Here is a 72,089-nt window from a genome sequence, read left to right on the forward strand (position 1 = left end):
TACACTCCCGTTCGAGAGGAGGAATACTGTACCTAATGTCATCTTCTTTTCTTTGAGGTTCACCTAGAGCCACCACTTCTCTGACAATGTGCTTCTCTTGGAAGATGCTGCGCTGAAGCTGTTTACCAGCCAAGTTTCTTTTCTCTTAACCCTAATTCTTCGTGCCTTGATGGCCTCCTTGAGGCCCTAAATAAGTCATGCTTATTTAATGCCTGTCCCATTGCGTCACGCCAATTTACCTCCGGATCAGCCTTCAGGTCGGGTGCTCCTGCGGCAATCACAATGCGAGCCTTCACTCACGAGACGCTTTCGCGGCGGCTCTATCTGAACCTTCACTCACTAGGCGCTCCCGCGGCAGCTCTACGCGAACCTTCACTCACGATTCACTCTCGCGGCGGTTCAATGTGTCCACGGCCGTGGGAAGGCGGACGATCGTCGGGGGGCCCGTTCCCCAGGCCCCACGTTGGGCGCCAAGTGCCCCGGCCCGCGGGGTCTTCAACGGAGACCTGGGGAGAGAACCGATGATTGGGGGGGACAGGAGACACGAAGAATGGGAGCAAGACAGGAGGTCTGATCAAGCTCCGAAAACTTTATTTTCTCAGGCAGTATTTAAGCCGCAGCTAAAGGCTGGGTGGGGGGAGTTTTACAGCAGGATGTGGGCCAGATAGGGCAGAGGTCACCAGGACAACCGTTATCTTGGGTGAACAATTACAGGTAAAAGATTACGAGGAATCTGGGTGAAAGATAACTGGATCTAGCATTCCAAGACCATTACAAAATGAGGAAATAACAAAATGGAGTCACTCCTGCTGTTCGGCAGTTCTCTGGTCCCCGGCAAAAGACAACTCCACAAAAATAGGGAGAAAATTCATCAAAATCACCTGAAAGGGCTGAAGAGGATTGAGAAGGTATGTGCTGACCCATCTGAGCTGCAAGCAGCAATGTTCTGTTTTTTTTTTTTTAAGATTTATTTATTTTTATTGGAAAGCCAGATATACAAAGAGGAGGAGAGAGAGAGAAGGAAGATCGTTCATCCATTAATTCACTCCCCAAGCAGCCACAATGGCCACGGCTGAGCCAATCTGAAGCCCAGAGCCAGAAGCTTCCTTCAGGTCTCGAATTCAGGTGCAGGTGCTTTGGGCCATTCTCTACTGCTTTCCCAGGCCACCAACAGGGAGCTGGAGAAGTGGAGTAGATGAACTGGCACCCATATGGGTGGATCCTGTTTCTTGCAAGGTGAGGACTCAGCAGCTAGGCTACTGTGCCAGGACCACAGCAGTGTCTTTAAATAATGAGTGTCTAAGAAGTTGTACTGAGGAACCCACAGCCCAAAATTTTAACCATTTGCCCCTACTCGGTGCTAATTGCTGTATTCCTGCTTCTGTAACTTCTGCTTTGTTTGCTCTGGTAAGAGATTGTGTGACCCCAGGCCTGACAATTTAGGGGACTTTTGCCCAGGCACCCTGAGGGGACCATCCTGCCTACGGACACTTGCCCTATCACCCTGAACCCCCCACCTACCTTTTGAATTAACCAATAGTGTAAAATCCCATACAAATGTAGAATACTGAAAACTAACCCTCTGATTAGCTGACTTTTGTACAAAAACCCTAAAGTTTGGAGACTAGGGATCTTTCCTCTTCTTCATAGAGCTGGGCATGCCCGAATAACATCTGCTTCCTGGTGATTCTTCCGGGAAGCCCAGCAGCAGTGGCTGTGGAGACAGATACCACGTCAATGGCACCTGCATAGGGGGCAGCAGTGGTGGAGGCGGCGGCCACAGAAACCGGGGCAGTGACCATGACCGCAGTGGTGGAGGCTTGCTACTGCTCAAAGCTGTGACGGCCACAGGTCGCCTCTGGCTGTAGAGCTGCAACACCGACCAGAGACTACCAGAACCCTGCAGAGCCGTATGTGGACCAGAGCAGCTACCGGCTGGTGACCACTGAGCTATAACACTGTCCAGGGTCACGACCAATTCTGAGACCCCGTCCCCACCTGCTTGCTGCCCACCTGCGGTGCCTGGCCGAGTTGTGGTCCAGGAAGCCCCGCCTGCTCACAGCTCCTTGGCCACTTGCAGTTTCCACTGTCCTGGGAATTGTGGACCCATCCCACAGCTTTGGAACCAGTCCGGGCACAACAGTACTATGCCTGTCCGTTTCATAACATCAGTAATCTGTAACAAGGTCTGCATGCTTTGAGAAAATAAAAGCGTAAACAAATATTAAGCAATAGAAGCAGACATTCACACTTACAGGACATAGGTCACAAAAATTAGGAATAAAAAGAGATAATTAACATAAAATATTTTGGAAAGTGCAAACAGTAGGCCTTAGAGTTCATTGAAAGTTCTCAGTTTTTTCATGGATTTCTGAAAGTCCTTAAATAGACTTTTAAAACTCTACCAATATTTTTATAAAATTTAAAAAGAAGCTTTACAAATGTTCATAATCATAATTTCTATAATTTTAAAATCAGCAGGTTTGCATGGCATTTAGAAAACAGGAAATAGAAAAATATATTAGAAGGATATATGTATTTTTCAACATCCTCTTTACTTTCTGAACAGTTAAAAACATTCAGTGTTCATCCTTTTGAAAGTAAGATGGTGTTTAAAAATAAAGCATACATTATTTAGGGAAAGTGGAAATAGAAGACAATGTTGCTTTACCTGAACATATCTAAAAGAAAGCTTTACTGGCTCAGCTTGGAAATACGATTAACCTGATGAGAAGTCAGCTTGGAAATACGATTAACCTGACGAGAAGTCAATGAATCTGAAAACATCAGGAGGCAGTATCCTGTTAACACATCTCTTCAGACTGTAGACAAACCAAAAGACTTAAATGTTCATGAAATTGGAATTGCAGAGTAACAGAGAAGGAAAATGGAAAAAAAATCATTGAGTAACATAATTTCACTTAACTTTATGGAGCTGAATGTTCCTAAAATTTGTCAAAAAGAAAGGCTTAAAAGTACAAGTTTATGCAATTCCAGGCAGAATTGGAAGTTTATTTACTGATGTGTGGTTGTTGATGTCTACAGCAAAGACATGAAAGAGAATGATCCTGGCATGATCCTCCTCTTGGGATATGTCGATGTTTCTAATCAAATTCAACAGTATAAAGTAGATTATGTAGCTAATAACTCATTTCAGATCAATCAATGTAGCTAATATTTTTAAAGTATATCAAATAGATGAACTCATAAAGATTAAACTATGAGTTGGAAACATTGCAACAAATGAAGACATGGGCTAGAAACATGGCCCACATGATGAGCAGTTTGAGCAGCAGACACACTCTATAAAATATTCCTACTTGGATTGCAGGCCCTGGCCCCTCTCTGGTTATGAGCGGAGCAGTTTCCTTGGCACTCAGTAAAGTGACCACCATATAGGAAAACCTGAGAGTACTGTGACTTCCAGCTGATAGTCTAGAAAGGAGAAAAAGGTGAAAATGTCATCTGTAGCTTCCTTAATGATAAACTAAACATGCATGGAAATTAGGGGACTTTAGAATGACTTCATTCTTCAAGGCCATTTTATAACTTTTTACTGATATACAGTATGCATACCAAGGAAATGCACATAAAAGTACAGAAAAGCAAACATTTGTCCCCTGAGCACACTCATAACCAGTCTTCACATGAAGAGCAGAGCATGACCAGCACAGAGGAGTCCTCTGCACTCAGGTGGGAGGCAGCAGGAGGCTGGTCAGCATCTACATGAGAATGGTCTCATAACACATTTATTCTTACAAGGGCAATTGTTGGAAAGCGTTATTTTCAGAAATTTACATTTAAATCACAACATAAAAAATGAAAAATATATATAATGGCAAAGCACCATTGGTGAAAGTTTTATTATTCCTGAATAACCACATCTTATTCCTGAATAACTACAACCAAAGAAACAGGAGAAAAAATGAATACATGAAATGTCCACACTACATTGAAACTATCCGTTCATGTATAAACACACCAGAAGGCAGTGGCTCAAGTACTGCCTTCCTCATTTCTGGTCTCTGGAAGGATTCCATCTGTACAGCAATATCACAGTGATGGGAAGTGCGTCGTACATTAAAGAGAAGCTGGTGTAGACTATCAGCACTGAATTATGACCATGGGATGCAAGCTATGAGATCCTGGAAGTTATTTAGCTGCTGAAAGCCTCAGTCTCCACAAGTTGAAAAAAGTGTTAATCCCCAGAGGAGTTCTAGAGCTTCCTGTTCTAATCAAATGTAACAAGTAGCAGGATTCTAACTAAATTATCCTGAAGATTACTTACATGTGGATGAATATGTTGGCCCAGAGACAAGAGTATCATTTGTGAATAAGAGCCACAATATTTATTTTTACATGAAGATTCAGAATTAAAACACGTTGAATGAGTTCTTGTTGGAGTCAAAATGTTAGTCATTACCTTGTTACATGAATAGGACCAATGTTTCCCTTCCAAAATAGTCTGGGAGAAAATTTCTCTCTGTCCTAGACATTGCAAGTGACTATGCCCTTCCACAGCTAATCCATGTACAGACTGAATTAATACTTACTACAACGTGGCCATGAATTTCATTGCAAGCCCACCCAAGAAGAGCAGCATCTCCTCCAGTTTGTCCATCATGTAGTTGATCATGTGCAGGTAGTTGGGTGACATTACATACTTAATATTAAAGTTGTTCTTATTTTTAGAAAGTCAAGCAATAATGAATGTTAGTTTGTTTCTGAATTATTATGGAATAAGCTATGCTCCTGAGAAAACTTCTTGTTCTACCTGCTACATAAATGTTTACATCTATTCCCCATCAGTGCACAGCACAGAGGATCATAAGATAGGACTCTACAAAGTGTGTCCTGAGCACAGCCAGCCTAAGGAGGGTCCTGAATGAATGTAATAAAAGGGAGCTTTCTGAACGCTGAATATGTGTTGTGGACCACACTCTAAATGCTACTTTTTGAGAGAACCATTCATTCATTTATTGCCTATATCATACCTAATTCTTACTTTATTTGGGAAGCTGAACAAATATCAGAAAGCACATGATTAATATTTTTTTTGAGAGATAAAGACAGGATGGCAAAGCTTGTATTATGTGCAGTGGGTAAGACTCCTGCCTTCAGTGCCAGCACCCCGCATGTGCACCAATTTGAGTCATGGATACTCCATCTTTTATTCAGCTCCTTGCTCATGCACCAGAGACAGAAGCACTTGGACCCCCACTCCCACAGAACAGACCTGGAAGAAACTTCTGGCTGTTGGCCTCAGACCAGCCCACCGCCAGCCATTGCAGCCATTTGTGCAGTGAACTGCCAGAGAAAGATCTCTCTGTTGCTCCTTCTCTCTAGTTATGCCTTTCAAATAAATAAACCTTTTAATAAAAATAGAGGCAGACTAAACATATACAACCTCACATTTCATGGATTTAAATATGTTGAGTGATACCTTTTGTAAGCATTCTAAGATATGTTACTTTAAATTTCCTTTCTTAAGATTTGCTTTAGAAAAACTGTCTAGCCTGAATTCAGGTAGCTAAATTTGAAGCACTGTTTTTCTCCTCTCTGGCTGTTACCCGAGGGGGTGATACCTGTTCCTAAAAGCTGGCTGTGTCCTTTGTGCCAGTTCCCTTGTCTTATGCAAATGATATTTACGTGTTGATGTTGAGCCCATTTAGGATCATCTTTCTTTGTTAGGGTTGTGCAAGTTTACCTTGTGGGTTCCTGGGGAAGAGATGCAACCTGAAGAAATGAGGGGACAGTGCTCTTTTGGCAACTGACAAAATTTATTTCCAGGGTCTTGGTTTTTATACATTTCATGAAACAATGATTCAGACATAATTCAGAATTAGATCATGTCTAAGAACACAGAGACAACAAAGAAGCTAACAAGGCGACCTAGTCAGAGTTATTGAAACAGGGAATAGATAATACTGTCCATCCTTGATTGACTAGACAGAGCACAGATGGCTGCCTATCTTCAGGGAGAGCACAAAAACACATCCAAGGACTCACTGGGGGCAAGAGCACACTGTGGGGGAGAGGCCTTCTGCCTGCTCTTTCCTGGAGCCTCTTCTCAACAGGATCCCACAGGCCTCTGCTGTCCCAGCTTTCCTATGGGCTGTGTTCTGACAGCTAGTGTCACAGAGGACTTGGGCTGTAGGCATCACTTCATGCAATAGAGATCTGTGGTATAGGGAAATGGATTATGGATGGCCTTTAGAGACATGGGCCTGCTCATGGTATTTACATGCAAAAAGCATCTGTGCATGCAGGAGGAGCTGGGCCAACAGAAGCCATTAGGTACATGGATGGCCTCTTGTGACAAGGACTTATGGGTGCAGGTTGCACTCATGTGCCATTGGCCTCTGGTTACAGGCATGGCCTTGTGCAGCACTGGCCTTTGTTTGTGGGGATGGCCTTGTACAACAGTGCCTGTGAATAAGGACAGCCTTGTGTGACTTCAGCCTTTGGTTGCAGGACAGCCTCATGCAACAGGGACCTGTGTGTGCAGGGAAGGCCTCATGAGATAGGGTCCTTTAGTTGCAGGGATGGCCTCATGCCAATGGCAACTAAAGCATTTGGTTGTAGGGATAACTTCGAATAACAGTGTCCTGTGGGTGTAGGATGCCCACTAGGGACAGGAGCATTTCTGTTCAATGTGACAGTACCTGTGGGTGAGAACAGAACACTGGAATGACATTGGGCTTTGGTTGCAAGATAGCCTCATGCAACAGGGACCTGTGGCTGCAGGACATGCTTGCGCAACATTGTCCTTTAGATAAAGGGATGGCCGTCATGATTTCCCAAGATTTCCCAGCTCAGACAGCTGTCCTCTGTCTATAACATAGGTAGTACTAAGTCATTTAATAAAGTAGCTTCATTTTTCCTCTACAATAATGCAGGCCCACCTAAGGTTTTAGGCTCCCCAAGTCCTGTGGTCCCAGGTGGGAGGCCACAGCTACTGGGCAGTTTCTGTTTCAGGCCACAAGCAGACAGTCATGTAAAAGTGCTGAACAGAGTCCTTACCAGTTAAGCTACATATTATTAAGACATCCCTTTCAGAGAATGGCAGCAGTTCACAACTGTTGAGCTATCAAAACCACTTGAGCAAGACCCTCGGAGCATGCCCCACATCAGGGATCTGGGCTGGGTGGGAGGCTGGGTGGGGCTTCTCCCTGTATCTCCCCTTTACCCAGATACAGAAAAAAAGAGTGTGTGAAAATACTAGTTTTATGTACTTTCTTGTAGCCCTTGAACCTTTGTGCCTTAATTAACCATGTAAAGATTGTCAAAAATAAAGAAATTAAAAAAAAAAAAAAGACATCCCTTTCAAGAATAGCTTGGGCATCTATGGCCCTGTTCTATACTTAATTCACAGTGTTTTAGCATCCCAAATCTCATTAATGCTGGCGCTGCACAAAGTTTTTGTATTTACTTAAGTCAACCTAATCTGGGAGCTTGCTTATTCCTTCTTTCTGCTCAGCCTGCCTCTTTTTCTTCATTATTTTCTCCTCCCCCCCCCACTTCTCCTTTTCTTTGTTCTCATCCTCTCCTTTTGCTACAAAGAATGCAGATGTATTATAAGGATGTGTTTTTGTCACCAAACTCTAAGCACCAGAGAAGTGAATCTGGCTTTCACTCTCCCTTTAACTACCATCTCTGGGCTAATTTCTGGTAATGTGGTCCAGCTGTGGAAGACACTGCTGTTTTTCCTTTCTTGCTTTCTTTTCCTTGTTCATTTCTCTTCTCCCCCACCCCACCTTTTCTTTCTTTCCTTCATTTTTAATGTTTCACATCCTAAAAAAGAACCTTGATGATGCAAAAGTTATGAAACTTCCAACATCTCCATTAGCACCCCACCCCTGTTCCCTCCTCACCCTTCACTAGAGCAGAGATGGTGGTCTTCCCCTTCCCCTGTCCTCTGAAGTGAGACAGCCTGTGCTGGAGGCAGCCAGGTGGTGTCCTGCTTTGTTGAGAGCTAAGAAGTTGATTAGCATCTGTTAAGTTTAGCACCTGCAGGATATGGGCTTGAGTCTAGTGGCACCTGGTCTATCAGTCTCATTAGCATCCTATTGTTCTGCTAAGGGCTTGGGGGGAAAGTATACATGGCTGAATAAAGGGAGGCTGGAGAGACCTTTTCCACCATTATTGGTCTTTTGTAGGTGTTTCATTCCCTGACCCTAGCCGTGTCCATGTTACTGGTTCTGCTGGCGGGTACACTGCTTGACTCTTGGCCCCATTGCTGATCCCTCTCCAATGACCTCTCCTGCACCAGAATGAAATGTCTCTGCCCAGCTTCACTTGAAGCAGAGCCTGGAGATGCCTGCAGCCAGATGTGCACCAAATGTGAGTGGCAGCCATGGCCTGATGGAAGTTAGAGCGAGCAGGAATATGAGCACCTTTATCAGTCAGAGGGCCTATTCTGTCTGTTCCCCTGGCCACACACAAAGTGGGGGCAGTGCTGTGGATGCAGGCTGGTGTGTGGATGGCTCCACATCTAGCATGGATCCAGCACAGCAGAAAGGGTGGGCCAATGTCCTGTAGATATAGATCTGGGAGACTTCACAAGGTATGGACCATGGTGGCTCTGGCTTCACATCCTACTTCTGCCTCAATTTGTGGCACTGAACACACTGGCAGGCACAGCAGTGCCTTCTTCACTTTGCCAGTGGTGTTCCCAGTGGGCCCTGTATGCACTGCCTTCCTCCTGAAGCACCAGTTCCACCAGGAGCATCTAGAAACAGGAAAATAAGGCCAGCACCTAGGGCCTCAACTACCTGTTGTGTGGTAGCCTTCCAGAGCTCAGCCAGCTGAATGAAGAGAGCACCTGGGCGTGGATCAGTTGGAGCAGTCGTTTGCAGAAGCACAACATGGTGGAGACATGTTCCATCAAGGTCCTTTGCAAAATGACAATATTGATAATTAAACTTACAGTACTTGTGGCTGAAGTTCAAGTGGATAGACAGATGGGCAGCAGAGGCCACCAAGGACAGCATGTAGTAATATTAAGTGCAGCTTTAATTGGTTTTATTATTGAAACAGTTCCTGCTTCAGAGGAACCTGAATGAGTTTTGACAGGTGGAGTCAGCTCGTGCAGCCTCACTCTGATGGCCATTAGCTTTCTCCAGCTGAATCCACAAATTAATGCCCAGAGACCTAATGAGAACCTGGGGATGCTTCTCATAGATTTTTTTTTTAATTCTATGGAAGAAATATTAATTAGAAAATTAGTATTAGGATAAAAGAAGGAGATGTCTGTATCACCAAGGTCTTGAAAGCCATGACCAGTGGGAGCAATCAGGATGCTGTGCTAAGGAGTCCCTGCTGCAGCAAACAATGTTGGAAGGAACTCCTACAGCTCATGCAGGTGAAGTGTTCAACTCAACTACATTGTGCTCTGTAATTTTTTTCTTGCAGGTACCTGCGGAGGGAAGGGGTCTAAAGATGCAGACAGTCTTGTGGGAAACCGACAAAAGCTTTATTTCCAGGGTTTCTGTTTTCATATGTTAGGCAAAGCAAGAGTTCAAAGTTAGTTCAAACAGGTTAAACTTTTGCAAAAACAGTTCCCATCATCAGTTTACATTATGATAGTTTAAACTTCGGTTATGTCACTAGGATTAACCGAAATAGTTCAAATTCAGAATTTTGTCACAAGAATTAGTTGGCTAGTCATTTACATTTCTTGTGTGGGCAGAAAGTTCCAGGAAAGTTAACAAAGGTATTCTGATCTGGGGTATAGTTTTGTTCTTGGCTAATCTATTCACTTGAGTACCGATGCTTATTGGGAAAGCATGAAAGCATCTCCAAGGTGTCACTGAGGGAAAAGGTTACTCTGGGCAAGGAGGCCCTCTGCCTCCTCTTTCCTGGAGTCTCTGTTCAACAAATTCCCATAGGCCTCTGCACTCCCAGCTAACCTGTAATTCCACAGTTCTCGGTCATGTCATGTGACCACTTATGAGATCCCACCCCTACCTATTTAGAAAGTACTTTAGAAATGATCGTGAGTCACTAAGGAAGTGATCATCTACCACAGGTGGGTCAAGGCCCAGAACTGAAAACAAGGTCACCCTCCTCACAGGTGCCTGACTCTGTCTGTCCAAGCCTGGCTTCTCTCTTCAACTCCTCTGCACCATTTATGTTGTCACTCTCTGGAAACAACATTGATTCAGACATGCTGCGTTTTACCACATCTAGTGCTTATCAGTTCAGTAAAGAAGCATCGACTTCTCTGATGGCCAAATTAACCACTGTCTAGCTGACATCCCATAGCAAACCTCAGTCCATGACTTCCAGAATGATGATCATGTTAACCAAACATCAGACCAAGTTCACCATATGTCTGCTGACTCTTGCGGTGGCTGCAGTTCCTTGTAGATAAGCTGCTGTCAAAGGGACTGCCTCACTGAATGTCCATCATTCATCATCCCTGGCCATCTCCTCCACCCTGTGGTCCAGTGTGCATCTGTATTATAATTGGCATAACAGCATGAAATTATCCATGAAAGGCTCTCATGGCTATTTGGAAGCTGTGAGCAGCAGAGGCAGGGGTTCCCTGTGGGCAACTGGGGACACACCAGTACATCTGGAGGAAGAAAATACACACACACACACACACACACACACACACACACACACACTATAGCCTGCCTATGAGCCAGAACAGACAGTGGCTCTGCTATACCCTTTATCCTTGGTGCCCATGGGGATCCAGAGCAGTGCCAGCAGGTGAGCCTGTGGCTGGGCCCACAACCATCACTGTGCATGTCTGTCTGTTTGATGGTGATGTTGGATCCCAAGAACAACCTGTGCTCACCTGTGAAGCCTTACAAGGCATGGATGATATCTACTTTCATGTTTGAAACTTTGGAACCTTTTTTCTTTATAAATATTGAAATTTATAATTTGTGCAATAAATTAGACTTTAAAATTTATTTTCATATTTTCACATGTTACATTTAAGGAAGTGGCTTTTCTCTTTTAAAAAAATCAAGCTCAGATCCTTTGCCAAGTTGCATTTTCTAAGATGGGTTCATTGTGTCAGCTGCAGTCAAATGGGAATTATCAGAGATTCTTGGAAGCTTCAGTTACATGATCTTATTTTTGGTCAGATATGAAGCTAACTGCCTGGAGGCTTCTGGGGGTTTCAGCCCCAGAGCTTGGGACAGGGTGCTCAGCTCTCATCCTGTTCTGACTGCAGTTCTAGCATTTTGATTTTATTCTTTCAATCTTGACAGAAAATCCAGCATTGAAAGTGCCAGAAGTAGAGTTTTTAAAAAATATTTATTTTTATTGGAAAGTCAGATACAGCAATCTAGTCAACTGTAACCCCAAGAGGAACAAATGGTCATTACCCTGAAGTCCATCCATTAAGCTGAACAACTATATCTCAGCTTCCCCAACGATATGTTATCCTAAGAGACATACAACAAATAACCTGGGCACACTTACAAATCTGCAGATATTCACCCTTTTCCTGGTTTCTCTGTCCACATTCCATTATTGCCAGGTCTCACCTCTCCTGGAACTCTCAAAAGTACACGCATTAGACATACAAAGCATCTTAGCATTAACATCTTCACTGTCCTGCCCAAGCAGTGAACAGAGGGTGAGGACTACAGACATACAGGGCCCATGCTTAGGCGTGACCTGTCCTCAGAGTCTGTCCGTGGGAAGCCAGAGAGCAAGCAGGTACTGGAGAGTGCCAGTGATGAGACACACAACCAAGAGAGTGAGCCCTCCCTATCATGAGCCTTTATAGGGGACTCGTGAAGGGGTGGTTATACAGCCATGCAATACTGCTCCCTCTCAGGTTCCGGGTGGTGAGAGTTGAGCATCACAGCTGGGCAGAAGGGAACACCTAGGTGGTGATGGGGGCTTCCAAGTTTGTGACTCTGAACTAGCTGCCTACCTCACTACAGACCATTAAGTGTTAAAAAGGTTTTAGGAAAATTAAGCTTATAATGAATGAAACTATTAGCAGAACAGAAAATACTAATTTCCTTATAATTAAGATAGGATACCATGCATCTGTAATGACCAGTATTACCAATATATAACCCTAGACAAGATGTCTTCTCACTTTGTCTCTTATTGTGAATGCATGATCAGGTGTTGGGATGGGATTTATCCCACCGCCTTGAACATAAGAGTTCTACACGAGATAATGCAAAGGCAAAGGAACTATTGCTAGAGCGCTAAAGTTCAAGACTCATCCAACACAGTGGAGTCTTGACAAGGACCCCGACCATATACTTCACATAATTCATACAGGGTTTTGGCTGCAATTCTAGGAATGGGCCATTGATTCTACAAACAGACATTGGCAAGTTTGTAATTGGTCAGTTTGTATCACTCGTGACCGCTCTGGTGGTCAGTCTTTCTTATCCGTGCCCACCCCTGTGGTCAGACTCTATCACCATGACCACCTGATGACTTGGGACCTTTCAAGTCTCCTCTGATTCATTGGCTCTGATTTAGGGTGTGTGGTGGCCCACGTTGGGGAATCGGCTGCCTCAATTCTAGCGACGGAAACTTAGGCTTAGCCTGTCGGAGGCCTGCCAGAGGCCTGTCATGGCTTTAGCTTGGTTCTCCTTACAGCAAGCGAAGCAAGCTCTCATTACCGCAGCCAGAATTAGTGGTTAGCTTAGCCATTGATCAATCAGCATCACTTTAATATCACTTCTCCTATATTCTAATTACCATTACTTATCCAACTCGCTACTAATTGCTATCTCTTAACATTTACATGTGTGCTTAAATCACCTTATTCCTAGTTACCCATTTAATGCTATCCCTAATGTTTTCTTCTAATATGTGCATATTTTTGCTGCTAAGTTGATTTTCTTTATCGCCATTCATTTAACTATTTCTTAATACTACTCCCCGATACTGTTTCTTGTTAGTATCATTCTAGTACTATTTATCTATTGCTTAGCACACTATTTTCTTAATTCATGTATCAGCACACTTCAGTACTACTTAGCTCTTATTTTAGTTCCTCAGTCTCACACAGGAAATTAAACAGTCAGGGAATTACATGCATAGTGGTCAAGTTTTAAGAACTATAAATTTATATTAATAATCCTTTTATGTATGGAGGTATTCCAACAGAAACCAAAACCAAAAACGATGAGATAGATACTTAAGCAAGTTACTATGTAGTAATACGAAACAGATATGGAACATTAAAATACAGATCAGGGGCCCGGCGCGGTGGCGCAAGTGGTTAAGGCCTTGCACGCCCGGGATCCCATATGGGCGCCGGTTCTAATCCCGGCAGCCCCGCTTCCCTTCCAGCTCCCTGCCTGTGGCCTGGGAAAGCAGTGGAGGACGGCCCAAAGCTTTGGGACCCTGCACCTGCGTGGGAGACCCGGAAGAGGCTCCTGGCTTTGGATCGGCATTGCATCGACAGTTGCGCTCACTTGGGGAGTGAATCATTGGACGGAAGATCTTCCTCTCTGTCTCTCCTCTCTGTATATCCGCCTTTCCAATTAAAACATAATAATAAAAATAAATCTTTAATAAATAAATAAATAAATAAATCTTAAAAAAATACAGATCAGGAAATTAACACTAGTAAGATAAATGAGATTGTAAAGATTAATGTATACACTGTATTTTCAAATGTTTTTCAGGTCTGCATTTTACAAAGCCAGCCAGGCAGCACAGAGGCTGGCGCCACAGCGTGGTGGATGAAGCCAAAGTGGTGTGGGCTCCGGAGGGCACAGCCCGCCCTCAGCAGCCGGGAGAGCGCCTGCAGCCTCCTGGGGTCGCCATCTCGGCCCTTCCCTCCTCCAGGCCATCAGCAACCTGCAGCCTCCTGGGGTCGCCATCTCGGCCCTTCCCTCCGCCAGCCCGTCCGCGGGCGTCACAACGAAGATGGCGGTGGCACTGGGCGAATGCCCGGATGAAGGTGCCGACCCTGAGGCCAGCAGGGCTCCATCCCCGCCTGGGCTCCCGAGTCCTGAGGAACCCGAGGCTGTCCTCACCCGGCAGCGGGCAGCAGCCTGTGGAGGGCAGAGACGAGATGAGTGCAGCTGCAGGGGCGGCCGGAGGAGGGCGGGGAAGTGAAGCAGCCTAGCATGGGCCGAGGGCGGAGCCGCCGCCTCTCCCAGGCCGGGCGATCCCCGAGATCCAGGCAGAGGCTACCTCCCCGCCCTGGCCGCTTCTCCCTCCCTCTCCCCGCCCTGGCCGCTTCTCCCTCCCTCTCCCCGCGCTTCTCCCAGGCTCTCCCTTCCACTCTCCCCTCTCTTTCAGCCTCTCCCGCCGCAGCGGCCTAGCAACACCCGGTGCCGCCTGCCCCCCAGACCCACCCGCCCCGCGCAGGTGCACCCCTGCTTGTCGGGTCTGCCTTTGCTGTGCATTTCCTGCAGCAAAGCGAGACAGGAAATCCACCCGCCTGTGGTCGCTGGCCTGTCCGCGCCAGCACTGTCCGTTCTCACAGCGACCCTGAGCGGCCCTGGGAGCACTGGTGCCTCATGTCTCCCAGGCACCAGCACTGGGTCCTTGTGTCTCCCATGCAGCAGCAGTGGGGCCTCGGGTCTCCCAGGCAGCAGCACTGGGTCCTCGTGTCTCCCATGCAGCAGCACTGGGGCCTCGTGTCTCCCAGGCAGCAGCGTCTTCCAGGCAGCAGCACTGGGGCCTCAGGTCTCCCAGGCCTCCCCGGCGCCGCAGCGTCTTCCTGGGGCTCTGGGCGCAGGGCTCTAGCCAGGACCTGCAGTGCCTAACGCAGGAGCTCTGCATTTGAACATCTTTATTTCAAATATCTAGCAGGCATTTCCCTCCAAAAAAAAAAGTCAAACGACCTAACGGGAAAGGGCCGATACAAAGGAGAAAGAATCTGCTGCAGGCTCAGTGAAGGTTGGCACACGTTTCGGAGTTCGCGGACAGACAGGGCAGGAGAGCCGCCAGCAGGCGGACTTCTCTGAGCCGACAGCGCCCCCTGCGGCAGGGAGGCTCAAGCTTCAGCGCTGAGGCAAATCTCACTCCCCCTCCCGCCCTCACACCCCTGTGATTCTGATTGGCTGCGCCTCCTCTGACGGTCTGCGAACGGTCCAATCACGCGCGCCCAGGAAGCCCTGCAGAAGCACACTGCTTGTTTCCTGGTGCCAACTTCCTGGTTCTGTTGTGGGAGAAGCCCAGGACCGTGCAGCCGCGGCCGCTGGACCTGCTCTCCTCGTGAGAGGCTCCGGGCAGAGAAAAGCCCAGGACAGTGCAGCCCCTGCTGCCCGTGACCGTTCTCTCCTCGCGAGAGGCCCGAGAACTGCTCTGCTCGTGAGAGGCTCCAGGCTCCGCAGCCCTTGCTACCCGTGACCTGCTCTGCTGCTGAGAGGTCCCGGGCAGAGAGAAGCCCGGGACAGTGCAGCCGTCCCGCCCCGATACCTGCTCTGCCGGTGAGAGGCTCCAGGCTCTGCAGCTCCTGCTGCCCGGGACCATCCTCCAGCTCAGACGCCCTGGGAAGGACGCCCGACTCCTTAGACGCTGGGAAGTGGTGAGTGTGTGAGAGCGTCTCCTCAGGCCCCCAGGGTGGGAGGGGGGACAGTAGCCAGACCTTGGTGGCCTCACTCTCCATTATTGACCTTGAACCTTCAGGACTCACATTTTTCCAAATCGTGCGGAGGGGAGGGGAGAGTGTCCAGGGACAGTTCCAACTTCATGTTGGGCCGGATTTTCTTTTTTAAAAATTGGTCCTAATTTTGTTGCAAAACAGCGTGTGGAGCCCACAGCTAAGTCCTCAGTGTAGCTCCTCCTAAGGGGCTCACAGTCACCTTGTTCCAATGTCAGACCAGCACAGACCCCAGCAGTTTACCTCACAGCTTTGCTCCAAGGTTGAGGGACAGCATCGGGTTGGCAGAAGCCTGGGGTGGCATAGAGACCTTGCAGACAAATAACGGGGTGCAGCAGGGACTACCCCAAAGGGGTTTCTATGGAAGAACCGAGGAATAAGCCATTCAGGTACAAGCTGCCTGGCTCGATTTATCCTGATGGCTTTTGATATGGTGCCACCTGTCCCCACTGCTTAAGTTCTCATAATTGGGAATGAACGTCCCATGAATTTTGGAGGGGGATAAGTCAGGTTCTGCAGAGAGCATTGAGGCAGGGAACAAATCCCTAAATGTCCAGAACTGCTCATAATGCCAAGAGCTGACTTCTGCCCTGAAAAATCACAACACAATCCACTGTTTCCCCAAGATACATTTCATTCAACTTTAGTCATTTATCTTTGTTTTTCCCCCACAAAATAATCATTAGCTATTGTCTCGTCCAGCAGGACAGTCAACAGGGGTTGCAGCCAACCTAGGAGAGAATGGGGGACAAGAGACACAAGAAATGGACAGCAAGACAGTATGTCTGATCAATCTGACCAAATTTTATTTTTCACACATAAGCCTTTGTACTCTGCAAAACAGGACTTATGGGTGAGGAGAAGAGGAAGTAGGGTCCGGGGGCTTTCACAGCTCTTTCTGAGTTGCCATTTCTAAAACTCCCTTATGCTTGCAAGAGAATGCTGGCAGGTATTTCTAAAACCCCCTTATGCTCACAAGAGGATGCTGGCTGGTAGGGCATAAGCCAGCATCCTGTTATGAGCACCAAGGGTAGTCAGAGCAGGGTGGGTTGCTAGGTAATCTGGAAACTGCAGACTTGGTTCCTCTTGCATTTGCTAACTGGTATTTTCCACTGACCTAGATCTATATTCAAAATGGCTTCAGTATGGCTATAGTATATCGCTCCCAACAAGCTCTGGAAAAGGACTGTTTTCTGTGACCACTAGGCATAAGAGAAAAGCAGTGGCTGCCCACCTGACACACACAGTAAGCTATCATTGCCCTGTCTGAGTGTGACAGTGCTTAAGATGACATTTGGGACTCACATGGCTTTATCAGAATGTATAGGTTCCAGTTTTGTTCAAATGCAGTGTGAAGTTAATGCACATAGTGGCTTAGGTTTTGAAAATTCTGATTTATTTTCAGTCTTGTTGCTTCAGCCTGGTCCCAGCCTTGCCGGTTGCAGGCATGAGGAAAGTGAGACATTGGATGAAAATGTCTGCCTTTATCTCTGTGCACAGTAAATAACATTAGATGAAGCTTAAAGGTCTTAGCACATCTCCCTTTTACCTAACTGAAGTGCAGACACTTTATCAGAATGCTCTCACTTTGTGATTCCCCTTGGAAAATTTGCATGTTTCTTGATAATACCTTTCTCTTTTTGTTTTGCTGAGTTTGAAAAACCTTTGTAACAAACATGACCAACTTATCTTGACTCTCTCATTGCCTCTGAAAGATAGCAGTACAATGATAGAATGCTGCCCTAAAGCTGGAGGGCATCTATTGTGTTCCCTCTGTTTTATATGGTTAGCCCCGTGCAGTGATAATACTTTCTTTCCATTAATTGCTGACATATTGGTATCAACTAATTAGAAGCTGATTACTTAAGGGGCAATGCAGAAATAATTGATGCACTCTGGGTTCACTTAGCCTTGCCTAGGGAGTGAAACCTTTGCAAAGACCCAGGTAAATCCTAGGACAATGTGGTTGGGATATACAGCAGTTTCAGTTTACACCTACAAGTGGATTCAGTCAGGGGCAGTTTGTACCAACAAAGGATTTTTGTTAAAGTGGAATTTTTGTATCCTGGAGTATTTACAAATTTGTGAATGTATTTGACTGGTTTAATAAAAAGTATCTGTTGTGCTCAATATGTGGTGCAAGGCTCTGAAGAACATGCAGGTTTACTGAGACAAAAGAGTCACCTTGACTCTATGGAACTTGGACCTACCAGACCCTAGATAAGCTAAGGAGATAGCTCTGGGTGGGGTCCATAGATGAATTCTTTTTTTTTTTTTTAAAGATTTATTTTTATTATTTTTTCATTGGAAAGGCGGATATACAGAGAGGAGAGACAGAGAGGAAGATCTTCCGTCCGATGATTCACTCCCCAAGTGAGCGCAACGGGCCGATACTATGCCGATCCGAAGCCAGGAGCCTCTTCCGGGTCTCCCACGCGGGTGCAGGGTCCCAAAGCTTTGGGCTGTCCTGGACTGCTTTCCCGGGCCACAGGCAGGGAGCTGGAAGGGAAGCGGGGCTGCCGGGATTAGAACCGGCGCCCATATGGGATCCCGGGCGTGCTAGGCGAGGACCTTAACCACTTGCGCCACCGCGCCGGGCCCCATAGATGAATTCTTAAAGGTGACAAAACCCAGAAAGAGCTAACACTTGTTGTCCGCTAATTTTATCCTGCACCTTTGTATTGAGGTTGAGCCTTGACTCCGTGGTCCCTAGTAACACTAGATGATGAAATAATTGACTTGTTTTGTAATTGGTGGTAAGTTGGTATTAAGCAAACATAACACATCTGATAATAATAATAAAAAATCTCAGGCCCCACACAATGGCGCAAGTGGTTAAGGTCCTCGCCTTGCATGCCCAGGATCCCATATGGGTGCTGGTTCTAATCCCTGCAGCCCCACTTCCCATCCAGCTCCCTGCCTGTGGCCTGGGAAAGCAGTCGAGGATGGCCCAAAGCTTTGGGACCCTGCACCCGTGTGGGAGACCCAGAAGAGGTTCCTGGCTTCAGATCAGCATAGCATCGGCCATTGCGCTCACTTGGGGAGTGAATCATCGGATGGAAGATCTTCCTCTCTGTCTCTCCTCTCTTTATATCCGCCTTTCCAATAAAAATAAAATAAATCTTTAAAAATAATAATAATAATAAAATCTCAGTGGTGACAACCATCACTTGGTTTTGAATGTGTGGTTGCAGCAGAGAGCTAAGATGCTGGACACTCCAGGCTGTGAGGAGTTTCCAGGACCAGATTGTCGCATTTCTGGCTTCTTAGAATTCGGTCAATCAGTGAAGTGAGCCCCCAGGGCACTGTGTCCTCAGAGTGATCCCCAAGGCCTGAGAACTTGGGTAAGTTTCTGAGTGGAACTCCTTGTGAAGTGTAAGGCTGGTTCCTAGAGCTCATTCTCTGTCATGTCCTTGTGCCTTGATTTACAGTTGGATCACTTATGTAGGACTTATTGCCCTGATTTGAATGTTACATCCTTTTTCTCTTGCATAGAACTCGAGTTTGTTCAATAATCCCAGAGAAAGATAAGACAATTCTTGTCAACTTTATTTTCTGCCAAGTTTTCAGTAGGACTGTAAACAATGTAAACCTAATGCCTGGGTGAGGAAAAAAGCATTTTGAGTACAAGTCTTGGTCTTTCTTACCTGCGTCTGCAGAGGTGACTAAGTCCTGGTTCTATCTGATGTGTTTGATTGCCTAAAATTTATTTCTTCATTAATGTGATGGCATAGCAAATCAAGCTGCTACCTGCATATGGGTGCCAGTTCAAGATCTGACTGCTTCTTACAGTTGCGCTCCTCACTAGTAAATCTGGGAAAGCAGCCTGATGTGTCCCAAGTGCTTGAGTCTCTGCCGCTGGCAGGACACCCAGAAGAAGCTCTAATTTCCTTGCTTTGGCATGGGTCAGCAATTGCTGTCACATATGGAGTGAAACAGCAGATGGAATATTTTTCTCTGCATTTCAAATAAGTAAATACACTTGATTTTAGCCAAAGCCCGAGAAGTGATTCAAATAGGTAAATAACCCTTAAAAATATACATTTATTTATTTTTCAGTAAAAGCTGCAAATTAGAAGAGACAAAGATCATCTATTGAGTGTAGGAGGACATTGTGACCCTACAAGGTCAGCGAACACAGGATTACAATTGATTGGATAATATTTGTTGAGGCCCCCAGGGCGGGAGTGGGGCCAGTAGCCAGACCTTGGTGGCCTCACTCTGCAGTATGTGTGTGAGAACACTTGGTGGAATATACAAGACAAAAGGAGTTCCAAATAAAAGCATAGTAACTGTTGATGGGCTTTGTTGATAAGCTCAATTTTTCCTCCATTATCTCATATGACCCTCAATGTATAAAGTCTGATGCCACTAATAATCCTCAGCTTTGACCATCAGTCAGGGTCCACGTGTGTTATTAGCGTGTTATTATTGGCTCCATGTACCAAGTGCATTGCTGCGGGACAGCGACAATCCAGTGCTTCACTCCCCCAGTGGCCAGAATGACCAGTGCTGGACCAAGCTGAATCCAGGAACCAGTAGTTTCCTCCAGGTGTTCCATGTGGGTTATAGGGGCTCAGGCACTTGGATGATCTGCCACTAATTTTCCCAGCTGATTAACAGAGAGCTGGGTTGGGAATGAAACAGCTGATTCCATATGTGATAGTGGTGTTATAATTGATAGCTTTACATATTATACCACAATGCTGGCCTTGGCTTTTTTTATACTGATGACAATATTTTTCTTGCTTTTTATTTCTCATATGCTGATTCATAGCAAGTGTTTTACATATGGGACAATATTCTCATGTTACAAATCATGATAAATTCTGATGCTGTATAAAGCATTGGTAAGGTAGAAGGATTGGAGTTTCACAGTTTCTTCATGTACATTTATTTATTTTGTGATTCTCTAGGAGTTGATTTGACTTAATATTTTTCATCTAGTATTAACTGAATTCTCTGTGTGATAACTTTGCTAAATAGTAGTTGCCACTAACTTATACTGTTAGCAGGAACTTGTACTGATTCCTCTACATAATACGCTGCTCTGTTTAGAATCACTGGGGAGAAGCCTGTGGTCCTCAAAATTATGTGTGAAAAGCTGCACCAAACATCCATGCCAATTCTTCCCTTCAAATTGTTTTTTTTTTTTTCTCATAGTTTTAAAAAATATTTATTATTCAGGTATTTTATTTGTAAGTCTTGGAGACAGAGTGATTTGTCATTTTCTAGTTAACTCCTTAAATTCTTGCAAAGTTGTGCCAAGGCCTGGCCAAAAATAGGAGCCAGGAACTCCGTCTGTGTCGATGAGAGCAGTCGCAAAGACTCACTTGTAAAATTCGCTGATTGCTTCCGGGGAGTGCGGTAGCAGCAAGATGGAGTTTGTTGTGGAGTCATGAGACAAACAAAGCAATTCCAGTGCAGAATGAGGGTCTTCGGAGTGTTTTCTCAACCACACCACCAGATTCCCACACCTGATTTTATTTGAGCACCTTATTGGATTTTATTTTCTGTCATTAAGATGTAAAGGATGTGTGCCTCCTAAATTTTTATTTGTATAGTTTATGTAGGTCTGCAATGTTCATTGCCTATAATCTAAACCCAATTTTAAATAACACTGTACTATTCCTTGGGAAGTTCAGGTATGTTATGGTCCCAATTTTTTCACCTATCCTGTATATAATTTCTGTCATTCCTTTTAGTTATTATAAATTGAAACAATGTTGTTCATTGTTGGTGATATCACTTTGAATAAAGATGTATATATTAAATGATATGCGAATAGAGAATGAATGTGCCCTCATTTGATGCCAAACACTTTTTGAATGACCTGACATCTAAATCATGTTGAACTTTTTGCCTGATTAATTTCTGTATTATTTGTTTAAGAGAATGTGAGAGAAAATTTGAATTCCAATTCACTGGTTTGCTTCCTAAGTGTCCACAACTGCCAAGTATGTCGCAGGGCTTCGGCTGGAAGCCGAGAACCCAGTGCGGGTTCTTCCTATGGGTAGCACAAACCCAGTGCCTGAGGCCATCACTGCTTCCCTAGGTCTGCTTTAGTAGGAAGCTGGAATCAAGATCAGAACTAGGAATGTGACCCGGTATTCTAATGTAAGCTAGAAGTTTCTTGACTGCTGGGCTAAACACTCAACTTGTGTGTGTGTGTATGTTTATTACTGTTGTTAACTGAGATACATTAATTAAATTTTGAATACCTTACCTGTAATTTGACATCAGTATAAAAATGAATAAAACAGGGTAAGACAGGTATGGGTATGGTGGAGTGAATCCATCTCACTTGAATGCACCTAATTCAAGTCCTGGCTACTCCACCCACCCTTACTTTCCTTTCCTTCCCTTCCCTTCCCTTCCCTTCCCTTCCCTTCCCTTCCCTTCCCTTCCCTTCCCTTCCCTTCCCTTCCCTTCCCTTCCCTTCCCTTCCTTCCTTCCTTCCTTCCTTCTTTCTCTTTCTTTTTCTTTCTTTCTTTCTTTCTTTCTTTCTTTCTTTCTTTCTTTCTTTCTTTCTTTCTTTCTTTCTTTCTTCCTTCCTTCCTTCCTTCCTTCCTTCCTTCCTTCCATTCTTCCTTTCTTCCTTTCTTCCTTTCTCTTTCTTTCTCTTTTTCTTTCTTTCTTTCTTTCTTTCTCTTTCTTTCTTTCTTTCTTTCTTTCTTTCTTTCTTTCTTTCTTTCTTTCTTTCTTTCTTTCTTCCTTCCTTCCTTCCTTCTTCCTTCCTTCCTTCCTTCCTTCCTTCCTTCCTTCCTTCCTTTCTTTCTTTCTTTTTCTTTTTTTAAAAAAAATATTTATTTTTTATTATAAAGGCAGAGATACAGAGAGGGGGAGATACAGGGAGGAAGATCTTCTGTCCAATGGTTCACTCCTGGAGCTGAGCCAATCCGAAGCCAGGAGCCAGAAGCTCTTACAGGTCTCCCACACGGGTGCAGGGTCCCAAAGCTTTGGGCTGTCCTCAACTGCTTTCCCAGGGCACAAGCAGGGAGCTGGATGTGAAGTGGGGCTGCTGGGATTAGAACCGGTGCCCATATGGGATCCCGGAGTGTGCAAGGCGAGGAATTTAACCACGATGTCATCGCTATGGGCCCTACTCCACCCTTTCAGTCCAGCTTCCTACTAATGCATCTCAGAAGCAGCTGGTGGTGGCATAAGGGCTTGCAAATCTCCCACCCATATATGAGACACAAGAGGAATTGTGGGACTTGGAGTCAGTCTGACACAGCCACAGCTGTGAAAACCATTCAGAAATAAAGCAGTGAATGAAACATCTGTTTTTCTGTCATTCTTCCTTTCAAGTGAATAGAAACATTGTAACTAAAATGTAACTATTTTTCCACCTAAGTTCAAGGTTAGTTTTCCAACAGTGACACTTACAAAATGCCAGGTAAATCAAGTATGGGATGAGCAAGAGGTTCAACGGGAAAAGCAACCCTGATTTTTGATTAGAAGAGTTTGTAACAGATGTGAGGTAACATGTTACATTGCCAGCATGCCATGTAGTGGAATGGACTGGTTATAGTCTTATATTCATTTTCTGATCTAGTTCCCTGCTAATGTGCTTGAAAGAGAGCAGAAAATGTCCCAATTCTTTGGACACCTGCACCCCTGTGGAGGAGCTCAATGGAGTTCCAGGCTCCTGGTTTGGGCCCGCGTCTTGCTGCCTATTGTGGCCACATGGGGAGTGAACAAATCGAGGGAAGCTCTCTCAATCTGTCTGGCTTTGATTCTTGCTCTAATGCTCACATTTAAGCAAATAAATAAATTGTTTTTCAAAAATTAAAAAGGACCTGGAGTGATAGTCTAGTGGCTAAAATCCTTGCCTTGAATGGGATATGGAACTAAATATAAAGAAAAAGAAAAAAAGTGATAAAGACTTAAAAGAGCACTAACCATATTTTATACTCTGTAGATAGGAACTGTTAAATTTCATTTAGATAGTGTGTGAAGGGGTGATTTCTGATTTTTTTGAAAATTCTAGTAAATTTTGATCAGCATGTTAATGAATGCTACCATAAGGTACAGTGCAGTATTTGAATATACATGCAGCATGAGCCGAGTAAGCCGGGTAGCCAGGCTTTCCATTCATCTTTACTGTTACGGTGTACCAGGCCTTTCATTCCACTTTCTGAAGTTTGTCAGATTGTGAACTGTAACCGCCACACACTGTGATGGAACACTGGATCTTGTTCCTTCTGTCACATGTTCTTTCGCTACCAGTTCCATCTCCTTCCTATCCCCAGTCCTCATTCTTCACCTGTAATAATCACATCCTAATTTTGCACCCATTATTTTTTGATGTTTGTATGTACAATAATATGCTAGATTTATTTCTGCATTTGCATTATTTTATAATATTCAGTTTTTTTTTAAGATTTACTTATTTTTATTGAAAAGTCGAATTTACAGAGAGAAGGAGAGAAAGATCTTTCATCTGCTACTTCAGTCTCCAAGTGGCTACAAGTGCCAGGCTGCGCTGATCCAAAGCCAGCAGCGAGGAACTTCTGATTCTCCCAGGTGGGTGCAGCATCCCAAGGCTGTGGGCTATCCTCAACTGCTTTCTGAGCACACAGGCAAGTAGCTCGATGAGAAGTGGGACAGCTGGGACACGAGCCGATACCTAAGTGGGATCCTGGTGCATGCAAGGTTAGGACTTCAGACCCTAGGCTACCACGCTGAGCCCTATTACATCCACTTGATTCTATTTTGCAGCAAATAATAATATTTTACTGTTTTTAATGGCTAAATGCCATCTTGGAAGTAATTAGGTTTCACTACTAATACATGTAGGGGAACAATACTTAAAAACAAAAAGGATTGAGTATCTGCATTTCTGCTTCCGTGTCTTTGATTTTCTTCCCTTGCCTACCTCCTTTGGGAAAATATTAAATTGCGTAACAATGAAATGTCGGCATTTTAATTTTATTGCATATTTTAGAGCTTTTGATTTTTTTGGCATTCAGTTGTATGATGGCTATAGGTTTGTCATCTGTAGATACTTTACTGAGGTATACTTATACCTCAGTTGTGGTATATTGGGGTATATCTATAAATATTTGTAGATTTGCACAACTTACATATATGTAAGTATTACAAAATACTGAATTTTATTGAAAGTTTTCTAAAAGATTATTTCAATGATGCTTATCTTCCATCCTGCTTATGTGAAATGTGTGAGTTTATTGGTGTGTTGTTGGATTCTTTTTATGTATATTATGTTAATAATTTTACCTCTATTTTTATCAGGCATACTTTATGATTTTTTTTAGCTATTCTAGGATATGAAAAGTTATTTCAGAAGAAACATTAAGAAGTAATTACATTATGTCTTTCAATTGAAAATTGAATTTTAAATCTCCCAGCAGGTGATTCAGTCTAGTTTTGGAATCTAAGTATTGTTAGGTGCAGAATAAATTTGGGACTTTTTTTTCCTTTCATATTTTTATATTAGTTCTGGAATCTTTGCTCTTAATTTGATAGAATTTAGTAGTGAAGACATCTGCTATTGACCTTTTGTTTGCGGTTTTTATTCCTGATTCAATGTTGTTACTTACTCTTGATTGTATCAGGCTTTTTTTTTTTTTAAAGATTTCTTTATTTTTATTGAAAAACAAAATTTATAGAGAGGAGGAGAGACAGAAAGATCATCTATCCAATGATCCCCAATGGCCAGAGCTAGCCCACAGAAGCCAGGAGCCAGGAGCATCTTTTGGGTCTCCACGTGGATGCAGGGTTCTGAGTCTTTGGGCTGTCTTCAGCTGCTTTCCCAGGCCACAAGGAGGGAGCCGGTTGGGAAGAGGAGCAACTGGGATTTGAATTGGTGCCCATATGGAATCCCAGTGCATTCAAGGTGAGGACTTTAGCCACTAGGCTACTGCACTGCCCCCTTGTCAGATTTTTAATGTCTTTGTGATTCTGTTTGGTAGGCTCCAGAATTCAACCATTTCTAACAGCTTGTTTGTTTATAATTTCTGTTAGCAGTCCCTAGTGACCCCTTGCATTTCTCTCAAATAAATCTTTTAAAAAATTGTTCATTTTTATTAGAAAGGCATATATACAGAGAGAAGGAGATGCAGAAATATATTCCATCCACTGGTTCACTCCCCAAGTAGCCACAGTGGCTGGAGTTGAGCCGATCCAAAGCCAGGAGCCAGGATCATCTTCTAGGTCTTCCATGCAGATTCAGGGTTCCAAGGCTTTGGGTCATCCTATACTGCTTTCTCAGCGCACAAGCAGGGAGCTTGGAAGGAAAGTGGAGCAGCTGGGATAGAACTGGCATCTATATGGGATCCTGGTGTGTGCAAGGAGAGGACTTCAGACACTAGGCTACCACACCAGGCCCAGTGATTGAAAATTTAAGAGCAATACGGTGATAAGCTTGGTTCCCCCTGAGGTCTCTTCTCTTTGGCTAACTCACAGCCTCAGTCTTTTTCTACCTCACGTGGTGTTTACTCTATCCATGTGCAACCTTTTCTAAAGGAACCTGAGTTAGTTTTAAACTGGGCTTCACAGTTTTCATATTATGTTCTGGTGGCAGCCTTCTTAAAATTGCTGTCTCAAAGTAGGGTCACATTGGTGGTCTACCCTTCATGATTTAAAATTTAGGGGAACACATTTATGTCCATAGTAGTTAGACAGGAGCCAGTGAACTGCTCTAAAGAAAGCCATCTCTGAAGTGGGTTAGTGTTATGATTATTCTTGACTTCATTGTGGAAAAACAGGTGCAGAGTAGAGTGCGGGGTAATGGTTAACTAAGTTTATACAGTGTCAGGCTCACCCACAGAGGTTCAGAGCACCAGCCACTTATGAGCCTTACTGTGGGGAGTACAGGGTTAGGCAACATTCCAAGGGATTGTAAAACATCCAACTCTGATGTCCAGTCTTCCAAAACTCTAGTCCATGCAAGGCTCTTGCATGTGAATGGGGGCAGGGGAGTCTTCTGCTGTATGGCTCTCTGGAATGTCTGCCAGGCATCCACACCAGCACGTACTTAAATCAATCGCACTGGAAAGTAACACTTGAGACTAAATGAAACATGGAATGATGCATTTCCAAAAAGAGAAACCTAATACCATTGTAACACAGTATTAGCTAATGCTGCTTATTTTCCTACATTATCTACTAAACTGACCCAATGATAAATCAATGAAGGTTTTCTGCTGTTTGACAAGTAACTATTATACTAAGACCTTCAAACTTATCATAGGTGTGTTTGTCAACACATGCAATGATATTGCCAGTTTAGTGAACTAGGGGTGATATTTACAAGACTAAAAAGAATTGGGCCAGTGTGGTAGCCTAGTGGCTAAAGTCCTTACCTTGAACATGCCAGGATCCCATGTGGATGCCAGTTCTAATCCTGGTGGCTCCACTTTCCATCCAGCTCCCTGCTTGAGGCCTGGGAAAGCAGTCAAGGATGGCCCAAGGCCTTGGGGCCCTGCACCTGTGTGGGAGACCTGGAGGAACCCCCTGGATCCTGGCTTTGGATCAGTGCAATTCCAGCCATTGTGGCCAATTGGGGAGTGAATCATTGGATAGAAGATCTTCCTCTTTGTTTCTCCTCCTCCCTGTATATCTGACTTTGCAAAAAAAAAAATAATAATAATAAATCTTTTAAAAAAAGATTAATATGACAATTTATATTGTAATTATTAGATTAAAAATTATATTCTTAATATTTTCAAAGCTTGGCCTGACTCAAGCAAAAGAAAACGTCACAAGGGACCCATCCTGCTCATCTCTCCCAGAGGAGCCCTGCCCTCCTTATCTGCATGCCTCAAAGGGCTCTTCTGAGTTTAGATGCCCCGAACATGCAACCTTGTATGATAACCAGCTTCTGCCACAGCAGCTTGGATGATCCAGACCATCTCTGTGGCTCCCACACACAGATTATGTGGGTCATTAATTGGAGACATATCATTGAATTTAATTTTCTTTTATCTAATATGTTCTACTTGCGGCATTTAGAGACATGTAAATTTGGAGAATAGGCAAGCACACATGAGAGAGTGGAAAGGACAGCGAGACCCTCTATCACCAGGTCACTCCCACCATGGACCCAGTGTCTCCAGGTCGAAGCTTGGTCAGGTCCAATCCAGGAGCAAGAAATCCCCATTGGGGCTCTCATGTAGGTATCAGGGGTTCAATCTCGAATATCTGTCACTGCCATTTCAGGGGTCTCATCGGGAAGTTGATCAGAAGCAGAGTGGCTGGTGTAGAAACTGGTGCTCTGTTAACAGGATGACAGCATTATAAGTGGTGGCTCAACCTGCTTTGTCTCTATGACACCCCTGATAAAAATATTTTAAAGAAAGATTCTCACAAAGATTCTCAAAGTGGCATAAAAGAGAGATAGCAAATAGAGACATATTTGAAGAAAATTCAGTATTCAATAAAGGCAGCAAGACTCAATGTTATTTGAACTTACCCCATCATGACCAGGTCAAAGGAAACCTGTAGTCTCGGTAATTGCAAGTGAGACCACAGGATTCCCCCTCCTGCTGACTGCCAGCAGAAGGTGACATCACTGCTTTTTCTGTCCTCAGTTCCCTGCGGCCAGAACCACGCTCTGGCTGAGTGGAGTGGAGGTTGGGCCCGGGGCCTGCAGGGGTGGTGAGGCTGTATATGAGCGTGAGGACACGTGGATCCCACCTTGTCCGTCTGCAGTTCCACTGTGGGTGACTGTATGGAAGCAGCACATTTGCAGTGACTTTGCATTGGAAGTATTAAAGGCATTAGGAAGAAGTCCACAGAGGACTGGGCTTTTTTTTTTTTTTTTAATAAACATTATTTTAAAATTTGTTTGTATTTGAAAGCATTATGGGAAAAGAAACAAAGATGGAGAGGGATCTGCCATCTGCTGGTTCATTCACAAATGTCCTCATTAGCTGAAGGAGGGCTGGCCCTAGTTAGGAGCATGGAGCTTCTCCTGGCCCTCCCACGTGGGTAGAGGGGCCTGAGGACTTAGACCATCCTTTACTGCTTTCCCAAGCTATTAGGGGCATGGATTGTAAGTGGAGCAGCTGGGACTCGAGCCGGCACCCATATCGGATGCCAGCACTGCAGGTGCTTAGCTACTGACCGCTGGTCCTGTCTTTTTGTATGTTTTTGTTGTAGAGGCAAGGACAAAGAGCATGGAGAGCGAGTACTCATAAGCTGGTTCACTACTCAAATTCTTGTAACATAATGGACTAAGTTACTCCTGGCAGCTAATGAGGCAAGTGTGGTAACACAGCAGGTTAGCAAGTGATTTAGATACCAGTATTTTGTTTAAAGAGTGCCAGATCAGGATTTGGCTACTTCTAATTAGCAGCTTCTTGCTGATGTTTCTGGATAGATAGCAAAAGCCTACTTGAGTTTTTTTTTTTTAATTTATTTATTTTTACTGAAAAGTCAGATATACAGAGAGAAGAGACAGAGAGGAAGGTCTTCCATCCAATGATTCACTCCCCAAGTGACTGCAATGGCTGGTGCCATGCCAGTCTGAAGCCAGGCTGAACTTGCTCCTTCCATGTCTCCCACACAGGTGCAGGTTCCCAAGGCTTTGGGCCATCCTCAGCTGCTTTCCCAGGCCACAAGCAGGGAGCTGGATGGGAAGTAGGGCTGCCAGGATTAGAACCGGCGCCCATATGGGATTCTGGCATGTTCAAGGAGAGGCCTAGCTGCTAGGCCACTGCACCAGACCCCCTAGTTAAATTTTTAACTATCCATATGGGAGCAAGCATGGATGAAATTCCTCATTTCTAGCTTTGAATGGGCTTAGCTTGGCTCTTGTAAGTGTGTGAGGAGCATGAACCACTAGATATAAGTTCTTTTTGCATTGTAAATAAATGAAATAATTGTTAATAGTTGGAAGCTATGTCTTAAGCTAAGTATCCAACATAGCTGAACGTGTCTACTTGAACTTCATATTTCAGTGATGCTCCAAGTGGGCTTGTGCAGTCAGCTATAATTGAATCTGGCATGATGGTTGCATCTCAGCCAGGCACTCTGGGTTGTGTTCTGCAAACCAGAAACTAAATCACTATGGCAACAGTTTTCAGAAGTTAAAAGTATTTGAAAATTGGTGGTGGTGATGATCAGAATTGAAAAAAATGAGTTAAATTTACAAATTTTCTGGTGACTTCTATTTATATCATTTTTGACATTATAAAAGGATACAATGACTTATTTCAAAATTTCAAGTGATAGGTTATATTTTAATATCTAACTCCAGTTGAAATTAAATGTGATTTCCTGTATAAGCTATGTTGTGTATTTATATGTTGATGTGAGTGTAACAGTAAGGGATGGCCACACATAAATTACATGAATTACAATGATTGTTCCAGAGCTAAGAGCTTTTGGAGAAAGGTGACATTAATGTGCATGTCTTTCTAAGAATGGGATTATAAAATGAATTAATTTGTTAAAGGCACATGGCAATGTTTTTCATAGTAATGAATCAAAAAGACTAACCTTGGGCCTGGCATTGTGGTACAGTGTGTTAGATCACTGCTGGTCATACTGCATAGAATATTGCAGTGCCAGATTGATTCCTGGCTGCTCCTTATTCAGATTCCTGCTAATGTGCTTGGGAAGGCAGTGGAATTTGGCCCAGAGATTTGGATCCTTGCCCTCCATGTGGATGAAGGTAGAATTAATTGCTTCCTGGTCCATTGATCTTGTCTCTGCTTCTGTACCAGTACCAGTTCCAGGCTGTATTGATTCCACTGCCCTGCAGTGTGTCTTGATCTGGAATTGTGATTTCAGCTTCATTTTGTTATTCCAGATAGCTTTGACTATGTGTGGTCTTCTCTGTTTCCAGATGGATTTTTGTATGATCTTTTCTAGCTCTGAGAAGAATGTTTTCAGAATTTTGATTCATATCACCCTCAATTTGTATATTACTTTCAGTACTATGGATTTTTTAAAAGATTTATTTATTTAGTATATATTTTTTATTGTTATAATTTTTTACATAGTTGACAAGGGAACAAAGGGTCAAGGCCTGCAGGAAAGTTGGTAAGACCATTGTTTCCATATTATTATTATTCTTTTCTGTATCTGGGGTAAGGGAGGAATTACCCCAGATAAGGGAGAAGCCCCACCCAGTCTCCAACCCATGCCAGTTCCCCGATGTGGAGCACGCTCTGAGGGTCCAACTCAGGTGGTCTCGATAGTTCACAAGTTCTGAATTGCTGCCAATCTCACCCTTCCAAACATAGTGAAATCTCTACAGAATGCACTGGCTTATATAGTTCACCTTAGAATCTCCGTTTGCACAGATTTTCACTGCCAACACCTGGCTGGGAGAGTAGATCAATTAGTTCCTTCCTCTGTTGTGGTACTAGGTGTCATCTGCAGGTTCTGATGGACTGCTGTATCCTCCCTGTGTACCTGGATATGCTGTCCACTGTGTCATCTGAGCCTCTGAGGAGGCTTAGCTTTGACACATGCACTCCATGTTCAGACCATGTAACCTGCACTTCTCTTCATGTTGGGATTCTGAGATCAGCAATTCAGTTGGGGGATTCCCAAAGAAACTTCATCCTAGGTGATCCCAGACTGGATTCTTGTGTGTGCATGCCAATGCATGGTTTGGCACAGTTTTTCACCCTAATCAGCTTACACAATTGTTGGGTCAGTTCTGTTTACAGCCCTGTTTTTCACTGGAACCAATGGGTGTTAAAGTCCAGATTGAATCTGCCCAGCACACACTGGCCCTCACATAAACCAGTGGGAGCTGCAGCCTATTTGGAGTGACCCACATTAACACCCACCAGGCCTTCCCATTGCTCTGCATCCCAGGCTTGCCCATATGTACCACCGACTTGTCCCATCTGTCCCACATTCCATTCAGCTCTCATACATGTCAGTGGGCATTGAAGGCTAGTTCAACCCAACCAGGCCCGCCATCCAGCCCACACATAGGCTGACAGGTGCCGTTCTGACTATCCACTGCTGCCCCAGTCCTGGCTTTCATGCTCTCCAGTGGGAGTGATAACCCAGAGGGAGGTACCCATTGTTTCCCTACTGGGCCACTCCTACTTCTGGATCATGCACTTTCCAGGTGGTACTGCAGTTGAGTTTAATAGAGTTTGCCCCCACTGCCAACCTCTGCCAGCTGATGCTGTGGGAAAGGCCAGCCAACCCTCACCAACTCCTATTTATGCTTGCCCCAATAGGAACAGTCAGCCCAGCCTGGCTTTTCCCTGATCTAGCTCACTTGTGGTCCACGTATGTTGTAGCCCAGGCTGGTCTGGTCTGTGCCACTCCAACTCACACTCTCCAGTGGGATTGGCTGTTCAGGAGGGGAGCCCTCCACATTGCCCCTCCCAGCTTTGCCTCTTCCCTCCCTGGTTCTCGTGTGTGCTGGATGGGTGCTGCGGTCCAGTCTGCCTATCCCCCCCTTGCCTTGGCATTTGCCAGTGCATGTTGTAGCTTGGCCTGCCTGGCCCACCCCCAATTTCCGCTGATGCTGGTGAGGGTTACAGCCTAGCCCTGCCCAGCCGGCCACAATCCCAGCTGTAATGTGAACTGGTATGTGTTGCAACTAAACCTGTCCCGGCCCACAGTCTGTTGTGGTACCTAGATTCATCAGCGGGTGATGGGTACTGGTTCAACCTGGTCTGCAAATGTATGTCGGTGGGTAATATTATCTGGTCTGGGTTGCTCCCTGTTGTGGTTGTTGTGCTCACCTGCAGAGACTGTGTCCTGACAGAGAAGTTTCCCAAGCTTCTCCATCAGAACCTCTCCCAGTGCCAGGTCTTGCACATAGTGGTGGTTCCATGGGCCAGCACTACTTAGTTCACCTCCTGTCCTGGCAGGAACGGTGGACATTTCCTGAATGGCCTTCAATCCATTCCAGTTCTTACTGTTGGATGTTTCAGCCCAGCCAAGGTTCATCCATGACCAGACACAGCTCATGGATGACTCAGTAGGGACAGAGACCTGGTCTAGTCCCTCTTACCCCTACTCTGGTTCTCACGAGCACCAGATGGTACTGGAGTCTAGCCTGGCTCAGTGCACCCAAGTCCCAGTCCACACTTGTGCTATTGGATACTGCAGCCATATCCAGATCGTAACACAGCCCCCACTTGTGTCCCCACACTCACCAGTGGGAGCCACAACCCAGCCAGTGTGTCCACCTAGGTTCCCAACCAGGCTTGTTCCCAGCCATAGATCGTGTGCATGTCAGTGGTTGCTCTGATCCAGCTTGGCATAGCCCCTCACCTGTCTTGTCATTTTCCTTAGATGCTGTGACCTAGCATTCCTGATTCATGCAGACCAGTTGGTGTAAGAACCTAGCTTGGCATGACCTGTGCTCCATCCTGATTTCTGTTCTTGCTTGTGAGCTAAGGTTTGCTTGGTCCTGCCTAGTGTGCCCCCTTCCGTAACCAACTCACACATTAGCCATCTGTCAGAGTTACCTTTACCCAGCTTTCTTGACCCCCAGGCCTGGGCCGTGTGATCATCAGTAAGAGTTGTAACCCACTAGGGGAGTTTCCCAAGTTTCCCCACTTGACTCACTCCCACCAAATCTCATACATGGTAGTGGGTGTTAGGCCAGTGCCCAACGTAGTCTGCCCTTCCATCTTGGTCTTGCATGAGTTGGTTAGCTTTGCAGCCCAGCCCACCCCACATCCTATTTTAGGATGCACATTTGGGTGCTGCTGCAACTGCTCAGACTGTTATTGGATCCGTTAGCTGTGAGTGATTGCAAGTTCCATGGTCACACCTAGCTCAGTCCATCACCACCCCAAGTCTTGAGCTAACCAGTGGGACTTGTATTTCCACAGGGCTTGGCCCATACATTCCCCACAGAATCTACCCCTGGACCTGGTTCTCTTGTGTGCTGGTTAGTGTCATGGCCCTGCCAAATGTGACCCTTCCCTTGATCCGACATTCTGTTGGGTACTAGGATCTAGTCCTGCTAGACAGGCCTCCAGCCTTAGCTTTCACATGGACTGGCATGTAGTGGTCAGCATTGTTTGGTGATAGCAAGTTCTACACAGGACTCACAAGTAGGCTGGTGTATCAGTCTGACCCATACAGATTGTCTGATCTCTTCCCTCTAAACCCCCAGGTCTCAGTACCCTTGCTGACTTTCAAGGAAAAGTTACTCTGTCATTGGGCGTCCATCCGGAGTGATTCCTCACCCAGACGCACAGTGGCCTTATTCATGGACATATCTAGGTAGCAATCCCAACCCTCAAGGCCCCAGAGCTCACCGCTGGGCAGCCAGCAGGTGGGGCCTGGTGTGAAATGACACTCCGGCTGCCCAGGCCTGCTCATCACATGATCGAGGTGACTGTAGTCAGGGCCCCAAGCATGGAGGCCAACCCGGCCTGGGTGTTCCCAGCAGCCAAAGTTCTCTCTACCAAGATCCCAAGGCATACCCCTCAAAAAATATTTTTTTTTAAACTGGAAAGTCTGATATACAGAGAGGAGAGACAGAAAGGAAGATCTGTCACATGATTCAATCCCCAGGTAGCCACAATGGCCAGAACTGAGCTTATCCAAAACCAGGAGCCTGGAGCCTCTCCTGGATCTCCCACTCAGATGCAAGTCCCAAAGGCTTTGGGCCATCCTCTACTGCTTTCCCTGGCCACAAACAGGGAGCTGGATGGGAAATGGGCCATAGGGATTCGAAATGGTGCCCATATGGGATCCTGGCATGTACAAGGCAAGGACTTTGGCCACTAATCTACTGTACCTGGCCCAGTTCTATGGATATCTTAATGATCTTGATCTTGCAGATCAAGGAAAGGATAAATTTCTCCATCTTTCAGTGTCTTCCTCCGTTTCTTCTTTAAATGTTTTGTAATTTTCATTGTAGAGATCTTCCACATCTTTAGTTAGGTTAATCAATTCCAAGGTATTTAAGGTTCCTCTCCGCTGTTTTAAATGGGGCTGTACTTACAAGTTCACTCTCAGCCATGGGTTTTGTATATACTAGGGTAATTCATTTATGTTCATTAATATTGTATCCTGTTGCCATGCCATACTCTCCCACAAGCTTCAATACTCTATAGTCTTATGTTTCTGCTATGTACAGACTCCTATCATCTGTGTACACTGATAATTTGACTTTTTCATTTCCAGTTTAGAACTCCTTTAATTTGTTTTTCTTGCCTAATAGCTCTGGCCAGGATTTCTAATACTATATGGAGTAGAAGTATTGAAAATGGCCAGCCTGGTCTAGATCCATATCTTAGCAGAAAAGCTTTCAGCCTTTCTCCATGTAGTGTGATGCTGACATGGGGCTTTCATTCATTGTTTTGATTATGTTACACAATGTTCTTTCCAGGCAATATCTTGCTTAAGGTTTTAGCATGAAGTTGTATTGGATTTTATCAGATGCCTTCTCTACATTGACTGAGATGGCAATATGGTCTTCACTCTTCAATTTGTTCATGTGGTGATTTGTTGTAAATCAGAATGCAGAGTTTTCAACCTTTCAAGAAAAAAATATTGAATTTGTTATGGAGCAAGGTGGCAGCTATCTTGCAGATAGTGCACCAAGGGGAAGGCAAAACAGAGTTTTTATAGTCAAAGTGAATATACAAACAGTCATGTTATGTGAACAACATCAGAGTGGTCATCTGTTAATTCTATTGCAATGACATCTCAGGCAAAGTGAGTTACTGAAGTTAGCAGACAATTACATTTTATAAGCTGGTCCTGACTTGGTAATCTAGTGGCTAAATTCCTTGCCCTGTATATGCTGAAACCCTATATATGCTCCAGTTATAATTTTGGTGACTCCACTTCCCATCCCTGCTTGTGGCCTGGGAAAGCAATTGAGGATGGTCCAAAGTCTTGACCTTGTCACCTTTGTGGGAGAATTGGAAGAAGCTCCAGGCTCCTGGCTTTAGGTCAGCTCAGCTCCGGACATTGTGGCCACTTAGTGAGTGAATCAGTGGATGGAAGATCTTTCCTCTGTCCCTCCTTCTCTCTGTAAATCTGACTTTCCAGTAAAAATAAGTAAATCTTAAAAAAAAAAAAAAACAGCAAAAACTATTAAATAAGCCAGAGGCTCTTCCAAGAGTCTCACCTGAACTGGCACCTTTGTAGAGTTCATGGTTGGTCCTGTTGTTATCTCTTCTAGCTGATCATTTGAAATATAATATGTTGAACCACCTTGTGATTGTGTGCAGTTAACCTGAATATTGACAAACTTTTCCTGACTACATATAGATAGCAAAAAACATACAAAAAAGCATAAATGATTAACGTAATCCTCTTCCTCAGAACTTATGGTTATTAAGAGACTAAGAGTCAAAACATCCTTATCTATATCTTTCAATAACTGATTGCCAGATTATGAGACTTAATTAGGTTTGAAAAGCTGTCATAATAGTAGATTGAAGCTCCTTTATTTGAGATGACATATTACCATGATCAGTCAAATGTCTTTTAATCTGTTCCCAGTCAAGGCACAGGAGTCATTCATACAGTGGAATAATTCCAGTCACATCTTAGGGATAGTTGCTGGTTAATGAATTTTATTTGGTCTCCCAGCCTAACAGTTGATTTCAAACTGGCTCTCTCAGCATATAATTGATTATCAGTTTGTCTCTGGGTAAACCCATAAGTCTTCTGAATCTTTTTGCCAATTTTGCACAAAACATAGAGTCTGGACTCCTTAATGCAAGGCTACTCCAGTCACAGCTGCAGCAATAGTGATTGCAATGATCTGCCTTATGGCTGCAATTAACATTCCTATAAACAGAGTAGCCTGTTTTTTAAGCACTTGAATCAAGGTATGAAGAATGAACACAGATGCTGACTCTTCCCATTCTCTTTCTAGTCTAACAAGTATCCTCTACCCCACATGAGCCCTGAGAAAGTATATAGTTTCCCAGGGGGAAATTTACAGTATTTGTGGGTAACATATACAAAGAACAATTCATGCATGACAGACAATTCACAGATTGATTCCAATGTATAGACCCCACCATCAACACAAAGGGTAGGCTAACACAAGCTTGAGTATAAACAGTTAAATTTTTGTAAATGGGGCCCAGCAGCATGGCCTAGCGGCTAAAGTCCTCACCTTGAATGCCCTGGGATCCCATATGGGCACCGGTTCTAATCCCGGCAGCTCCACTTCCCATCCACAGCTCCCTGCTTTTGGCCTGGGAAAGCAGGGAACCTGCACCTGTGTTGGAGACCCGGAAGAAGTTCCTGGATCCTGGCTTCGGATCGGCATAGCATCGGCCGTTGCGCTCACTTGGGGAGTGAATCATCGGACAGAAGATCTTCCTCTGTGTCTCTCCTCCTCTCTGTATATCTGACTTTCCAATAAATAAATAAATCTTTAAAAACATTTTAGTAAATGACACTGATAGGTTTCCAGTTTAGTTGAAAACAGTCTATCCAAACCGCCATGGGTTCCAGAGCATTGACGAATTTCCAAATGTGGTTCTGATGGAAGTATCCAGGAATATAAGGGGAAAGAGCAGCCATGCCACCTCCATGCCAAACAATAGAATCAAATGATCTAACATGAATCTCAATGGTTTCGTTAATCTGATTCAATCACAATAAACTTCCATTGAGCTAGCTATGGGCAGAGCCCACAGGGCTTTGATCTATGACATTTTCATAGGAAATATTAAACATCCTCCTTATTTCTGGTCCCACACAAGATACCCAAAATAGCCATGATACAATGGAATCATAAACTAGCATGTGACAGTTATGCCTGATAGCCCTGTGTATTAACTATGGACTCAAGAAAAGCTACACCAGCTTTGTTTCCCTATGATCTTGTTGATTTTATTTTTTAGTGCATTAAGTTAAGCCCTGTGTTCTGGTTAAATCAGTGAGAATGTGACCCTATGCAAATGGGAGTCCCTTCTGACCATAACCCGTATTTATATTTAACTGTATCCCTTCTTCCTTTATTAGAGTGCCCTTGTCATCAAAAGGCTCAGAAATCCAAGTGGAATCATTGACGTATACCAGAACACTTGAATCCCACCATGTGACAGAGCAATTTAGTGGGGAATGAGGAATGTAGGTCCAGTAAGTGTGATTACTACCCCAGCTTACAGCTGAAGCAGAGGACAGAGTGTGATGGCAACCATGGCTAGGAACAATGTCTCTGGAGACATTTTCCCCTAACATTGCATCATGTTGGTTGCTTCATGTGAGAGCTTCTAAAGTTGACCCCATGTCAGCAGTTTGGCAGTTGTCACAGTGATAAATGGCGCCTTGGCTGTCAGCTACATCCTGTGAAGTTCCTGTTTTTAAGGAAGATCCATTTTCTTCAGGGACAGGAATGTTTCCATGAGAACTGCTGCACTTCTGAAGCCAGATGAGCAACAGAGAAACCTGCAGTTCTTCAGAGGATCAATCAGGGAATCCTGTGGGGACAAGAGCAGAACCTCTGCCCAGGGACAGTAGTGTTCCGGTCAGTTAGTTGTCTTACCAAGGCAGTGATTTAGAGAATATTTGTTAACAGGAGTATTAAAGTCTTCCCGAGTGAAATTTTTAAAATTAAGTGTTAAAAATGCTAGGCATAAAGTGTCTCAGGGGGATATCACCCCTTTTATTTTTATTTTTAAGTTATTTTTTACCAGTTGACTTTTTTTAGGGTGTGATGTGACGTGTACATTTAGTAATTTATTATGATTTTTATGAATTTTTATAAAATTTTTATTTGACATTCTTTACATAGTTAATTAGGGTAAGAAGGTTCAAGGGCTACATGAAAGTGGATAATACTAGTATGTTTTCCATATTGTTACCTTCATGTTTAAAGGGGGTTATTTAAGGGAGAAGGCCCACCCATTTTCCCACCCTCCCCAGATCCCGGATGTAGGGCATGCGCTGAGGTTCTTGCTCAAGTGGTTTTGATATTGCAACAGTTATGAATCGTTGTCAATCTTGCCACTCCAAGCACTATGAGGGCTTTGAAAAATCCACTGATTGACATAGTCCATCATAGCTGAGATGGTTGGTTGACCCGTTCTGTCTTCTCTCTTTTCTTCGTTAGGGTTTTGAGTCCAGCATTTAGATTAGGAAGATCTCCAAAGAAACTTCTTGTATGTGCTAACAAGTACAGGGCCCGGCACCGTCCATCGCTCCAATCAGCTGGTGGTTGCAGTTGCTGGGTTGGTTCTGTTTTCACTCCCGACTTCCACTGGAACCAATGGGTGTTGCAGTCCAGCCTAGTTCTGCCCAGCACATACTTGGCCCTCACATAAACCAGCGGGAGCTGCAGCCTAGGTTGGAGCGACCCACAATAACCCCCACCAGGCCCACCCCCTACCCTGGTTTGCCAGTAAGTGTAGCAGTAATCCAGTCTGTCCCACACCCCATTCCACCCCAGCCGCTATCTTAGTTATCTTAGTTTTATGTCCTGTGGAAGTGGTAACCCAAGAGGGATGAGCCCACTATTTCCCTCCCAGGCCTCTCCCACTCCCAGATTCCAGTTGATGCTGCATCTAAGCCCAAACAACCCTCGCCCACTTTAATTTTGTTTGCACCAGTAGGAATAATCCACCCAGCCCGGCTTTTCCCTGATCTGGTCCGCACGAAGCCCACAGGTGTGGTAGCTCTGCCTAGTCTGGTCTGCCCCCATCCCAGCCCATGCTCTCCTGCGGAAGTAGCTGTCCTGCAAAGGAACCCTCCCTTATTCCCCTGCCGGCTCTGCCCACTTCCTTTCTTGTTCTCAGGCTGGTAGGGCGCTGCGGTCCCTTCCGGTACAGGCCACCTCACCTCAGCATTCCATAATGTGCACTAGTCTTTGTTGCGACCAACCCTAGGTCGACCCACACTGGTGCCTGGATTTGCCAGTGGATGATGTGGACAGATTCAGCCTGGTCTTGCCCCCACGTCAGCCAATTGTATGCCAGTGGGTAGCTTTCCATGGCCTTTTCTGGGCTGTTTCCTATCATGTTTCTTGCGTTTACCTGCCGGGTCTGTGTCCTGCCAGAGGAGTTGCCCAGGCTCCTCCATCAGAACCTCTCCCAATGCCAGGTTTCACGCTTACCAGTGGGTCCATGAGCCAACCTTACTCAGTCCACCTCCTGTAATAACAGGAACTGTGGCTTTTCCTGACTGGCCTTCCACCCAATCTGGTTCTTGCTGTTGGATGTTCCAGCCCAGCCATGGTTTGTCTATACCCACATATGGCTCACACATGGCTCAGTAGGGGTTTGAGACCCTGCCTAGTCCATCCCACATCTGCCCTGGTCCTCCAGAACACCAGGGGGAGTCGGGGTCCGGCCCGGTTCGGTGCATCCAATCCCAGTCCACACTTGTGCCAAGGGAGACTACAACTGTTTCCAGATCAGAACGCAGCTCCCCTTCCAGGCCATGTGCCTCTTGGTGGGAACCTCAGCCCAGCTAGGGTTGTCCCCTTTGCTCCCCAACTGGGTCTGTTCCCAGCCATAGATCACTTGCCTGCCAATGGATGCTCTGACTCAGCTTGGCACAGCTCCTCACCTGTCCCGACCTCTGCCTTAGACACTGTGGCTTAGCGTCCCTGGCTCCAACAGACCAGCAGGTACAAGAACCTAGCTCGGCAAGACCTCTGCTCCCTCCTGGTTTCTAGTTTTACTTGTGGGCTAAGGTTTGTTCAGTCGTGCCTAATCTACTCTGTTCCATTACCAGTTGACACATTGGCCAACTGTTGGAGCTACTTTTGCAGGACAGGCCCCAAGCCCTAGCTTCTGCATGACTGCTATTTGGTGCTCAGAATTATTAGTGACTGAAAGTTTTGCTAAGGAAGAGTTACTGCCTGTTTCAGGTCCAAGAAGCACAATGGGTTCAACCTGGAGCGAATTAAGCAGCAACTCAAAGAACCAAATCCCCAGAGCTCCCCAGCCGGGCGGCCAGCAGGCAGAGCCTGGCACCAAATGGCGCACTGGCCGCCCGGGGACAGCTCAGCACATGGCGGCTGTGCCCATGGCGGCTGTCCGGGATCCAGGCATGAGACGCCCCGTCCTGAGACCCACCAGCTGCCAGGCGGCTGCTGGAGGTTTAAATAACCCAGGCCCAAGGTCGCGCCCCTCCCAAATCCCATTCACCGCCCCATGAGGGCGGCGGGTGGGTCCCGGGCCTGCCCAGTCCCGGAGGCCTCCCCCTCGGTCTACTCACCCCGAAGGAAGCGGCCCCCGGAACCAGCAGGCCCGGGGACAGCTCAGCACATGGCGGCTGTGCCCATGGCGGCTGTCCGGGATCCAGGCATGAGACGCCCCGTCCTGAGACCCACCAGCTGCCAGGCGGCTGCTGGAGGTTTAAATAACCCAGGCCCAAGGTCGCGCCCCTCCCAAATCCCATTCACCGCCCCATGAGGGCGGCGGGTGGGTCCCGGGCCTGCCCAGTCCCGGAGGCCTCCCCCTCGGTCTACTCACCCCGAAGGAAGCGGCCCCCGGAACCAGCAGGCCCGGGGACAGCTCAGCACATGGCGGCTGTGCCCATGGCGGCTGTCCGGGATCCAGGCATGAGACGCCCCGTCCTGAGACCCACCAGCTGCCAGGCGGCTGCTGGAGGTTTAAATAACCCAGGCCCAAGGTCGCGCCCCTCCCAAATCCCATTCACCGCCCCATGAGGGCGGCGGGTGGGTCCCGGGCCTGCCCAGTCCCGGAGGCCTCCCCCTCGGTCTACTCACCCCGAAGGAAGCGGCCCCCGGAACCAGCAGGCCCGGGGACAGCTCAGCACATGGCGGCTGTGCCCATGGCGGCTGTCCGGGATCCAGGCATGAGACGCCCCGTCCTGAGACCCACCAGCTGCCAGGCGGCTGCTGGAGGTTTAAATAACCCAGGCCCAAGGTCGCGCCCCTCCCAAATCCCATTCACCGCCCCATGAGGGCGGCGGGTGGGTCCCGGGCCTGCCCAGTCCCGGAGGCCTCCCCCTCGGTCTACTCACCCCGAAGGAAGCGGCCCCCGGAACCAGCAGGCCCGGGGACAGCTCAGCACATGGCGGCTGTGCCCATGGCGGCTGTCCGGGATCCAGGCATGAGACGCCCCGTCCTGAGACCCACCAGCTGCCAGGAGGCTGCTGGAGGTTTAAATAACCCAGGCCCAAGGTCGCGCCCCTCCCAAATCCCATTCACCGCCCCATGAGGGCGGCGGGTGGGTCCCGAGCCTGCCCAGTCCCGGAGGCCTCCCCCTCAGTCTACTCACCCCGAAGGAAGCGGCCCCCGGAACCAGCAGGCCCGGGGACAGCTCAGCACATGGCGGCTGTGCCCATGGCGGCTGTCCGGGATCCAGGCATGAGACGCCCCGTCCTGAGACCCACCAGCTGCCAGGAGGCTGCTGGAGGTTTAAATAACCCAGGCCCAAGGTCGCGCCCCTCCCAAATCCCATTCACCGCCCCATGAGGGCGGCGGGTGGGTCCCGAGCCTGCCCAGTCCCGGAGGCCTCCCCCTCGGTCTACTCACCCCGAAGGAAGCGGCCCCCGGAACCAGCAGGCCCGGGGACAGCTCAGCACATGGCGGCTGTGCCCATGGCGGCTGTCCGGGATCCAGGCATGAGACGCCCCGTCCTGAGACCCACCAGCTGCCAGGAGGCTGCTGGAGGTTTAAATAACCCAGGCCCAAGGTCGCGCCCCTCCCAAATCCCATTCACCGCCCCATGAGGGCGGCGGGTGGGTCCCGAGCCTGCCCAGTCCCGGAGGCCTCCCCCTCGGTCTACTCACCCCGAAGGAAGCGGCCCCCGGAACCAGCAGGCCCGGGGACAGCTCAGCACATGGCGGCTGTGCCCATGGCGGCTGTCCGGGATCCAGGCATGAGACGCCCCGTCCTGAGACCCACCAGCTGCCAGGAGGCTGCTGGAGGTTTAAATAACCCAGGCCCAAGGTCGCGCCCCTCCCAAATCCCATTCACCGCCCCATGAGGGCGGCGGGTGGGTCCCGAGCCTGCCCAGTCCCGGAGGCCTCCCCCTCAGTCTACTCACCCCGAAGGAAGCGGCCCCCGGAACCAGCAGGCCCGGGGACAGCTCAGCACATGGCGGCTGTGCCCATGGCGGCTGTCCGGGATCCAGGCATGAGACGCCCCGTCCTGAGACCCACCAGCTGCCAGGAGGCTGCTGGAGGTTTAAATAACCCAGGCCCAAGGTCGCGCCCCTCCCAAATCCCATTCACCGCCCCATGAGGGCGGCGGGTGGGTCCCGAGCCTGCCCAGTCCCGGAGGCCTCCCCCTCAGTCTACTCACCCCGAAGGAAGCGGCCCCCGGAACCAGCAGGCCCGGGGACAGCTCAGCACATGGCGGCTGTGCCCATGGCGGCTGTCCGGGATCCAGGCATGAGACGCCCCGTCCTGAGACCCACCAGCTGCCAGGAGGCTGCTGGAGGTTTAAATAACCCAGGCCCAAGGTCGCGCCCCTCCCAAATCCCATTCACCGCCCCATGAGGGCGGCGGGTGGGTCCCGGCCTGCCCAGTCCCGGAGGCCTCCCCCTCAGTCTACTCACCCCGAAGGAAGCGGCCCCCGGAACCAGCAGGCCCGGGGACAGCTCAGCACATGGCGGCTGTGCCCATGGCGGCTGTCCGGGATCCAGGCATGAGACGCCCCGTGCTTGTAATGTATAGTATGGATTACTCTAAGATAGTTTGAGATTTTTGCTTAGTATATGTAGGTTTGTTGTTTGTGTTAATAGTTGAGGGAATTTTTACAATAGGAAAATAGGTGAAAAGGAAAGATTTAATAGTTAAAGTTCATTTATAACTCATAGGTTGTGTCTAGAGAAATTTACAGATGCTGTGAGGTAATGTCCACGAGGAGATAATTGTTACCTGTTCTTTTATATGTGTTCAGGCATTACTACAGAATGATTCATTATTTCTATAGTGTTTGGAGATCCTGAGAGGCTTTAGTTTAGAGTTTTAAGAGAGCATAGAGGAAAAATGAAGAAAAAGTGTGAGTCATTAGGTTGTTTATTCTAAGGAACAATATTAAGTGAAAACTATTAAATAATAGTTTTAGAAAACATTTACCCAAAAATTTGATGTTTGCTATAAATTTAAGAGTACAAGTTAATACTTAAACTGAATTTTACATTATGGACACTAATCAGAAAATAACATGAGTAACTTGTTAGATTGCTGAACTTGAGCATAAATGCACTAATGACTTAAAATATTTTAAAAACAGTTTTTATTAAACATTTAAACTGTATGAACCAGAAATAATTTGTGCTGACTTTGTGATTTTTATTTAGAACAGAACGATAAATTAATTTTAGCATCAGTTTAAGATCTTTAGATTTATGTTTGTTTTTAGTAACATGAGTTTATTGATTTTTTTAAAGATGACATAGATATAGATAGAGTCAGATTTTAAACAGTTGTGTCTGGAACCACAAAACTTGTTAATGAATGAGACAGCTGTTTGTTCTCTTAGCTTTGTCCAATTTATACTTAACTGTACCAAGATGACTTAGGAAACATAACATCTCTTTTTTTTAAAAAAAAATTTTTTTTGTTATGGAAAACTCCAAAAATCGGTTCACATTAGATGAAAGGTATAATTTTTTGAAACATATAGTATTTTTTGACCAGTAAGCACAGACCGTAATGTGTGTTAACAATTTAAAATATTTCTAAAATAATTCTGACTGGAAAGGAGTGGCATAAAACTAAAATTTATCATGAAGCTATTTTTTATTTAATCTCAAGGAGTGCAGAGGCCAAGCAGCGTTATTGTAAAGCAACACCCTTTTTTGGTTTTGTAAAATACACGGTAGAGGACTGTAAGAATAGAATTTGGATTAGCAGTTGTTATCTCTCCACCACACCTGTAGAATTCAACAGTTTTAGCAGAAACATAGACATCAAGATAGACAAGTGACTGCCACACCCAAACAATTCAGAATCCTGATGGGCCATAACAACATATGGAGCCTGACAAAGCTGTGTGGCATGCAGCCTTCCTGAGTGCAAGATGAGTACTCAGAAGAGGAACAGATCAGGTCATGAGATACATGTGTGTGGTTAAAGGTCAGTGCAAATCCTGTGAGCCTGGAACCTGGAATCACCTGCCAGGGCTGTGTTAATCACCACAGTATACCCTCTCCCCTACTATTGCAGCTGTTTTTGGAGCTCAAAATGACCACTACCCTCTGACTAGGGTCCCCAAAATGTTAGGTCGTGTAAGGGAGGTCATGTCAGATGAGTATAGGATGGACTAAGAAGTCTATTTACCAATGGCAGTAACCACTAGAAATTAATAAGTGAAAAGACACCATGATAATTCAATTTGAATTGACTCTGAGATGAAAAAATGATCATTACTGTGAAATATATCCATTCAACATAAGACCTAAAGTTTATGTTTCTCAGTAATGCAGATTATCCTAAGATATATGCATTGAACAACCTAGATACATTTACAAAACTGTAGACATTGATCTTTTTCTGACTTTTCGGTCTACATTTTACTAAAAGGCTTCATCTGTTCCGAAACTCTTGAAAATATACAAAATTGAATTATGCTTCTGTAATTTTTTAGACAAAGGGGATGTTTAAACTAGATGAGAGAGAAAATATGCAGTATGGGTTTGATTCAAGCTCAGCCACTGAAGGATGCTGTTATCCACCTATAAGGCCTTGGTTTATCTCTTTGGTTTCAAAATGTTGGTAAAATAAATCTCCAGATTTCCAGCAAGATCCCTGGATTGTGTGCATTTTTTTTTTTTTTTTTTTACTATGGGACAGGTGAATTTATGGGGTTTTATGGTGTCCTCTCAGAAAATGAGGTATGCTGTATGGTGTACCGTCTCAGTTTCTTTGAGTTTACAGAGCTTTATGTAAAACTTAGTTAACAAGGGCTGAGGTGTTTATGATGGCTGTTAGAGTATGGATTAAGATCTTCCTTCCTTCCTTAAAAAAAAAATATTTGTGTTTCTGAAATTCAGAGTTAGAGAGAGAGTGATCAATATTCTATCAACTGGTTTAGTTCCCAAATGGCTCTAATGTTCAGAGCTCGGTCAGGCCATTGCCAGGTACTAGGAGTTTCTTCTGTTTCTCCTTCTCCCTCTCAGGTGCAGCCTCCAAGTACTGGGCTGCTTTCCCACATGCACTAAGAGGGAGCTGGGTTAGAACTGGAGAAGCTAAGGACTTCAGGTAGCACCAATGTTGAATCCTGGCATTACAGGCAGAGCTTTTATCTGCTTATCCACAGCAATAACACAAATCCTGTTTCCTTTCTAACACAGTTATTCATGCCAAAGGAAGCAATAAGCTTTATCAAATGGAATTCGCTTTAAATAGTGCTTTACTGCCCAAACTCTCTAGTGCTTCATGCTTCACAGTAGAGGCAAGGGAAACCTGAAGAGGTGAGGAACCTTCCTTGCATTGCCTGAACAACCTTTTTTCCCTTTCAGATTGATCAGATTAGAGCAATGCTACATCACCTCATTTTTAGGCTTATAATGAATGGATGATATTAGAAATTTTGTAAGAATATGTGAGTCAAGAGGGCATCTAATACGAATGGAGGGCAGAACAAATTGGACAGCTCTCCCGGACCAAGATCTGGGAGGATCAAAACTCTAAAGTGGACTATGTGAGATAATGGGTCTTGGAAGGATTTCCTCAACCTTGGAACAATGAAGAAAAGGAGATTGCAGGCAGTTCTTTTATCCCCTTTCTCCCATTCCATGAACCTCCTCACCCTAATTGGTGGTACGCATGGGCATGCACCCCTCTCAAGTATGTGAATATCATCAAAAGTGAAATGAATTTATTTTAAAAATATATATGTGTCCATTGAGCAGGATAGACAAGGGCCTAGAAAAATAATTGAAATGTTCTTGATGTTATTCTCAGTGAAGGGATTAGCTTTCATATCGGAGAATCTGCATCACTCCCCAGCACGTTTCCAGTGCTTTATGCTACCCTCATTATTTCCAGAAATGGTTCTCATATTTGGAGATAATATTAATGCCTCATGTGTCCTGATAGCTGTCAAGGCATAGCAGTTGTTAAACTTTTGTACAAAAAAAGAAATTTTCTGCTGACATTTGAAAGTGCTTTTGTCTTTTTCAGTTTTTTAGATGGTGGATGATTTTATTTAATATGTTTCATCTAATTTCTGTACTTTTCAAATACTTTCATATATATATATTTTTATAATGCTGACACAATTAATTACATGGGATTTAAATTTAATACTTATCGTCTAATTTCTGTGTTTTCCAAATACATACATACACACACACATATATATATCTATGTACATATGCAATAATATTATTTTTAATGAATGGGTTCTTTTTTTTTTTTTATTGGAAAGGTGGATATACAGAGAGGAGAGACAGAGAGGAAGATCTTCCGTCCGATGATTCACTCCCCAAGTGAGCGCAACGGCCGATGCTATGCCAATCCAAAGCCAGGAGCCTTTTCCAGGTCTCCCATGCAGGTGCAGGGTCCCAAAGCTTTGGGCTGTCCTCGACTGCTTTCCCGGGCCACAGGCAGGGAGCTGGAAGGGAAGCGGCGCCCACATGGGATCCTGGGCATGCAAGGCAAGACCTTAACCACTGCGCCACCGTGCCGGGTCCAATAATATTATTTTTAATGCTTACATAGCTCATTATATGGGAGGAGTCGACGATTAGGGGCAAGAGGTTGAGACCATTATTTCCACATTTTATTTTTTCTTCTTCCTGATTCTGAAAGGGAAAGATAAGGGGAGAAGCCACACCCAGCCTCCTAGCCACCTCAGTGCCCCGGGTAGGAAAACAGCCATCCCACCATCTCAGGGTCTCTGATGTAGAGCATGTTCTGAGGGTTCTGTTGAAATTGTTTCAGTAGTTCTGACCTGCTGTCAATCCCATAGATTCAAAGATGAAGAAATATTTTCAAGGTCCATGGCTGACATAGTCTCTCTTAGTCTCCATTCACCTAGAAATTTGCTATCAAGCTTAAGTTGAGGTAGTTAACCAATTTGTTCTACCCTTCTTCCTCTGTTATGGCTTGCAGATGCCATATGTCTCCAGATGTCCTTGCAGGCTGCAATGGACTACCACAACCTCCATACATATGCAGAACTGAGGAAACCCAGTTCTGACAAATGCACCCCACTGTCAGATCAGAGGTCCTGCCATTCTTCCCGTAGTTGGAGTTATGAGTCCAATGATTAAGTTGGGGGGACCCTCAAAGAAATCTTATCTAAGGCGATCTTATGTGTGCCTCTAGTACAGGGTCAAGCTCATTCTGTCATCCACATCAGCCTACACACACACTCACTGATAGTTGCAACTGCTAGATCAGATCTATTTACAGCCTCTTCTCTCATGCAAACCAATGGATGCTGTGGCTCAGCTCAACCCTGCCCACTACACACTTGGCTATCATATACATAATGGGAGCTGTGGTTCAGTCACAACAATCTCCAAGAGCCCTGACTGGGCTGTCTCCCAACCCTGGTTCCTGTGCTTCCAGTATGTACAGTGGATTGGTCTAGTCTATTCCACATCTTATTCAACTCTTATACACATCATTTGGCATTGAAGCCTAACTCAATCCTGCTGACTCTATCCTCCATCCTTCACTAATGCCAACAAGTGCCACCACCTGGCTAGCCAGGTCCACACCCAATCTTGGTTGTCATGCTCACCAGTGGGGGTTGCAGCCTATCAGGGAAGTTCCCACAGTTTCCCTACTGGACTCTCTCCTGACCTTGGATTTTGAACTCCCCAGGTGGTTCTGTACTATAGCTTGACAGGGCTAGCCTTCAGTCCCAGCACTTGCCAGTTGATGCTGTGGAAAAGCCAATCCAACCTGTACTTACTATGCACCAGTGGATGCAGTTAACATAGCCTGGCTCTCTAGCCCAGTTCACATGCAGGCCAACACTAGTTGTAGCCTTGCATGACCTTGTCTACCCCCAGTCTCAGCTCTCACAGGAATACTGACCCAGCAAAGCTCCCCTAGTAGGCTCACACCTGTCCCCCACTCCCATGTATCTCACATGTGCTGGTAGTACTGTAGTCCCTTCTGGCATGGCCCTTCTAACCTTGGCATATGCCAGTGGATGCTATAGCTTGGCCTGGCCTGGTCTTCCCCCAGTTGCATCCCATGCTGATGGGTGCTACATATGCCCAACCCCAGCCCCCAGTCCTTGTCCTAATGTAAACTGGCCCATGCTGTGGCCTGAACTGGCCCGTCCTGTACTCTATTCTGATTCTCAAATCTGCCAGTGGGTATTATTAACTGGCCCAAGCTGGCTCACCCTCAGACCTAAGCTACACATATGCTGGCAGGCAGTGTAAACTGGCCTGGTCTGGACTACTGGACGTAGGCAGTTGAAGGCAGCATTTTGCCAGAAAAAATAAATTTGCAGAGATTTGTTGTTTTATTTTATTTTACAAAGTATAAATTTTAATAAAATAAAATAAGAAAATAAAAATAGTTCTATCTATTTTATTAGACTAAAAGATGAAAATAGGAAAATAATTGATGGTAACAAAATATCTTCAAACTTATTCTATATTTTATTAAATCTGATGAATATATTCTCTATATTCTTTCTTTTTTTGTAAATTTAGTCTTTTTTCCCCCTCTACTTTATATTTTTAAGTTTATGGTACAATTGCATAACCACATGAGTTGATCTGGCTGCTGCTCTGATCAAATGCTATAGATGTAGCAAAAGGATATAATGTTTCAATTTTATTTGTGTTTGGACAACAGCATGGAAACAAAAATTGACATATGCTTATGTAGAGATTTTCCATTTGTTTTTTAAATGAAGTTTGATAACTTCTCCTTCCCCCTCCAAAATAAGTTAGGATATTTCTCTTTTCTGTATAGAAGATTATAAGAGCAGAGAATCTGTTTTACATGATAATGGGAACTTCTGGTGCAAAGATTTTTTTATAATCCACTTACAATTTAATACTCCCTTTAAAAATCAGCAAATTTAACATTTCATATTTACCATCCCTTTTTCTACCTGCATATTTGCATTTGATTTGAGGGATAGATTTTTCTTTCTTTTTTTTTTTTTTTTATTACTTTGCATCATGAGACACAGTTTTACAGGCACTGGGATTCCCCCCTCCCCTCCCCAAAATGCGCTCCCCCCACCCCCATGGTGGATTCTTCCATCTTGTTGCATTACCACAGATCAAATTCAGTTGAGATTTTTTTTCCTTGCAAGCATCTACAAAACATAGAGTCCAGCATCTTATTGTGCAGATAAGTTCAACAGTTTCATGGGAAGACAGTCTCTGGTCTGAAGGTACAGCCGAACGAGCATCGGAGAGATAGATTTTTCAAAGTAGTATCCTTAATATAAACACAGCAAATTTCAAACCAGATTCTTCCCCAAAAGCTACATGCCAAGCATGTTCCTGCAGCATGCACAGCTTGTCGCCGAGTGCCCAGTTTTCCACTTTCTCTCTCTGTTCGATAATTGTAGCCAAGTATCATCTCCTTTCACACATTTCTACCCTAAAATTCATAGTTCAGCAGGATCTGTTGCTTATACCATTCTCTGTAGTAAGCTGTTACAATTCTTTCTTTAGTTTATGAACTGAAAATTGTCAACAAAACTCAAATCTTCTCAAATCTACCATGCTAAAATTATCCAAAAGTCTATTATTGCTTGGGGAAGGAGTAAGCTTGATTTCTTCACTTCTGGAGTAGTGGATCTCACTGGGGAACTGAGAAATAAAGCAATAAAGTTGTGGGAAATGGCTCTGAAGCATGAACGGTACAAAGCATCTGACTGAATCCAGGCGTGGGTGTAGGCTGTCCTTCAATAGAGACCTGTGATCTTGCTCTGTGGCCAGCATCTGGGAGTTTGGATTAGGGAGTGGAACAGTGCTCCAGGATGACCAAATAAGCATGTAGATGGGGATCTGGAAGGTGAGGCAGCAGGGCCATTAATTTCTAGAAGGCAATTGATTTTTTTAGGACACAATCTTGAGTGAAGGGGAATCAGAAAACATCCAGGAGACAGATTTTCAAGTTGATGTAAGGGGACAGTCCTGAAGCCAGTGGGTAGCAGGGCTGTTGACAGTTCTTCTGGGAGTCTTTTTTTTTTTTTTTAAAGAAAATTATTTCCATATTGTTTTCTTCATGTATCTGAGGTTAAGGGGGGTTTTAAGGGAGAAGCTCCACCCAGTCTCCCATCCACCTCAGGTCCCTGATGTTGAGCATGATCTGAGGGTCTTGCTCAAATGGTTTTGATAGTTCAACAGTTATGAATTGCTGCCAATCTTGCCATTCTAACCGCGATGAGGTCATTGAAGAATCCACTGATTGATATAGTCCATCTTAGAGTCTCCGTTTGCCCAGCTTTTCACTGCCAACATATGTCTGAGGTGGTTGACTGACTTATTCTGTCCTTTGTCTTTTCGTGGTTAGAGTTCTGAGTTCGGCAGTTTGATTGGGGAGCTACCCAGAGACTTTGTCTGAGGTGTTCCCAGACAAGATTCTTGTATGTACTAGCAAGTACAGGACCCGGCACAGTCCACTACCCTAATCAGCTGGTGGTTGCAATTTCTGGGTCGGTTCTGTTTCCAGCCCTGTCTTCCACTTGAAACAATGGGTGTTGCAGTCCATCCTGGTTCTGCCTAGCACACACTCAGCCCTCACATAAACCTGTCTGAGCTGCAGCCTAGTTTGAGAGAACCACAATAACACTCACCAGACCCACCCCTATCCTGGTTTGCCAGTATGTGTTACAGACTAGTCCAATCTGTCCCACATCCCCTTCTGCTCTCCTACATGTAAATGGGTATTAAAACCTAGTTCAACCCAACGAGCCCAACTATCCAGCCCACGTATATGCTAGCACCTGCCTTTCTGTCTAGCCACCCCAGCCCTGTCCTAGTTTTTGTGCTTTCCAGTGGGGGTGATAACCCAAGAAGGAGGAGCCCAGTATTTCCCTTCTAGGCCACTTCCACTCCCAGATCATGGACTCTCCAGGTGGTTCTGCAGTTTAACTTGACAGAATTAGCCCCCTGTGCCAGCACCTACCAGTTGGTACTGCGGCAAAGCCCAACCAACTCTCACCCACTCTAATGTATGCTTGCATCAGTAGGAACAGTCAGCCTGGACTGGCTTTTCAGTAGTGTATGTGCTGCTGAAGTGAGCATCCAGCCTCACTTTTCCCTGATCCTGCTCACATGAGGTGCATAGGCCCTGCCTAGACTGGTCTCCCTCTCATCCTAGTTCACGTTCTCCAGTGGGAGTAGCGATCCAGCAGGGGAGCACCTCCATATTCCCCCTACTGGCTCTGCCACCCCCCTTCCAGATTCTCACATATGCTGGTTGGGCGCTACAGTCACTTCTGGTACAGACACCCTCACATTGGCATTCCATAATGTGCACTGGTTTTTGTTGTGACCAAACCTGGCTCAACCCACACTCTGTTCTGGTGCTCGGATTTGCCAGTGAATGATGTGAACTGATTCAGCCTGATCTGTCCCAAACCCATGCCAAATATATGCCAGTGGGAAACTTTCCATGGCCTGTTTTGGGTTGTTTTCTTCCATGCTTCTTGCACTTACCTGCAGGGTTTATGTCCTGCCAGAGGAGTTGCCCAGGCTCTTCCATCAGAACCTCTCCCAGTGTCAAATTTTGCACATATTAGTGGGTCCCTGGACCAGTCCTACTCAGTTTACCTGCTGCCCTAGCAGGAACAGTGGCTTTTCCTGACTCGCCTTCAACCCAATCTGGTTTTTACTGTTGGATGTTTTAGCCCAGCCATGGCTTGTCCATACCCACATATAGCTCACCTAGCCTAGTCCATCCCACATCTACCCTGGTTTTCCAGAGCACCAGATGGTGTTGGTGTCTAGCCTAGCTTGGTGCATCCAGTCCCAGTCCACACTTGTGCTAAATGAGACTATAACCATATCCTGATCAGAACACAATCCCCATTCCAGCCCTGTGCTCCTTGGTGGGAACATCAACCCAGCCAGGGTTTTGCCTTAGCTCCCCAACTGGGCTTGTTCCCAGCCATAGGTCACATGCATGTCAGTGGTTGCTCTGACTGAGCTTAGCACTGCCCCTGACCTGTCCTGGCCTTTTCCTTACACACTGTGGCTTAGCATCCCTGAATCACACAGACCAGTAGGTCCAAGAGCCTAGCTCGGCATGACCTGTGCTCCATCTTGATTTTTAATTTTGCTTGTGGGCTAAGGTTTGCTGAGTCATACACGGTCCACCCCATTCTATTGCCATCTCATACATTGACCAGCCATTGGAGCTACTTTGCCTAGCTTGTTCAATCCTCCAGGTCTGGATCATGTGTATAGTAGCAGGAGCTATGACTTGCTAGAGGAATTTCCCAAGTTCCTCCACTTGATCCACTCCCAGACCCAGTTCTCATGCATATCATTGGGTTTTAGGCCAGGGTCCTGCATAGTCTGGCCTTCTTTTTGACCTTGAATGAGCTGGTGAATGTTGCAGCCTGGCCCACCCCACACCCTAATCAGGATGCACATTTGGGTGCTGCTGCCTTGACCAGTCCAGGCTGTTGTGGGTTCCTTTACCTGTGAGTGATGGCAGGCTCCTTGGTCACACCTGGTTTAGTTCATCACCTCTTCAACCCTTGAGCTAACTAGTGAGGCTAGTATTTCCATGGGGTTTGGCCCACACACCCCCAAGAAAATCTACCCCCAGATATGGTTCTTGAGTACGCTACTTAATTTTATGGCCCTGAATAATATGACTCATTTCCTGATCCATCATCATGTCAGGTAATAGGATATTATACTGCTAAACAAGCCCGGATTCTTAGGTTTTGCATGGACTGGTGTTTGATGATTACAATTACTACATAGTATTTTAAGGAATTTGTGTATCAGTCTTATCCATAAAGATTATTTGGTTCCTCTCCTCCAACCTACTAGGTCTCAAAGGGAAAGTTACTCTGTTGTTGGGATTCTTTAGGATTGATTGACATCCCAGAGGTACAGTGGGTTTGACATTGAGACCTAAGAAGCAATTCAGAGCCAAAATTACCAGAGCAGGCAGCTGTCCAGCCAGCAGGTGGAGCTTGGCGCTGAATGGCACACTGGCTGCCAGGGACAGGTCACCACTCGGGGCTCCGAGTATGGATATGATCCTGGCCTGGCACCCAGAAACAGCCAAAATGCTCCTGGAAGTGTAAATCCCCAGGTCCCAAGCTCGCCCCCTCCACAATCCCATCCATCACTCCATGATGGCGGTGGCAGGTGGGGCCTGGGTCCCCCCAGCCCTTCAAACTTCCCTCTTTGGTGTATTCACCTTGAAGGGAGCAGTCTCTGGAGTTAGGGCAGCCCCAGGACAGGTCACTGCATGAATGTGATGGCTGGAATTGTGTCTCCGAGCATGGACACGATCTTGGCCTGGAACCCACCACAAAGATTCTTAACTTTGGCATTATTAATGCTTTAGAGTTGCTAATCTTTCACTGTGCAGTCTCTTCTGTGGATTATAGGATGTTTAGGACATGGTTGGCCTTCACTCACTAGATATCAGTAGCACCTGCACATTTGTGACTGCTTAAAATGTTAAAATATTTCTGGATATTTTGAAATGGCCTCCTTGTAGCAAGATTGTCCTGGTTAACTTAGGGTGACAGTTTACAAGGTCTTTATTAGTAGGAAGTCTCTGACTCTGTGAGACTGTGCTGGAGTGATAATCAAATCTGGATATGGAGTCAGAGAAAAAAAAAAATTGTGTTTGAATCCTGACTCTACTGTTTGTGGAATATTAGACTTTGGGTAAGATGTTTAGTTTGTTTGAGAATGAATCCCTAATCTGTTAAGTAGAGATGATAGTGCATAACTTTTAAGATGAGTGAAAACCAGGGAATCCATATGTATAAAGAATATGGCATGTGATAACATACTCTGTAATGTGTAACCTCATTGTGTTTACTGATATACAAAATAAAGCTGGAATTTTTAATGGTCAGAGAAATACAAACTGTCCTGTAGTTCTCTGTTAACATATGCTTTGTAGTTCTGGTTTTTCCATCACCTGTATTTCCATCTCAGTCATTCTTATATTGTACAGATGAATTATTTATGACTAAAGGCAAGAGACTGGGAAAGTGAAAAGACGAGTGGTGAGAGATCTGGAGAAAGGTTTCCTGGAGGGATCATCTATTGGAGTGCTCAAAGTACAGGCATCAGCAACTAATTTAGTTTCTTGATGTGACCATGTGGAAAATTATAAAGGACCCTGTCAGTCTCCCATCATTCTAAACTCCATTCTGCACTGGCAAGTGCCAAACGCACCTTTTGTCTTTTGCTTTGGGAGACAGTGACATTGCTTTTGTTATTCGGAAATGAGGCTGACAAAATGTAAAATTTGTTTTCTTAGGAAGCAGCTTAGAAAACAGTCAAAAGACTAGCACAATTTTCTGGTTGGCTCTTCAGTATGAATCCCTTCTGAGCTGAATCTGAACTTAGAAATAAGACCAGGCTCAGCAAGAAACGGTAGAGATCAGTTGGTTGATACTACAGATCTGACATCCCTTTTCATCCACCACATCTGTAATTCAGAGTTTCCCATGTCTACTACATGCTGGCAATTAAGAAGCTCTTGTCCAATAACAAAACAAAACACACTTACACTTTTTTAATTGAAATTGTTCTGAGTATTGGAATTTCACTCATGTATGCAACCCTCTTTTTCTTCTGTTTGTCCTCTTCCTAATTTTTGTCACTTTCATCATAGAAACCAAGGTTAGAGATAGATACAAGAGGCCATCAAATTCATTAATTGAAGTGCATCCAAACCATTTGTGATTTGTGATGTGTTAGATTGTCCTGTCATTGAATGATTTAAGGGATGGAGCTCATTGCTGCACAATGCAAGATGCTCAACTGATGAACAGTGGGTGCTAATTGTTAGAAGCACAGCTCCTTGCTCTGTTTTGCAATCAGTGCTCCTTCTACAATTTTTGAGGATCTACTGTGTCCCCTTCCAAATATGAAAAGAAATATTGTTAACCCTTTCCAGTATTATTTCATTCAGTATAAGCTTTTTTCAGTTTGCTGCTACAAGCCAAAACACCAGATGTAGCAAGCCATGCAGGTTTCATTCCAACAGGGAAAATCGCCATGGGGACAAGTACAGTGGTAGAAAGAGGGAACCAAGACATCTACCATAGTGGCAGGAATGGGCTTCAGGGGAAGTAGGTTAGAGGGGGAGAGCAAGAAGAAGTATGGCAAGCATGTGGGAGTGTGCCATTATGGCTGAGGGTAGGTGTCGGGGCCATGAGGGATTGCTAGATAGGGACGTGGGTGGGCAACAAGGGGTTGGTGGATAGAACTGTTGGGGCCACAGGGAACTGGTAGGTACAGTGGTGAGCAAGGACAGGGGGAGGAGCTGCAGTAGATTGACAGATAGGGCCTTCAGGAATGGTGCCATGAGGTTACAGTGACAGTGGATTGGTTGGAATAATGTTGTGAAATTACAGTAGATTGGAAGACAACAAAATTTTAACCTTACGGGCATATGAATCTTAAGGAAGCTGAGATTTAGAGGAATGAGATATTTAAAATTGTGTTGATTCCAAGTGGCTGGGGTCTTAGGGCCAATGTTCACATCATTTTTCAGAAATAAATCTTTCAAGGAGTAGATTTTTATGATGGTGTGCTAAGTGGGTGTACATGATTAATTTAGGAAATAAATTCTTTTTTAAAAGGTTCATTAGGGCCCTGCGCGGTGGCGCAAGTGGTTAAGGTCCTCGCCTTGAACGCCCGGGATCCCATATGGGCATCAGTTCTAATCCTCTAGAAGGCAGCCCCGCTTCCCTTCCAGCTCCCTGCCTGTGGCCCGGGAGAGCAGTCAAGGACGGCCCAAAGCTTTGGGACCCTGCACCTGCGTGGGAGACCCGGAGGAGCCTCCTGGCTTCGGATGGGCATAGCATTGGCCATTGCGCTCACTTGGGGAGTGAATCATCGGATGGAAGATCTTCCTCTCTGTCTCTCCTCTCTGTATATCCACCTTTCCAATAAGAAAATAATAAAAATAATAGAAAAAAAAAGGTTCATTAGATCACTGTAGGCCTCAAGCAGGGAACTGAATGGGAAGTGGAGCATCTGGGATTAGAACCAGTGCTCAAAAGAAATCCCAGTGTGTGCAAAGTGAGGACTTTAACCACTAGGCTGCCATGTCAGGCCATTTGCTGATCTTAAGCAATGAAAACCTATTGAAAGGCAGAAAATATAGATTACTTTTATATAAAAAGCACTTGGACATAAGAGGTAGTACATTCACACGTCTCATATTTTGAAACAATTGAACAGAGCTAGAGTTTACTAGAGCTAGGTGGAAAGTTTTTTTTATTAATTGGATAAAAGCCCTTTAACAATTTAAAACATGTTACAATAACATATGTCTTTTAAAACTTGCTTTAACAGAGGATCAGACTTCTATCACATGTATCAATGATAAATGCTTAGAAAATGTTGCAAATGGTAAAAAAAAAAACTATGATCAATTATATCAATAAAATTTTCTCTTGCGATCTTCCTCATCAAGAACACATTTCCATGTTTGTAACCTTTTTGCATCTTAATATATTAACTGACAGAGAACATGAGTTCATCTCATACATTGAAACAGTTTAAGAATTGATTATATTTTAATTTTATAGCAATTTATCCTTGATGTAAACATTGTATTTTTTAGAGAATGCTTTCAGTGTTATATTTAATTATGCACAAACATTGTTCATAATGTTCAAGAGGCTAGGTATTAAGTTTATATTCAGAAAATATCTCTGAGTCTGGCGTGATGACCTAGCGGCTAAAATTCTCACCTTAAATGTGCCAGGATCCCATAGAGGTGTGGGTTCTAATCCTGGCAGCTCTGCTTCCCATCCAGCTCCCTGCTTGTGGCCTGGGAAACAGTGGAGGACAGCAAAAGCCTTGGGTCCTTGCACCTATGTGGGATACCCAGAAGGAGAATCCTGGCTCCTGGCTTCAGATTGGCTCAGCTCTGGCCATTGCAGTCAGTTGGGGAGTGAATCATCTGCTAGAGGATCTTCCTCTCTGTCTTTTCTCCTCTCTGTATATGTGACTTTCCAATAAAAATGAATAAATCTATTCTTTTAAAAAGAAAATATCCTGCTTAAAAGTTAAACTGTAAAAATCTTTAGTTGAATATCTATTGTGTTTGGAGGTCTCAGTTACAGCAAGTTACTGAACAAATTTGTAAGTAATAGTTTTTTTTCTTTATTGTTTTTAGCTTATCTCCTATGCCAGTAAATGCATGATGGGTGGGGAAGAGACAAAGATAAGAGATGAGGAAGGAGAGTGCAGTGAGGGACAGACCAAGAAAGCAGTGGGTGAGAGCAGAAGAATGGCAAGGTAACTTTATAGTATAGAGGTGAGTATTGGGAGCGCAGGGCTGCAGGCTTGGCAGATGCAGATGTAAGTAGACAAAGGGGATAAGTACCACAGAGCATTGGTGAATAGAGCTGTCAGGTACCATGTCATAAAGTACATGGGATTGGCAGAGAATATCGTTTAAGCCTAAAGGGCTTGAAGCTTACATTTGTGAGGCCCTAAGGTGTTCAAGACCTAGGAGACGCAGGTATTTAAGGTGGCACATCTGTGTTAGTGTCCACTGTTCTAGTTAGTCCTTACAATAAAGTATTTAATAGATATAAATTTTCCAAAGATATAGAATAACAATATTGCTTATTGAACAAAGTGAATAATGATTCTTTATGAACAGCTGGCTTATGCTGTAGGCACAAGGACAATTGACTTTAATGATGTGGTTTAAGTGACAGATTTTTAAAATGGGTTAATGCAAGGATGAATATGGGTCCCAGTCATGTGAGGTGTTCAAACTGTAGATAACTTACAGTGCCATAAGCAAGATCTGAGATACATAAAAGTAGGCATAGCCAGAGGCACATAGGGCTAGATACAGGAGGAGACAGACAAGACTTGTTAGTATAGGTTTCTGAAACTGAAGAAAGAATACAGAGCATGCCAGATAAACTGGCACAGTAAATGGGGTCCTGTTTTCATTTATAGTGAATTCATTTATAGCCTCAAGTGTTTGAGTATACTAAAAATCAGCTATTGTGACAATTCATTAACAGCTAGCAGGAATGGGGCAAGGCCACCCAGTGTCATCCAAAGATCCGTCTCATCTACTTTCTTCTATTCCTCAACTTCCCCACTCTAATTGGTGGTCCTCATGGGCATGCATCCCTCTCGTATGTAAATATCAAAAATAAGATTTACTTATTTTTAAATTTGTTTTTATTGGAGATTCAGATGTACAGAGAGGAGGAAAGACAGAGAGGAAGATCTACTATCCACTGATGCACTCTCCAACTGGTTGCAATGGCAGAGTTGAACCGATCTGAAGCCAGGATCCAAGAGCTTCTTCTGGGTCTCCCACATAGGTGTAGGGTCCCAAGGTCCTGAGCCATCCTTTACTGCTATCCCAGGCCACAAGCAGGGAGCTGGGTGGGAACCAGGGTGCCAGGACATGGACTAGCACCCATATCTGACCTGGCATGTGCAAGATGAAGACTTTAGCCACTAGGCTACTGAAACAGACCCATAAAACTTACTTATTTCTAAAAAAGAACATATGAGGTTTAAGGATCCAGGCCAGGAGACTTGGCATGCACTGGACCCCATGCCCCAGGGACTCACATGAGCAACATCCACCATGCAGATGGGGCCCAGGAGCTGAGCCCTGTGATCTGAGCCCCACTGGACCCCTGCCCTTGAGGCCCAGACCCAGCATCCAGTGTACAAGCAGATTCAAGGACCTAGAACACATGACCTGGCCTCCACCTCACCCTGCACACATTTTGTAAGAAGGCCCAAGGACCTGGGCTATGCAACCCTGACATCACCAGACCCCTGTCCCTGGAGCTCACAGACCTGGCACTCACCATGCAGGTGGGTCCAAGGTGATGCAGATCTCACCGGACCTCCCCTCCCCAGGACTCATGAACCCAGCATTTCCCTGCATGTGGGCTCGAGGGAGGACTGGGCTAGACTACGTGGACCTCACTAACCTTCTGTCCCTGAGGCTCAAGGACCCAGCACCCACTGTGCATGCAGGCTTAAGGACCTCAACCAGATTACTTGAACACCACTGGATCAGGCACCCACCACACAGGTGAGCCCAAGGACCCCGACCATGTAATGCTGGTCCTGCTGAAACCCCCGCCCCCTAGGGGCTCACAGACCCAGCATCCAACACACAGACTGGCCAAAGGACCCAGGCCAGTTGACCCAGGTCCTGTCAGACCACCGCTCCCAAGCCTCACAGTTACTGTCTTTCCACCCCTAGACTGACGTGGCTTGCCTCACCTTGGCATCAACCAGTGGGTGCTTCAGCATGGGTCAGTCTGGCCTACCCACAGTTTAGCTCCTGTTGATTGGTGATACATTCCAGGTGGTTGTGGACAGCCCCAGCTCCTCCTGCAAGCTGGTTCTCAGATCTGCCAGTGGAGTTCTAATTGCCTGTTGCTGTAGCCTAGTGGCTAAACCCTTGTATATGCTTGAATCACATTTGGGTACCAATTAATGTCCCAGATGTTCTACTTCCCATGCAGCTCCCTGCTGGTGGGCTCGGAAAGGAGTAGAGAATAGCCCAAAGCCTTGGGAATGTGCACCTGCATTAGAGACCAGAAAGAAGCTTTTGGCCACTGGCTTCAGATCAGTTCAGCTCCAGCCATTGCAGTCACTTGGAGAGTGAATGAGCAGGGATGGAGACCTTTGTCTCTTCTCTGCAAATCCTTTTTCAATACTTTGGATTGTGTGAATACAATAAATTTATAATGCGGTTTTTCTTATTTAGTATGTTATCCATTACTGACAGGCAAAAGTGCTTCAGATTTTAGCATGAATCAGTTTTCGAATATTTAAATATTTAATTTTTTTGGAAAGCCAGATATAAAGAGGAGAGACACAGGGTGATCTTCCATCCATTCGTTCACTCCCCAAGTGGCCTCAACGGTAGGAGCTATACCCATCCAAAGGCAGGATACAGGAGTTTCTTCTGATTCTCTCATGCACGTACAGGGTCCTGAGGCTTTACGCCATCCTCTACTGCTTTCTGAGGCCACAAGCAGGAACCTGGCTGGGACAGGAACTGGCTGGATGGTACACAAACCAGCTGCAGTATGGGATCCCAGCGCATGTAAGATGAGGACTTTAACCACTAGAATACCACAGCAGTCCGAGTTTCAAGTGTTTAAATATATATAAACCATTTTACTACTACTAATAAAATCCTTAGTATGAATAAATCAAACTAGAGTACCCAAATACCTGAAAAAACATTTATCCTTATAAGAGGATTCTGTGTTGAGAGTGTTGAATAGGCAGTAGACATAAACAAAGCAACTGGGTATCAGATGTGATCTATCCCAAGCAGCAGCAAAACCTGCTGTATCATGACATTCAATCCTCTAAGTCTGATGGTTTTCTCCAGCTGTTGCTATAATATAAGTATTTAATGAGGTAAAGTAAAAATACATTTCAAACTATGTTGCTGTCATATTTATAGATGTCCTATGGGCCAAAGCAAATGAAATGGCAAAGTCAAGTGTCATTGAAGGTTTAAGAGCTGGGAAGTGACATTGAAGTCTTAGGAAGTTTCAGTTGGAGCAGTTACTAGAAAGTTGTAGAGAGTAAATATGTATTATATCAATTTTTCCCGTATAAGTGCAGATACAATTACTCTAATTGAAAAAGTCTGCTGTCAACATTTTTAATATTAGCAATAAATGTTCTAATGAAAGTCCTTATATGGAGTCCTATGCAGCTCATCTACAAAAACAAATACTTAATACCCCTAATTATTTTTGAGTAGCATAAATTTCAGTGACAATATTTTTTTATGGTATGTTGTAATTTGAACAGTGGTTGAGAAAAATAACTAAGTGCTTGGCAGTAATATTTTTAATTTTAAGTAAGTATAAAACGTTTGCTTTAGACAGTAGAAAGTTTTCACTTTCAACAGAATCAAGGTGGTGGAATAGGGTAAGAACATGTTTAAATGGACAGGAAAACATTTAATCAGGATGAAGCAGAGAGGACATATTTCAGGAAATAGGAAAGGACAGAACAACAATAGCAAGAGCAGAGGAGTATCTGGAGACTGACAGACACAGGAAAGCAGTGGGAACAAAGGTGTAGTGTTGCAGTGAATGATACTCGAGCGGCATTCAGCTAATGGCAATCTGAACTCTGCCAGCAGCTGGAACTCCACCAGCAACCAGGTAGGAAGGGACTTTCACTGGGAAATTGGGAGGTGAACCCAGACATAGAACTGTCCATCCTGCTGGTCCATTTGATTTGACCAGGAGCAGAGACTGAGGAGCAGATCTCAGATGGGCAGTGTGAGAACAGGGTGGATTTCAGGGCCCAATAAGCCCCCTAGAGCTGAATTGGGCCCCATTTTGCATAAGAGGGCAAAAACAAGGGAAAGGACTAAGCATTTGCTGAGCTGGGAGTGAGCTCATTTCTGACTCAGTGAACTGCATCCGCGTGGCATTCTACAGGTTCCCCCCGGGGCAGGTCTGGGTAGCCCTCGGATCAGATGGCCAGCAGATCAAGAACTGTAATGCTGGTACATCAGGCACCATTTTGTACACTGTGGCAATAGCTTTAAAACATCAGGGGACAACAGTGAACCGTGCATGTGCTGAGTTCGTGAGAACTCACTGAGGTGAGTGGATTGAACTGGCCCCGCAGGAAAATAGTACTGACTATGGCATCGTATGGGTCTAAATAGGTCTGTGGGGTACCCAGACCTAATGTCCAAGAGGTTTTGATAAGATCAGCGCCACCAACAACCTAATTATATAGGACAACTGGTGTCTCTCATCCTGGAACCTACTCCAACTATAAGTGGGAGAAAGCTTGCAGAGACAATGGTGCAGCCTCAGCATGGTATCACAGGAGGTAGAGAGTGGTGAGCCAGGAGCTGGGGCTGTGGAGACCATGGTGGAAATCTGAGATAAGAACCCAGACCTGGAACATGGTGGAGGTTGTGGCACAAGTGGCTGCAAGCAAAAGTTGTATACCAACTGCAATAAGTAGAGTTAAACTGTATACCTGAGTGTGAAGCAGCTTAGAAACCTGCCTCAAGGAGAAGAAGACTCTGCTAACCAGAAGTACAATGACCAAGAGCAAAAGAAGAGACAAAGGCACAATGAATATTACTGAAAACTCCCCTGCAAAGGAGCAAAGCCCTGTGCCAACCTCAGAGTTCATGAAGAAGACATCTAAAAAAATGGGGGACACAGAATCCATAAGACTCATTTTAAAGATTCTGATCAAAAATGAGAAGCTCAAGCAAGAGTTCAAAGAATTTAAGGAAGCAGTAAAGCAAATCAAGGCTGGAATATCAGAAATTAAGAACACAGTAGAGCAAATTAAAAATACAATGGAGAGTCTCCAAAATAGAATGAAGCAAGCAGAAGAAAAAATCTCAGAATTGGAAGATATTTCCTGTCTCGAGGGGGAAGCAAACAAAAAGCTGGAAGCAGAGCTGGATCAGGCCAAAAAAGTATTAAAGAACTGAAAGACACTATTAAGAGGCCAAATATATGAGTTATGGGAGTCCCAGAAGGTGCAGAAAGAGAAGCTGAGTTTGCAAATGTATTTAATGAAATAATCAAGGAAAGTTTCCCTAATCTGGAGAAAGAATTGGGAAACAAGATCCAGGAGGGGCACAGAACTCCCAGTAGGCTTGATCAAAAGTGATTTTCCCCAAGACACATGATCATCAAGCTCTTTTTAATTGAACAGAAGGAAAAGATCCCTTAAATATGCACATGAAAAAAAAATCAACTGACATATAAAGGAATGCCAATTAAACTCACAGGAGATCTCTCACAGGAAACTCTACAGGCAAGAAGAGAATGGAGTCACAATATTCCAGACTCTGAAAGAAAAAAATTGTCAGGCTAGGATAACATATCCAGCAAAGCTTTCTTTTGTCTTTGAAAAGGAAATCAAATTGTTCCACAGAAAAGAAATGTTAAAAGAATTTGCCTCTTTCAAACCTGCCCAACCCAAAGGCAAATGGGAAGAACATCCACCAAAACCAAAGGCAAATGGGAAGAACATCCCAATAAAATGACAACAGAAGATTAAACCAATGAACAACCCATTTCTAAAATGAGAGGACCAAAGTATCATCCGTGCATATTAAACTCTGAATGTGAATGGCTTAAACTCAATTAAATGTCATAGCTTAGTAGACTGGATTGAAAAACAAAACCCATCTGTTTATAGTCTGGAGGAGACACGCTTAACAAAGATCACCAGAAAATATATTGCATGTGTTTTGTTGTTTTCTATTGGTTTCATCTCTTCAAAATACTTTCTTCTGATTAAATCATGTAATGGCTCATAGATCATGCAGTGATATCATTTTCTTCAAGAAGGTTCTTGATTTTCACTTCTTCAGCTACACGTTAGCCTTTCTATTGTTGATTTTGTATCATAACTTTTCATTTAAGGGGATGTACAGTAGTTGTGTAATGGAGACTGTCATATATAGTAACGTGTGATTGAACTTCATGGCATTGTACATTCCTATTTTTCTTTCTATTGTTGATTTTGTATCATGACTATTTAAGGGGATGTACAATAGCCTTGCAATGGAGACTCACATCCAGATGTGAGGATGCAGTGTGGTATGCATTTCTTCTTCCAGACAAAGATGGACTTACAATGAAACTGTTTACTATATTTTGACAATAAGATTCTGGACTCTCTGCCATTTTCCATGCCAGCAATGATGGACATATGAATGTGTATAAAGAACTATATGTTAATAATGATATAGAGGTATTAGGTGGGGGGAGGGAATTTTGGAGGTGATGAGCAAATTTGGAACTGTATCATAAAAGATAATAATAATAAAGTGCAAAAAATGTTTGCTTTAAGCTAATAACAACTTGAATTTAATCACTGTCAATTATTGAATTTGTTTATGCTGTTTCTAGGATGGCTTCGTGGCACTTGTCATCTGTAATGCACTATTCTTGCCCAGGAAATTGGATAGCCTTTATTTCTCTGGCCGTTGTGTCTGGTTCCTGCCTTGACATTACTTACACAATAGGAAATAATAAGGAAACTTGAGAAAGCAAAACCAATTTGTAACTTCCTCTGTGCACCTTTTCTTCCAGGTGTTTCACTGAAACACACTACATGCTTCCAAGTCTAGAGAACACAAACACACTTTCAGTAAGTTGTATGTTTATGTCTCAACTTGTTTTACATTGTGCTGTAGAAGCTTTATGATGGTTTTCTTAATCTGATACAAAGAAATAAGTATGAGAGGAAGAAGGTAAGATTGTCATAACTAGACATTGGAGCAGTTAAATCTGATTCAAATTTTCCCTCCAAGTTTTCTGATGATATAACTAAGATATTTATTACATGATTCAAATTAAAAGTAAGAATTTATTAATTATTGAGGGATATCAAGTTTAAAATGGTGTTTATTGATGTTACAGATGATATAAAGAACATCATTCAGTACCAACCTGAAAATAGCCACTCAACATTTGGGAGTAGTAAGAGTTTCCAAATATAAAAATAGTTTTCAAGTTTTCAATTTTGCTTTTTGAAATTGCTGAAATGGTATGGTGCCTAGCAGCATTTGGAGGTTTTTATTTATTTTAAAAACTGAGTTAGCTACTTGTTACAAAAAGCTAGTTCTGAATGAGGCTGAAGTTCACTGTAATTAAAATATTAGCTTAATTTAATTGTGTTTTCATAAAAAGAAAAAAATAGAAAAAAGAAAGGATTTTAATATATACATTCTCCAAAGTAAAAAACAAAAACTCACATATGTATTTAAATCCAGAGTAAGCTGTATTAACTCTTCACTCATTTGTGTAAGTTTAATTTAAAATTTTTTCCAATATTTCATTTTTTAAGTTGAAATAGGAAAATTGAATTTTGTTAATGTCACTTTATACATTTTTAAAATATCAGCTTGTTTGAGAAAAATATCATGAATCATTTTCTCACTATTCTATCCATTATTAATCATGTGTCTTTCTTATCTAATCTTGCATGTAATTTAGCTCAATGTTCATATTTATATGTACAGATTACACAGTGAGCTCATAATTATTTGATAAAATGATCTTACAGAGTGATAAAGGAATTGCATTGTAACTTCAGAATTTCAAATAGAATGTAGGACAAGATGTTTTTAATTTTGTTTTTACCTTATGTTGCCATACAGATTATAAAGTAATCTGTGTCTTTAGAAGATGCAAAATAAACATGCGAAGAATAGTTCTCCTGAGCTGAAGCTTTAGTCATATCCTTCACAAGACTGAACATGAGACATTCATGGATACAAATTCTGTTGTTAATGTATGGTTTTTAACACAGAACAGACTCACTTCCTAATCCTATGCCTTAAGTGAGTGATCCAGAAAACTTTACCCCGCTTTGTAGCTGAGAAATCAGTAGAGAAGACACCAATATGTCTTTCTTATAAGAAGAAATTCTACAGAAAGTGAATATGGGGGAACATGGCAGTTGGAAATCACTCAGCTTACTATTACAGGCACTAAATTTATATTTTTGCTCAGTGTTAAAATGCTTATATATTTTAATTTAATTGAAAAGCAGAGTGGCAATAACAGGGACAAACAGAGTGATATCTTCTACTTGCAGATTTATTCTAATGATGCCATCTATATTTAATGAAAATCAGAGTCATTAGAGGAAAGAATCTGCAGCAAAATAATAAGGGATAGTCTATTGTAGTTTTGGAGTTGCAAAAGTAATGCAGAATGAGTATTTTCATTTTGCTTTTAATCTATAATGCCATATAGATTATAAATTAAGCTGCATTCATATAAGCTGCAAATCAAACATACGTGGAAGAATGTACTGCCAGTGATCCAGAACTGAGGAGACATGTGTTGTTGCAGGTGTTGGTGTCATTTGAAGATGTGGCTGTGGACATTACCCAGGAGGAGTGGCAGATCATGGACAATACTCAGAGGACCCTGTACAGGGATGTGATGCTTGAGACCTATAGCAATCTGCTGTTCGTGGGTGAGTGATAATCTGTCATGCCCAAGCAGAATACTTTCTTTATATTTGACAAATTAAAGAAGAACTTATAAAGTTTAGTATCTAGTAGGACTAGTATTTGAGGCTTTAAAGAATCTTAATATCTATTCTTCAGATAATGATTCATATTAGCCATTTTGTGACTCAGATTCTAGATCCAATCTTTTCTTCTTTAAGCTCCAAGATAGTGATTTCACAAAATCGCTATTATTTTCAATTAACAGGGTATCACATAACAAAACCTGATGTGATCTTCAAGTTGGAACAAGAATCAGTACCATGGACTGCGGAAAAATCTGTACCCCAGCAACTTTCAGGTAGGGCAGTACATACTGGGAAGTGAAATTGATATGTATCTCAGTAAATATTCATTGAAATTCATGTTGTTTTTTTTTTATGTTTCTTCCAAAATCAGGTTATGTCATACATGAGACAAAGGCACTCCACAGTCTCCATATACAGTTTTATTCTAACAATGCTTTCAAATGTTAAAATTGATCAACCTGAAACCAAAAATGTAGAGCTAAATATTGACCTTTTACATGATCCCTGCAAGATAAGACAAACTGGAACTGTTATTCGATGTAATGCATTACAAGCATTAGTTTGAATTGCTGTACCATATTTTCTGTCCTACTCCACATCAACTTAAAATATAAAATCTCAAGTAATTGAAAATTGAAAAAGAAACCCTATTTATTGTATTAATGTATTAACTTAAAAAGTGTAATGATCATAAATGTGTGCATTTTTTGAATATTAAAATCTGTTATATCTAGATTGGCAAGAAACATCATTGTCTTACTTGAGCATTTGAAAAGAGATACTTAGATGTGATTCACAGATATGGTTACTCTTTTTCCTCTTTTCAGATCCTTACACAAAGAATGAGCTGCTTGGAACTAATCCAGAAAATCAAGAAACCACTTTCAGGCAAGTTGTAATAACAAAAATTGTATAACTTCAAAAAGAGTTGCATTGGCAAAGATGATTAATTTAAGCTCTGGCCATAATTGACGCGTGCTATGAAAAGCTATGGAGAGGAAATTGTATAAAAAAGAAAGTAGAAATATGTCTCTTTTTTTTGTTTATTTGAGAGAAGTTTTATTTGCAGAGTTACCAGGTGAATGTAGAAAGCAGAGGGAATGGAAAAGGACCACCTCAGAGAGGAAGAGATAGATGGGAGGGATACCTGTTGAGTGGAGAGAGGGAGATGCACCATTTTTCAGAAGGGTCTTGGATTTTTAAGTGTTGTATGACTCCTCCTTGTCTGAGGAGGAACCTGTGGGAAGACATTTCCCATTTGTTGTCTCTCAATCAATAGCTTGTGTAGTTTCAAATGTACTCCTCCTGTTCTATTGCTGTTCAGGTCTCAGATTTTGGAAGACACATGGGTGATAGAATTGAGACAGGAGTCAAAATAAAGAAACTGGTCTTAGTTCGTCTCAGGGGTGTAGGGAGAATCATCAGAGGTGCATATGAGTCAGTTCAAATAATCAAAACCAAGCATAATACTTGTCGGGGTGCCATGAGTCAGTCCTCCTTTACTAAGGATAAACCAACATGAAACATGAGAAAGAAGCTTGGCACTTGGGTACCATGCCAGGTCGTCAGCATTCAGAATCCACCCAGGGAGTTTCCCGTCATGCAAAAAAGTAGCCTCTGAGAGGGACTGTCAGTCCTCCACCAGGTTTCTTCGAAACACACACCCAGAGCCATACTCCCAAAGGAGAAATTGAGATGATAGGAAACAGCAATTCATCCCCCTTAAAAAAAGAACCTATTTGGAGTTTCAACCAGAGCTAGGTGGTGGACAGTGGATGGGGTGGAGGGATCCATCTTTATGCAGAACCATGGGGTATCAAGAGTCATTTTCAAGGTTCAGTCCCACTTGAGGGAAAGCACACCAACACGGTAAATTCTTTCTGTTGAGTCAAGCAACATGACTGGTATAAGAAGCCATTTCATGCCCTGTATTGGACACCAGAGAAAATGTTACCAGGAATCTCAGTGGCTGTTTCCTCAGCTTAGTATGGGAGCAGAAACTGGGACTCAGTTGCTTACAGAAGGTTTGTTTCTGAAGTGACCAGGTGAACTTGGAAGAAGAGGGGAGGTGGGAAGTGTGTCCCAGGAAAGACTCAGAGATGGGGTACCTTTTGAAGAGAGGAAAGGACACCATAGTTTATTTCAAAATGTGTTTTTTACCTAGGAAGCCTGATGAAATGTCACTTGAGAAAAAGCATGCCTCTAATGTACCTGAGAACAAACTCCAATTTGCGGAAAAGCTCAGTCAGCATGACAAGATGTACACTTGTAAGCAATCTTTTGAACACAATGGAAAAGAAAAAACTTTCAGCACGAAGATGTTCCTTAAGTGTAAGAAAATTTGTATCAAAGACCCATTTAATGACCCTATCATTGTAGGAGAAACAATTCAGGTTGACAAGAAAATGTTCCATAGCAATCCTTATTTTGTCAAGCATCAACAAACACACTCAGGAAAGAAACTCCATGAACCTTTCAAGAGTGAGAAATGTCCTATTTATAAAAGAGATCTCAAAATAAATCAGATAATCCAAATAGCGAAAAGTCACTATATATGTGGCTACTGCAAACAGTCTTTTAGCTGTAACTCTAGCTTAACCACCAAGAAGGGCAGTGAAATTGGAGAAAATTTCTCTGTGTGCAATAAATGTAGCAAAAATATTTACCAGAAGTCAGAATTCACTAGAGAGAAGATGCTTCCCACTGAGGAGAAACCGTATGATTGTAATGAACCTGTAAGATCCTTTTGCACTCAATCAGGTCTCCTTACACATCAGAGAATTCACACAGTGGGAAAATCATACAATTGTAATGAATGTGAGAAATCTTTTTGTCAGAAGTCATCCCTAATCAGACATCAGAGAATCCACACAGAGGGAAAACCTTATGAATGTAGGGAATGTGGAAAAGCCTTTTGCCAGCAGTCCAGTCTCATTGTACATCAGAGAATCCACACAGGGGAAAAACCTTATAAATGTAGTGAATGTGGAAAAGCTTTTTGTCGGAAGTCACACCTAACTGTGCATCAGAGAATCCACACAGGAGAGAAACCTTACAAATGCAGTGAATGTGGAAAAGCTTTTTGTCGGAAGTCACAGCTAAGCATACATCAGAAAATCCGCACAAGGGAAAAAGCTTATGAATGTATTGATTGTGGAAAAAGTTTTTATTCAAAGTCACACCTAACTGTGCATCAGAGAATCCACACAGGGGAAAAACCTTATGAATGCAGTGAATGTGGAAAACGTTTTTATTCGACGTCACAGCTTATCACACATCAGAGAATTCACGCAGGAGTAAAAGCTTATAAATGTACTGAATGTGGAAAAGGATTTTGTCGGAAGGCACACCTAATCCGACATCAGAAAATTCACACAGGAGAAAAATCTTATAAATGTACTGAGTGTGGAAAAGCTTTTTGTCAGAAGTCACACCTAATCAGACATCAGAGAATCCACACAGGGGAAAAACCTTATGAATGCAGTGTATGTGGAAAAGCCTTTTGCCAGCAGTCCGGTCTCATTGTACATCAGAGGATTCACACAGGGCAAAAACCTTATAAATGTAGTGAATGTGGAAAAGCCTTTTGCCAGCAGTCCAGTCTCATTGTACATCAGAGGATTCACACAGGGGAAAAGCCTTTTAAATGTAGTGAATGTGGAAAAGCATTTTGTCAAAAGCCATCCCTAATTATACACCAGAGAATACACACAGGAGAAAAAGCGTATGAATGCAGTGAATGTGGAAAAGTGTTTTGCCGTAAAAAAGACCTAATCAATCATCATAGAGTTCACACAAGATAAAAACTTTTTCAGTATGACGAGTATGGAAAATCTTTTTGTTAGCAGGCAGTTATTGCATAAACTAAGTCACATGCCTGAAGAAATGTTGAAAAACTCATACACAAAAAACATTGATTGTACTACAAAGCAAAAACTAACATGAGGTCACAGTTCACTAATATATCCATAAGGAGCAACAAAAATATTGCATTGCGTAAAAACAATCATATTTTCTGAAGTCAATTCTATGCAGATCCTATGAAGCTAAGAAAAACAAAAGTATGTAAACAGAAAAACTAGCTAGTATAAAGCTACTCTCAGTCAAATCGTATAAAGTCCAAAACAAGCATTAGTAAATTACAGATAGGATACATTGTAAAATTGCAGTAGGATGTGTGAAAGTCTCAACAATTGTCAAATAATAAACATGAGGTGTGTCATATTTCTGAAGAAGGCTATGTGTTGCTAAAATATTTGAAATGGAATCTACCTGATGTAATTTTGTTGTAAATAAGTTCTGCTTTCACATTTTAATTTTGAAAATAAATATTCTGTGTATAACACTTGTTTTGAATTCCATATAGCATTTATGCAGTTATCTAGTATAGCTTTTTTTATAGTGCTAATTCACAAATATTCTATAATAGATTAATATGGGACTCACAAATATCAACCGATGCATGTGGCAATTGTAATGCTAATAACCCAGTTTTAAAGGATGAATTTTTTGTTCAGAATGGGGAGTGATTCATTTGTGACATCTGGCAAACTGGATCACTTTTGGCCCTTGTCTAATTATTGCATACTTTTAGAGGTATATGCAAGAGGCATAAGAATTGTTTGGCATCTGACTTGTGATATGATAATGGCCACTGCAGTTTAAATATCAGCTGCCACAACTACTGTCACGTTCATGCTGATTTCCTGCACCATGGCTTCCGACAGCAAGCTTCTTGCCAATGGATGCCAACCTGTGCCTAATGTCTTTCAAATATGAGGATGAACATCAGATCCAGCCCTATAAGATAGTTGTGTAAGGTTCTGGTTATCCTACTGTGGCAACCGAGGGCACAATTGGTTCATGTCCTAGGAGATTCAGTTTTGACCTATCTCCTAACTTTTGGCTTCACACCAGCTCAACTACTTTTGTTGCAATCATTTGGGATTTGAATCAATGGAATAAAGATGCCTCTCTGCTTCTGTCTCTATTATAATTCCATGTTCAGATGAATTAAAAAATGTTATTTTAAGCATGGGCATCATGACTGATGCTGAAGTAAGTGAAATATTTAGTATTAAGCTCATTGGCATGGTCCCATCTGTGAAAGCCTTGACTACTTCTATTACTTATTTAGAGACATGTCCCTATCAAGGTCCAAAATGCTCAGCATCAAATACAAGAGAGGCCTCTTTTTCTGCAGAATGTATCATGTAACATATTATCAATGCCTTTAATTCCAGGATGAAGTTTGTGCACATCTAAGTTGTTTCCACCAGCATTCTCATGTGAGCCCCTAGCTGTGATCCCACTGATATTGATACTGACTAGATCCTGGCCAAGGTCCTCACTAGGAACACACCTCAGAGAGACTACTTTGCAGTGAGATTTATTTAATGTTTTGCAGTTTCCCTTTTCAAACATTTCCAATTGCTCTGACAGTATTCTAATGTCCTTTGATTCTTCTCATTGCCTCC

At 43.9% G+C, this 72,089-nt stretch overlaps 1 protein-coding gene and 2 long non-coding RNA genes across 3 annotated transcripts in view; 2 read left to right on the forward strand and 1 right to left on the reverse strand.

Annotated features, from left to right (window-relative positions):
* The window catches only part of LOC121159463, a 14,489-nt gene extending 11,674 nt beyond the window's left edge, over nt 1-2,815 (reverse strand). Inside the window, exons 1-2 of the long non-coding RNA XR_005884379.1 lie at nt 2,758-2,815; nt 2,672-2,724 (exon numbers count right to left, since the gene is read on the reverse strand). This is a non-coding gene — a long non-coding RNA (uncharacterized LOC121159463). The remainder of the gene's footprint in view (nt 1-2,671; nt 2,725-2,757) is intronic.
* A 28,449-nt stretch (nt 2,816-31,264) lies between these two features.
* Nucleotides 31,265-51,199, forward strand: LOC121159464. Its single transcript, XR_005884380.1, has 3 exons — nt 31,265-31,314; nt 37,999-38,001; nt 51,147-51,199. It is a non-coding gene; the product is annotated as an uncharacterized LOC121159464 (long non-coding RNA).
* Nucleotides 51,200-66,796: 15,597 nt separating this feature from the next.
* Nucleotides 66,797-70,518, forward strand: LOC121159465 (zinc finger protein OZF-like). Its single transcript, XM_040984628.1, has 3 exons — nt 66,797-66,884; nt 67,440-67,504; nt 68,781-70,518. The coding sequence occupies exon 3, from the start codon at nt 68,790-68,792 to the stop codon at nt 70,413-70,415; it is 1,626 nt and encodes a 541-aa protein (XP_040840562.1). The 5' UTR covers nt 66,797-66,884; nt 67,440-67,504; nt 68,781-68,789; the 3' UTR covers nt 70,416-70,518.
* The last annotated feature ends 1,571 nt before the right edge of the window (nt 70,519-72,089 follow it).

This window comes from Ochotona curzoniae, unplaced genomic scaffold, assembly GCF_017591425.1.
Source record: "Ochotona curzoniae isolate NIBS_2020 unplaced genomic scaffold, NIBS_Ocur_1.0 contig_42, whole genome shotgun sequence".
NCBI lineage: Eukaryota > Metazoa > Chordata > Mammalia > Lagomorpha > Ochotonidae > Ochotona > Ochotona curzoniae.

What these genes read in the sequence shown, in the direction of transcription:
- LOC121159465 (XM_040984628.1), top strand. Translation starts at nt 68,790, where the DNA reads ATGTCACTTGAGAAAAAGCATGCCTCTAATGTACCTGAGAACAAACTC.